This window comes from Helianthus annuus, chromosome 7 (genome assembly GCF_002127325.2).
Source record: "Helianthus annuus cultivar XRQ/B chromosome 7, HanXRQr2.0-SUNRISE, whole genome shotgun sequence".
In the NCBI taxonomy this organism is placed as follows: Eukaryota; Viridiplantae; Streptophyta; class Magnoliopsida; order Asterales; family Asteraceae; genus Helianthus; species Helianthus annuus.
This window is the reverse complement of record NC_035439.2, coordinates 79578870-79650958: the sequence shown is the minus strand read 5'-3', so window position 1 is coordinate 79650958 and position 72089 is coordinate 79578870. Positions and strand designations below refer to the sequence as shown.

General features: G+C 38.1%; 2 protein-coding genes and 1 long non-coding RNA gene across 16 annotated transcripts; 2 read left to right on the top strand and 1 right to left on the bottom strand.

The window, feature by feature from the left end:
* Positions 1-23527: 23527 nt before the first annotated feature.
* Positions 23528-26678, top strand: LOC110866479. The gene is made up of 3 exons (XM_022115628.2): positions 23528-23796; positions 23871-24111; positions 26596-26678. Exons 1-3 carry the CDS (start codon positions 23614-23616, stop codon positions 26676-26678), a joined length of 507 nt encoding a protein of 168 aa, XP_021971320.2. The 5' UTR covers positions 23528-23613.
* Positions 26679-29851: 3173 nt separating this feature from the next.
* Positions 29852-36594, bottom strand: LOC110866218. Of its 14 annotated transcripts, none has more exons than XR_004863290.1 (10): positions 36248-36594; positions 35992-36061; positions 34820-34984; positions 34639-34714; positions 34319-34555; positions 34165-34222; positions 32492-34062; positions 30480-32082; positions 30307-30389; positions 29852-30141 (listed from the first exon to the last, which is right to left on the bottom strand). It is a non-coding gene; the product is annotated as an uncharacterized LOC110866218 (long non-coding RNA). The 14 variants fall into 14 exon arrangements; XR_004863297.1 differs by having other exon boundaries at positions 30307-31597; positions 31684-32082; XR_004863288.1 differs by having other exon boundaries at positions 30307-32082; positions 32492-32653; positions 33109-34062.
* A 30278-nt stretch (positions 36595-66872) lies between these two features.
* On the top strand, positions 66873-69682 carry LOC110866481 (glutamic acid-rich protein-like). Its single transcript, XM_022115629.1, has 4 exons — positions 66873-67175; positions 67440-67526; positions 67575-67715; positions 69590-69682. The coding sequence occupies exons 1-4, from the start codon at positions 66873-66875 to the stop codon at positions 69680-69682; spliced, it is 624 nt and encodes a 207-aa protein (XP_021971321.1).
* Positions 69683-72089: the final 2407 nt, after the last annotated feature.

Below are 72089 nucleotides of genomic sequence, written 5' to 3'. Positions count from 1 at the left end.
TAATCAAACAATCGCATCGCGCTGAGATTGCATCTCAGCATTGGTGCGTTCACAAGCAGTTTCCCAATCTTTCTGCTTTTGAAGGTTAATTTGTTTCTGTTCCTCAAGCTTCTGCTCGGCATCGGCGACCCTTCATTGCAAACCCTTCTTCTCAGCATTAAATTTCTCTCTTTCCTCAGCCAACGCTCTCTTCGCATCCTCAAACTCAGCTGTCTCTTCCCCCATAGATTTCCAATCCCGGACAATTTCTTGAGCAGAAGCAAAGAAGTTAACTCTGGCGCGAACATGATCATCTAATAACTCAAAGCGATTGCGCCGCTTCTGGAACATCCTTTCAGCGGGCGGAAGTGACATAGAAAAGAAGTCATGACAGTTACCCAAATCATTCATTCGAGAACCTTGAGTAAGATTCCAGCGAGGCGCGTGCGGCAAGTCATCACAAGCAGGATTGTGAGTATCCCACGAATCAGCACGCACGTTCGTAAACTGCGGACTGCGAACCGCACCAGAAGTAGCACCACCACCACTTGAAGGGCGCTTAGTATAAATGGTCTGACGTGGAGTGGCCTCACTGGACTCCACCTCAGTCTCAAAGCCCTTACCTCTACCATCAACACCTACACCACCTGCAGTATCACCACCACCTTCACCCGCGTTCTCGGCAACAGTTTCATCTTCTTTCTTCTCCTTCTCAGAATCATCCTGAGGAGGGGTCAAGCCAATCGTCCTCGACGAAGGAGAAGCGGGGGGAGTGATCTGTGAAATATCCAACTTACGGGGTTTCTTGCCAGACTTGACTTCTGTCATAAAACAACCACAACGGTTAAAAATAACTCGATGAAACATGAAAGAAATATACAACTATAAAAACCATTACCAGGAGGGGCAGAAGCAGCAAATATCTCCTCCAAGAGGTTCCCGCGACCTCCACTAAAAACACCCATATCTATCTCAGACTCGGAAGGCGCGGGAGGGGCTTCCTTATGGAGCTTAGCTTTTTTCGCAGCAAGAAGAGCAGCAGACTGCTCATCAAGTTTCCGTTTATGATCCTCGAGAGCTTTTTTCCTCATATGCTCGGTCAATGTAGCACTGTCGTCTGGGTCAGACGCTCGAGTCTTCTCACCAACTCCTAGACCAGACAATGTATCAGAGACAACCACATAATCTAGACAAAGAAGAGTAGAAGGTCGCTTACGAGAAGTATCAGCCGTTTTGCCCTTCACTTTTTTCTCCCCTCTCACAGACTTATCAGTCTTTGCTTTCTTCCTTGTCTCCAATTGTGCAGAAGGATCAACGGGCATCTCTGCATCATCACCAACAATCTCATGAATAGGTTCATCAACACCACCCTGCGCAGTACCTGCACGCGCGCAACGAGAAGTTAGACCTTCAGGGGATTCGTCAGAACTCCCACTCGAGAGAACAACAACTTCCTCTCGAATAGGATCAACAGGGTCATCTTGATCATCTTCACCTAGGGCAACATTGGCATATTTACTGAAACTTTCATCAGATGGGTGCAAGAAACGCCACGAATTTGGCTTAGCCACGTCGGTGTCCCATCTTCTTGGATGGCCTCAACCATGGCACCAGCAGCTTTTGGGTCCAAAGCGTTTATCAAACTATAACCAACTGCAAAAGACAAAGAGATAAGAAAAAACATACATAAAACAAGATATTTCAGAAGTACCTTAAGGAAATCACATACATTTGCCTTGATAACTGTAAACAGGAACACCCAAAGGATTCTTCGGCACCCACAACAAACTCATTCCGGCACCGACTAAAGCCATCTCCTCCAATTGAGAAATAGTAGTTGCCTTGTTTGTTATTTTCTTGTACCAATCTTGGGCAGCATAATCCACTAACACATCTACCTTCGGAATCCCTTCACTCACCGACCGATAATGCATATCCGTTGGAATCACACCGCGACGAATGTAGAAGAATTTCTGCTTCCAATCGTGCAAGCTCTTCAAGGGAACAGAACAAACCGGAGAAACACCCGACCGGGCGTTGAAAAAATAAAACCCACTGGCATAAGTAACGCTGTAAAAGACGTTGAACATCTCAAACGTCGGCTCAATACGGTAGGCTCTACAAACGAACTCAAAATGAGTAATAGGCGGAAGCCCAATGGCGTTGATCTGAGAAATATGCAGCCTATAGTTCCTCAAGACAGAGGCAGTAAACTTGGTAATCGGAAGCCTAAAGTTACCCTCCCGGAAGAATGCAGCGTATAGAGTCAAGTAACCAGGAGGAGCATGCAAGGCGGTGGAACCAGCAGTCGGATATTGGGCTCCCCACTCAGGGCGAAAACCCATCCCTTGAACAAGGTTGTGGAACTCTTCCTCTTTCCACCCAATAACTGCCTGGTCAGGGCCAGGAGGAGCTTTCCCTTTATGTTTCCTCTTCCTCTAAGAAGGATTTGCACCAGACATAATGAGGACAAAGAAAGGTTAAACGAAAGAATTCAGACAAAGAAAGAAGGAAAGATGAAAGAAACGGAGAGAACCAAACTTCAAAATTTCGAAAAGTAAGGAAGAAGGAGGAAACCGCCTATTATTTATACCCATTGCATTTAATGCGAGCCCAGGAAAAGCAAGCAATAGGGGAAGGACACGTCAGAAGAGCGAGAAGACGTCACCTCTTTTTTCGTGAGCATGGGTAACAGGGCCTGACGAGATGACAGAAAGTAACTGACGGGAACTGAAAAGGCGCCTGTTCACCTCCGATAAGATAGGGACATCAGACAGTCACATCAATATCTTCCCCAAGTCAACAAAACTTATGTTAGAAGGAAACAATAACTGCCTGCGCCATGCGTCCATTTGGCTCACTTTCTACAAAAGTGCCAAAACCCATACGCCATGCGTCCATTTGGCTCACTTTCTACAAAAGTGCCAAAACCCATGCGCCATGCGTCCATTTGGCTCACTTTTTACAAAGTGCCAAAACCCATGCGCCATGCGTCCATTTGGCTCACTTTTTACAAAATTGCCAAAACCCATGCACCATGCGTCCATTTGGCTCACCTTTTACAAAGTGCCAAAACCCATGCGCCATGCGTCCATTTGGCTCACTTTTTACAAAAGTGCCAAAACTCATGCGCCATGCGTCCATTTGGCTCACTTTTTACAAAAGTGTCAAACCCATGCGCCATGCGTCCATTTGGCTCACTTTCTACAAAAGTACCAAAACCCATGCGCCATGTGTCCATTTGGCTCACTTTTTACAAAGTGCCAAAACCCATGCGCCATGCGTCCAGAATCCACTACCCTTAAATCGCCAAACTTAACGCGCCATACAAACCGCCAATAAAACCACTTCCCTTATAAGTCCAGAATCCCTCCTAGACGATCAACTCAACTAGAAGGCACACTAGAGTGGGGGGGACTTGAAGAGGTATGGTCCCAATTCCCTGCCTACATGGCAGGGACCACACCACTTTTTGAGCATACATGGCGCCTACATCAGCAAAGCAATCCAGAAGCTTCTAGAAACTTCTGGAAGATCTGCAGGTGGCACCAAAGATGCTCCATCCGACAAAAAGGATAACACATGTCACCAGTCGCAGAACGCCACATAGGCCTGCGACAAATCAGGGGGCAGAGCTGACAACGCCAGTACAAGGTTTCCAGCATGGACAAATGTAAGCTCGCCACGTGTACCACTACACCGGCCATGGCAGAGCAGACCAAGAGGATATTCCCCTTGGTCGGACAGCTGGCGCGCATCTATAGCTGGCACAGCTGCTCCTCCCTCCTTCACTCTCCGGCTATAAATAGGACCCTTCATCATTCAGGTTCGGCATCTTTGGCTCTCTATTCTCACACACAAAACACACACTGATTATTCTCCCTCAGAACAGTACTTATTCTCACGTCGGAGCCTGGTTAAGAGGGAAACCCCCATATTCCCCTCTTAACGAGACTAACGGTGTTGCTGTTTTGCAGGATCCAGGTCATTTCAGCGAGTAAGATAGGAGATTGAACCCACAGAAGAAATAACCCCACAGATTAACCTCAGCGTTAACCTGTGTTTCATCAAATCTTGACTTGAACAAAGACACTCCATTTAAACATTTAGACTATGTCCACAGGTGATCCAACCCAACCCAACCCAACCTTTTATTAAAATATTAATATCTCTTTCTTTCACCCACACAACCTAATCCAACCCTACTCAATTTTTAACACACATTCACAACCCATCCCAATCTAAAAATATATATTTTTGAACAAACTCGGTTTTTTAAAAAATTTATATCGGGATGTTCACAAAAAAAAATTAAGAAATACCATGTATTTAGTTTTTCTTTAAAGTTTAAATATTATAAGTTATTTGATTAATTATATTATTAGGGGTATTAGTTTGGGTTGCAACCAAGATTGTTGTCAACTTTGGTTGGTGTGAATTTCTTTTCTAACTTTTTTAATTACTCAAACTTTTGTCTTATTGGTGACCAACCTAACATCAGGTCACCAATGAACATGGTCTTATCACTATATTAACACCCCATTGGTTAATATAGTACCTAGTAATCACCTATATATATATATATATATATATATATAGGGGACCGTTAAAATGAAAACCACCTCCAGTTGTAAGAACCATGAGAACTACACCGTACGGGGCGAGTTGGACCAAAAAAAATTTTCATAAACGTAGATGCGCGTATTATAAACACATTTGTAAAAAATTTCAAAAACAAATGTCGTGTGTGTAGTTTTTAAAATTTACGGTACTGGTAAACACAAACTGTTGGTGCAGTTGTCTGTCGACTTCATCTTCGTTCGAGTCTTAGTTTAGAACTGATTGTACAGTGCACGTAAAAGGAAAAAATGAGAATTAGAAGTGATTCCGCTTGAAATGACACTAGGTCATGTTCAAGCGAAATCACATAAGCTTCTGATTTCGCTCCAATTGTCAAGTCTGATTCCGCTCCAAATGAATGTTGAGGTTCCGCTTGAAACATGTTCAAGCGGAATCAGAAGGTGTATATATAGGGGTAGTATAAGCGGAATCAGCAGTAGTTGATCAGTTCATGTATTTTCAGTGTTGTCGAGGTGTCTCCAAGGCTGTAACCGCATTTTGATTAATATAAGAGACAGTAAATAGTATTTTCAGTGTTCTACAAGCTAAACGAAGACAGAATCAATGAATTCCGCCTCTGATTCTGTCTGAGAACTCTTCTGATTGACTCGTTAGGTCGTTTCACGATCCTACATGTGGTATCAGAGCTCAGGAGGAAGAGTTCTTACCGTTTAGCTCGTTTTCGCTGGAAAATTCTGATTTCTACACCTTTTTTTCAAAATTTTTTTTGAGTTTTCACGGTTAAAATGGTCTGAGTTTTTGATATATTGTGTAAAACAGTACTTTAACAAACCCTAGAGAGTTTGAGATCAAAATTCGGCCTAAAACAGACAGAAATTGACCTAAAACCTGATTCCGCTTGAACGAAGCTTTTTGATTCCGCATGAAAAGTCTTGGTAATTTCAAGCGCAATAAGGTTTTTTCACTTGAAAAATTTTGATTCCGCTCAAAAGTAAAGTAATTTCAAGCGAAATAGCTGATTCCGCTCGAGTGACACTTGATTCCGCTTGAGTTGATGTTTGATTTCGCTTAAATTGGGGTTCCGCTTGAAAAATCATTTTGATTCCGCTTGAGATTACAGATTCCGGTTGAAACATTTCAAGCGAAATCAGTTGGTTCCCTTTTAAGTGTGATTTCGCTTCAAAGGGTATTCAGCTTGAAAACCCTATTTCGCTTGAAAGTGTATTTTGTGTAAAAATTTGTCGGGACTGTTTGAAAAATGACAATGATGTTTGATGAACAAGAAAACTATTATTTTGAGAGATTTAATGATTGGAATCGAGGACTTATAGATGAGAGTTATAGAAATGTGAAAAAGGATGTTTGGGTAAAAAGCTTTAAATATTTTGTGTGCTTGAAAAATGAAACATTGGATGATCTAGAAAACCGATATAATGTTTTACTAGGTTACCTAAAAAATCATGAGATTTTCTTATCAGATGCTGAAAAAATAACAAAGCTTGCAGATGCATTACCTATTGAATGGAGTGAATGTTTGAAAATTTAAGAAAGGATTCAAATTTTTCAAAATTACATCTAAAAGGATTCATCAGTAAACTTAAAAGTCATGAGTTTGAAAATGGAAAGAAAAGGAAAGATTTGATGAGGGATTTGGAAAAACATCTAGTGGATATGAGTTTAGATATGATTGATGAAATGAACAAAAGGATTGTTGAATGTGTTAGGGCAAAATATGTTATGAGATACGATAACAAGAGGGGTTGTTATATTGATAAAATGCAAATCCTCTTGATTTCGTTAAAATTTTTTTGTGCAGGAACATTCCGGACAAAGGAAGAAGAAGCTCCAAAACATGAAGAATCTTTGAAGATTGAATCTTCAAATTCTGAATCAGTTTGCTCTAAATGTGATAAACTTGAGACTGAAAATGGCAAACTCTTGAAGGATGCAGAAAGTTTGACATTGGAAGTTAAGAAGTTGAAAGATGAGAAGCAAACTGATGATAAACAGATTCTTATTTTGCAGGAAAATTGGGAGAAGCTGAAATCTGAAAATGTTAGACTGTTAAGTGACTTGAACAGTTTGACATTAGAAAACAAGGTGTTGAAAGAGAAAGAAAAGGAGTTTGAAAGCAAAAAGAAATCTTCAGAAAATGAAGATTTCTGGATAAAGCTGGAAAACAAAAATTTGAAAGCAAATGAAACAAAATTTCAGGAACAGATAAAAGTTTTGGAAAATGAAAAATCTGTTCTTGAAAACATTAAGGTTGAAAATGAAAAGACAATCAAGTCTCATTTTAAAAGAATATCTCAGCTTGAAAATGAAGCTGAGAATTCAAGAGCTAAAATTGATGAGCTTGAAAAGAAATTGAAAGGTTTTGTGATTTCATTCGAGTTTTTGAGTCATCCTTGTCCAAAACCGATCAATTCTGTTCCAATAAGTGACAATGTCACAAATTTTGACAAAGTCAAAATTGAAGATTGCGATGAGAAATCTGATGATGAAAATGAAAAAATTGAGAAAAAGAAATTGTTTTTGAAATTAAAAGAAAAGTTTCAGAAAACGAATTTGCATTCTACAGAAAAAGGTGAATGTTCAAAGCAGAAACCTTTGGAAAAGAATGCAGATTCAAAACAAAAAATGAAAAATAAGAAAATTGTTCAAAAAGAAAATAAAAGTTCATCAGATCAATCATCCAATCGCAATCAAAAATCACAAATATTGAAAAATGAAAACTCAAAAATAGTTGGTGAGAAGTGGTGCAGGTTTGACCACAGTGCTTCAAAGCCAAATTCAGTTTTCAGGAGGAGGAATGATTATCACCAAGCCAAACAGTGCTATGATCTGAATGTTTGGACTGAAAATGGTGATTAGTACGATAACAGGGTGTGTTACCAATGCGGTTATCAAGGACACATTGCTGTTAACTGCCAGAGTTGGAATTATGAGACAAGAAGATGCTATAACTGCCAAATCAAAGGACACATTGCCAGAGATTGCTCAATGAGATCAAAGGGAAGATCGAGGGCTGAATCTCAGAGAATGGCAAAGAAACCAGTCAGTGTCAAGCCCAAAGACCAGAAAGTTCAAGAACCAAAAGTTCAAGAAAAGAAAATTAAGTTTTCACAAGTGCAGAAAGACAGACTGAGAAAGAAGAGGAAGAAGGCGAGAGAGTATTGATGTGCGTTAGGTGTAATATGTTTTAGGTATATATTTTAAGCCCTTTTTACACTTTAGCCAAGTTTTAAATTTATAAAACACGATATTTACTAACACTAAACACACATATGGGCAAGTGCACCCATCGTGGACGTAGTATAGTGTTGGTAAGATACCGAGGTCGTCCAAGGACACAAGAGCTTTTAGTACCGATTTATCCTCAACGTCTAATCAAATCAAAATGTTAGAAAAAGATTTTTAAACTAAGAAAATAAAACTAACTAAATGCTGAAAAATAAAATAAAAATAAAAACAGATAGACAAGATGAATCACTTGGATCCGACTCGTGTGTTAGTATAACCTTTGATTATTTTCGCACTTTTGCACTTGTTTAAGAGATTATCTTAGTTATTGTAGTAGGCCCCTCTTTTGAAGGCGACGTTACCCTCAACCCAGTAGTTTGAGTCAGCAAGGATACAATCCTAAAGGGTCGGATTATTGAAAGATAATTAATTAAGTTATTAATGCAAATTATGGTAGGCCCCTCTTTTGGAGGTGACGTTACCCTCGACTAAGTAATCTGAGTCAGCAGGGATACAGTCCTAAATAGCCGGGTTATAGTATTAATAGTAGTTAACTTATGAGGGGATCAAAGAGTTTGGACCCCCGCCATCCAATACCTTTGGGTATTGAAGGAGGTCCTACTAAATTTGACCCAGGTCCCTTGCAGGACCTCTAAACGCTGAACAAGGGCAAGACCCTTACCAAACCGTTCCCTTAACACCCGACCAGGTAGCCAACATACCTCCATATAGACCGTGGAGATATGAATGATGAAAATCTTTTATTTTATATAGACAATAAAATAATGCCAAGACACCACGGACAAACGATAAGGAAGAATCACCTTCAACATAAGAAACTAGTTATTAAAGTCATTAATACAAAACCAATTAAGAAGTGCAAAAGATTAAAAATAAAAAGTATTATACTAAACACTTGTCTTCACCAAGTGATGTAAGAGACTTAGGCAAACATGGCCTTGATTGTCAAGAACTCTTACGATCAATCTTGGATCCCGAGATGACTCACACACTCTATGATGGACAATGGATGATGGTGGTGGATGATGGTGTTGTGATGGTGGTGGATGGTGGATGAAGTGTGAGAGAGGTGGTGTGCCAAGGGATGAGTTGCAATGTCTCAAAGCACTCCTATTTATAGGCTGAACAGAAGCCTGGGCACGGCCACGTGCCCGTCTGACGCTATCTATCTTCATTAATTGTAATTCGCAATTACAATTAATGCGCCTGCAGTACTTTGGCCACGCCCCCGTGTTCACTGGGCACGGCCCCGTGGTGAGCAATAGAAGCTTCTACAGGTTTGTTTTTTCTGCTGCTTCTTGGGCACGGCCCCGTGCTCGCTGAGCACGGGGCGTGTTCAGTCTTCTGCCTTCTCTGTTTTGCTTGGGAGGATGCTGTCGAGGGGTCGGGCAGTCCACTTTTGTTCCCTTTCTTGTATTTATGTTAGATTTAGCTATCTTTTTACTTCTTTTGTTAATTTGAGCTCATTTAATCCTGAAAATACAAAAGGAAGACAAAAATACACTTTTTCCAACATTAGTACTTAAAAAGGGTTAGTTTTATGCCTTATTTGATGTAATTTATATGTTGCATTTTACACACATCAAGTATCTCGAAAGGATTTTGTCCTCGGGTACATCAGGAAAACCAAACTGCAGTTCTGATAAATCGTCTTGTTTTTCAAAAAATGACAAATCTTGCAAAACGAATTCATCATATACAAATCTGAGGACAGAAGAGAAAGGAATTTTGAAGAAAGAGAAAGTTGTTAATCAGAAAATTAACAAAACAAAGAAAGTGAAATTTTCACTTCCTGGTGATGAATTTGTTTCTTCGGAAACAAAGGAGCCACATGTCGGCGATGAATCTGGCCCATCAAAGTCAGACAAGCCACATTCAGGCGATGAATCTGGTATGGTAAAGCCAGAAGAGCCATGTGTTGGACTAAAAGTTGAGAATTCTGGTTTAACAATGGATGATGCAAATTTTCCACCATTGTTGAACAAGAATTCAAAAACACCCAAGGACCGTCAGGCTTGGGTGAATCTTTTCAAATAAAAAAAACTGACTTGCCAGAGTTCCAAGGTTGGTAAGCGTGGAACATGAATCGACATCTTTCTTGAGAAATTCACAGATTGGTAACTGTGATATTTCGATTTACAAGTGGTTAATCAAGGACATTAATTTGTACTTGATTTTCTACAAATGGTGTTGAGGTTTAAAAGATAAATCTTTCATATGAATGAAGAGAAAACAAAGTGATGAAGTGACCCCGAACCTACTAATGGTTGGTAAACAAACTAAGTTTTCCGGAAAAAAACCATTTTGATTAAAACAAAGTTAAGTGTTTTGAAATCATAATGGGAAAATAGTTTGTTGTGAGGGGGAGTCCTGATTGTTTAAGCCAAGTGGATGGAGAATTGATGCGATTCTCATCAAGTTGTCAAGTCTGTACAGTTTGTTTCAAATTTTCCCAGAAAATCAAAATTGAAATATATTTTGATTTTAGGGGGAGTAAAAATTTAAAAAAAAATTTGAAAATTTGAAAAAGTCTAAAAACATTAAAAAATTCAAAATTGAGTTTTGTTGAGACAAGAGGAAATGATAGAAAATCAGTAGACTATCACAGCATGCTAAAGAATTGCAAAGTCAAAAGTAATAAACGATCTCACTAAAGATGTGACGATAGGCTCAGCTAGACTAGTAGATTTGCGATAACGATACAAACATAAATGAAAAAGCCTAGTTCTAGTGGGAAACATGATCAAAAGCATAGTACTTAGTTTTGTCCTTCTTGATTGTCTACCTGTTCAGTAATTGCTGAATGCTAAAAAAGCATAAAAACTGGTTAAGTTTGTGAGCTTTCATAACTTTGCTAAAAATGACACTATGATTGTGTATTTCTTTTGCAAAGATTTAAACTTGTTTTATTTCTTTATTTTGTTTAACCTTTGGACATCCTCTGCGTATACGTGAGTATCGACCTGGATGCTATTGCCTAAATGTTCTGCTTTATTTTCTTTGGTGTTTCGTTTAAGCTTTGGATCACCTCTGCGTATACGGAAGTATCGACCTGGTGGTTAAAGCCTAAACAATTTCAACTTATTTTCATTTTCTTTATTTTGTTTAAACATCGGACTTTCTCTGCGTCTACGGAAGTATCGACCTGATTGTTAATGTTTAAACATTCTGCTTTGTTTTTCACACAAATCACAGTTGATCAAAGTTTAAAGGCATTACTTGAGTTAGTGCATTGCATGATGAGGGGATATGCTGAGATCGTGGGGTCCATAAGAACTTAGTGCATAATTAATATACCTAAACGTATCAGCAAGCATTTCGAAAGTTTTTAGATTGAGCTTAAGTGGACAACAATATTGTCAATCTATGTGAATCGTTTAAAACTTAAAACGATTAAAAGCTTAACGGTGCATGTGATGTGTTTCAAAACTGATATGATCCTCTTGCACAAACTCACAAAAATGGTATTTGTACATATTTCATTTCTGCATTTAAATTTCTGTTTAGTTTACATATTTTGAAAATTCCAAAAAGATTTTCGACAACTGATGATGAAAAACTGATTTTCAAAATTTAAAGGCTAAACATGATGAACTGATGGTTTGGATAAGAGTGTTTGAGATGAAAATTTTGAAATGTTTAGATGATTCATTAATTTGAATCAGAATTTAGAATGTTTCAAATTTTTGATAAGTTCTTAAATGAGAAAAAGTTGTTTATGAGTGTTTGAGCTATGTGTAGGTAAAAGAAAGGTTTCTGATCCTGTTGCTACGGAAAGCCAGGAGATGCATCAGAACCTGAGAAGAGCTTAATCTGAGAAAAAGCCAGGATGTAATTTCAAAGGTGATAACAAATTCCTGACAGTGATCCCAGCTTGATGAAAGGGGGAGTCTGGTGAGAGTTAGAACCAGAGAAAGATCCGGGTACATGTTTCCAGGAAAAGTTTCTGAAGAAGACCGATCAAGATTGAAGAGTCGTTATGATTGAAGACTCTCACTGAAGATTCCGTCAACATTCAAGGGGGAGTCTGTTGGTGCAGTTGTCTGTCGACTTCATCTTCTTTCGAGTCTTAGTTTAGAACTAATTATACAGTGCACGTAAAACGAAAAAGTGAGAATTAGAAGTGATTCCGCTTGAAATGACACTAGGTCATGTTCAAGCGAAATCACATAAGCTTCTGATTTCGCTCCAATTGTCAAGTCTGATTCCGCTCCAAAATGAATGTTGAGGTTCCGCTTGAAACATGTTCAAGCGGAATCAGAAGGTGTATATATAGGGGTAGTATAAGCGAAATCAACAGTAGTTGATCAGTTCATGTTTCCGACGCCGAGGTGCTGTCGAGGTGTCTCCAAGGCTGTAACCGCATTTTGATTAATACAAGAAACAGTAAATAGTATTTTCAGTGTTCTACAAGCTAAACGAAGACAGAATCAATGAATTCCGCCTCTGATTCTGTCTGAGACCTCTCCTGATCGACTCGTTAGGTCGTTTCACGATCCTACACAAACTTGTGGTGCTCAAAACTACACACACGACATTTTTTGAATTTTTTTTTTAAATGTGTTTATAATACACGCATCTACGTTTATGAAAAAAATGTTTGGTCCAACTCGCCCCGGATCAAAAAGTTCTCATGGTTCTTACAACTGGAGGTGGTTTTCATTTTAACGGTCCCCTATATGTATATGTATATATATATATATATATATAGAGAGAGAGAGAGAGGATCCTGTACATTAATCCAGAAGTGTGAGAAGTGTATTATAACACTATATATAACACTATATAACACCATTTAAACACCGGGTAACACTATGTAACACCATATAACACCATATATAACACTATATTTAAACACCGGGTAACACTATGTAACACCATATAACACCATATAACATTATGTAAGACTATATAACACTATATAACAAATATAACACTATATTTTGTCTGATAGCATGTCTATGATAGATGTATAGTGTTATATATTGTTATATAGTGTTATATAGTGTTACATAATGTTATATGGTGTTACATAATGTTATACGATGTTTATATGGTGTTATATAGTGTTATATATAGTGTTATAATACACTTCTCACACTTCTGGATTAATGTACAGGATCCCTACCCTATATATATATATATATATATATATATATATATATATATATATATAGAGGCCGGTTATCATACAAATCTTCTAATCGTACATTATGTACGCTACAACAACAACCATACGATCATCTCATTAAAAGCGCGTGTTTAAACAATTAAATTAATCAAAATAAAATTACTAAAAGAAACCGCCAAGGTTAGAATCGTCATAGCGAGAACAAAACCCCTGATTATCAGCATACAATAACTCAAAATCATACCGTAAACCCAAAATCAAAAGCATTCTCCTTCTCCAAAACATTACCTGCTACTCTCCATTGCGATTACCTGCTACTCTGCATTGCGATTTCAACTACGATTCCATGAATATTGAGAAAAGAAGCAAAGCAAACAACGACAGACCACAAGCGAAGAAGATGAATCCAGGTATCTATTTAAATTTGCGATTTATAGAGTAACATACAGCTACTTTAAAATCAAATGCGATTTTGATTGTTTATTAACGTTTTAACTAAACATATAAGTTTTGTTGGTGCACTACATCTGCTGATTACGTCTTGTATCGAGTCATCGTCTTAGAACGTTAGATCTGGGAATGTAATATGAGAAATTGGAGAAAATGTATAGAATTAGAGGTTGGATCGCTCTTAGGACCATTAGGTTAGTGGACCGCTCGAGTGATCATGTTGGATCGCTCGAGTGGCAACTTATGTGAACCGCTCCAATGACACCTTATAGACCGCTCATGTGACATCATGTATGGGCCGCTTATTGGGCCTGTCCAATAAGCGGTCCCAAAGCCCTATATATACATGATGAGCGATCCCATTTGTAACATTGCGTAGAAATCGTGCCGAAGCTCTGCCGGTGCGAGAGTTGAGCTGTAAACGTTTGAAATCAATAAACAAGTAGTTAAAGTGATTTGCCTGCTGTTTCTACCTTAGTTTCTTGTTATTCCGCACCTGAAACCAAGGAGAAAGCCTCTGAACGACTCGTTTGGGTCAGAATACGATCCTACAATTGGTATCAGAGCACAGGAGGAGGTTCTCTGCAGAAATTAGCTGGATTTTGTCACTTTTTCTTACTTCTACATCTTCTTTTTCTGATTCGGGAAGATTTCACGGTCGGAATTCACTCAAATTCTCACAGATTGTGCGCAATAGTACCGTGACAAACCCTTGAAAGTTTCAGATCAAAATTCGAAGTTTAAGTGGGTCAAAATTGGATTTGAAATTGTGGACCGCTCGATCAAATAGCTCTTGGATCGCTCATCCGGACGAATCTTGAACCGCTCATTCGGTCGGATTGTTCTTGAACCGCTCATCCGGACGGATCGTGAACCGCTCATTCGGTCGGATTGATCTTGGACCGCTCCAAATTCACTGTTGTAAACCGCTTATTCAGACTACTTTGAACCGCTCATACGGACGAGTGGTGGATCGCTTATTTGGACCGCTTATTTGAACACTTCATCTGGACCGCTTATTTGATCATCATTTGGTTCGCTCATTTGAACGATCCACGTGTTTGGTCATTTTTAGTTCACTTTTCAGTCAAAGTCTAGTTCAAGTGTACATCTTACATTTTCATTGATTAGTCAAAGTGTTTGACCGAATAATGGAGTTCAATATCTTTAACATGACTCAAGAAGAATGTGATAGAAGAAAAGTACTAACGAAAGAGTTTGATTCATTTTCAGGTTTTCCTGGAGAAAGCACAAGATGTGTCATTGAGAGATACAAACATCTTGTTCATTCAATGTCCATATTTGGTTTAACCAAAGCATCAGAGGAATGGGTCGAAAAATTTGCCAGTGCTTTACCTCAAGAGGAATGGGAAAATTACATCTTAAAATTAAAAAGTTCTGGAGAATTTTCTAGTCTAACAATTAGTCAACTCATTGGAAAAATTGAAGAACAGATGAAAATTAACGATGAAAAGAAAGATGAAGCTTCAGAAATCAGAGAATCTGTAGAGTCTGGATCTTTAAGTTCTACGTTAGTATGCTCTAAATGTGACAACTTGAAGACAAACAATGACAAACTCATGAAAGACATAGAAAGTTTGGCATCTGAAGTCAAAAAGTTGAAAGACGAGAAGCATACTGCTGAAAAACAGATTCTTATGGTTCAGGGTATTTGTGAGAAACTGAAAGTTGAAAACAACAAACTGTTAAGTAATTTTAATAGTTTGATGTTGAAAAGTCAGAAGTTTGAAGAAAAGGTTAAAAATTGTGAAATTGAAAAATCAAAAATTGAGAAAGATTTTCAAAATCAAATGAAAATTCTTGAAGATGGGAGAAATGTGTTTAGTAAAAACAACATTGAAAAACAGAAAATGATAAATTCCCATCTTCAGAAAATTATCAAACTTGAAAAAGAAGGTGAGTACGCTCAAGTGAAAATCAAAAAGTTGGAAAAAGAGCTTGAAAGCAAACAGAAATCATCAGAAGATGAAGATTTCTGGATCAAGTTGGAAAACAAAAACCTGAAAGCGAATGAATCAAAATTTCAGGAACAGATAAAAGTTTTGATGAATGAAAAATCTGTTCTTGAAAAATTGAAAAATGAAAATGAGAAAACAATCAAGTCTCATTTTGGGAGAATATCTCAGCTTAAGCTGAGAATTCGAGGAACAAAATTGATGAACTTGAGAAGAAATTGATAGGTTTTGTGACTAAATCAGACAGTTTGAAGTTTCCTTGTCCAAAACCAATCAATTCAGTGCCAATAAGTGACAATGTCACAAACTTTGACTCTGTCAAAGTTGAAGATTGTGATGAGAAAACTGATGATGAAAATGAGGAATTTTATTCAGCTGATGAGTCTGAGACGGAATCTGATGCTGAAATTAAGAAAAAGAAAAAAATTTTTGAAATTAAAAGAAAAATTACAGAAAACTGTTCTGCAATCGACTGAAAAGGGAGAATGCTCTAAGCAAAAACCTTTGAAGAAGAAAGTGGAACAGAAACAAAAATTTAAAAATGAGAAAAGTGTTCAAAAAGAAAATAAAAGCTCATCAGTTCAATCATCCAATCGCAATGAAAAATTACAAAAAGTAAAAAATGAAAATTCAAAAATTGTGGGTAATAAGTGGTGCAGGTCGGACCACAGTGCTTCAAAGCCAAATCCAGCAAAGTTGAGGAAGGAGTATCACCAAGCCAAACAATGCTTTGATCTGAGCGTTTGGACTAAAAATGGTGATAGGTATGATAACAGAGTGTGTTACAGCTGTGGCTATCACGGACACATTGCTGTTAACTGCCACTATTGGAATTATGAGACCAGGAGATGCTTTAACTGCAACATTAAAGGTCACATTGCCAGAGATTGCCCAAGGAAATCAAGTGAAAGATTGAGGGTTAATTCTCAGAAAACGGCAAAGATTCCAGTCAAAGTCAAGCCCCGGGAGCAAAAGGTTCTGAAACCTAAAGTTCCAGTACAGTCAATTCAGGAAAAGAAAGTTAAACTTTCACAGGGGCAGAAAGACCGACTGAGGAAGAAGAGAAAGAAAGCGAGAGAATATCTCGAGAAGATTTTGTCCTCGGGTTCACGGGACAAACAGAATAATAGTTCTGATGAATCTACTCCTTCATCTACAAAGTTGAGCAAAAAGAATTCATCAGATACAAATCTGAGGACAAAAGAGGAGAAGAAGAAAGAAAAGGTCGGCGATGAATCTGACAGATCAAAGTCGGACAAGCCACCTGCAGGTAATGATTCTGGTATGGTAAAACCAGAGGAGCCATTTGTTGAGGTAAAAGTTGAGAATTCTAGCTTAACAATGGATGAGAAAAACTTTCCACCATTGTTGAGCAAGAATTCAAAATCACCCAAGGACAGTCAGGCTTGGGTGAAATTGTTTAAATAGAAAAACCTGACTTGCCGGAGATCCCAAGATGGTATCGTGGATCATGAATCGGCACATTTCTTGAGAAATTTCACTTTGGTGATTTTTCGCCTCATAAGTGGTAAATCAGGGACATTAAGTTGTACTTGATTTTCTACTGATGGTTTATGATAAAACTGGAATTGATAAATCTTTCATATGTTTGAAGAAAACAAGTTGATGAAATAACCCCGAACCTACAAATGGTTTGAACACAAACTATTTTTTTTTTCCGGAAAAACCATTTTGATTGAAACAAACTTAAGTGTTTTGAAATCACAATGGGAAAATAGTTTGTTGTGAGGGGGAGTTCTGATTGTTTTGCACGAGAATGGTGAATTGAGGTAATTCACATTATGTTGTCAAGTTTCTTGTATAGTTTGTTTTCAATTTTTTTTCCTCAGAAAATCAAAATTGAAACATATTTTGATTTTAGGGGGAGTAATAAAATTTTGAAAAATTTAAAAAAATTGAAAAATGAAAATGAGTTTTGTTGCAAAAAGAGGAGATGATAGTACATCGGTGGACTATCACAGCATGCTAGAGATTTGTAAAGTCAAAATTGTTTTTAAACAAGTCTTACTAATGATGTGTCAGTAGGCTTCACACAGTTAGTAAATTGTATTCGAGATATAAACATAAAAATCAAACTTACTTATTTTGTGGGGAACACTACTTGGATATATAGGTAACCCCTGAAATCTCGTTTGAAAGGTTTCTTATTCTGAAATACTAGGTTCTTGTACTCAAATGATGTCTGGGGTATTATTCCGGGACTTCTGCTGAACGGTAGTTCTGACCTAGTCCCTGGCTAATACTTTCTTCATATGCTTGAAACATAGCATAAAGCCCTCAGCTGATTAGACAATAAAATTGATGATCAGTTGTTGTAGCTGAAAAGATCCTCTAAAGGGGACCCACTGCTATGTCAAAGCTGATATCTCTCTGCTGAACGGAAGTTCTGACCTGAGATCCCTCAGTTCTCGCATTTTTCCCCTAATTTATATACAGATAACATTTGTAGTATACTTACCTGTAAATCAGAATATTGGGATCTGGATACGGGAGTATATTCAAGAGGTGGGACACTCAAATAAGTTTAAGTGCTAATACATTAAATACGTATCTTGAATCAATTGAAAATTTGTGTAGAGGTTTAAGTGGACAACAATACTGACAATCAGAAGTAAATTTGTTTTTAACATTTGCTGATTAATCAAGATCAACGGTGTTGGTGATATGTCTCAAAAACCGATATGATCCTCTTGCACAATCTCTCAAAAATAGTGTTCATTTCTGTATTTCTCTAAATTCAAAAATCCAAAAATATTGTATTTTTGTTTGACATTTGAAAACTACAAAAAGATTTTCGACAACAGAGTGTGAAGAACTGATATTTGACATTTCAAGTACTAAACATGTTGAACTTGTGGTTTGGGAGAGAGTGTAAAATTGTGAAGATTTGAAATGCAAATTTGGTTCATTAACTTGATGAATAAGTTGAATGGTAACCTACAGTTTGATCTTCATAATTTTTCTTATATGATTTGCTGATTCATTAAGTTGAATTGCAAATTGTATTAGTTTGTAATAGTATGGTTGAGTTTTGCAAGTTTCTGATCCTGTTGCTACGAATAGCCAGGAGAAACATCAGAACCAGAGGAGAGCTTAAACAGAGAAAGCCAGGAGTTGATTTCAATGGTGATAACGATTTCCAGACAGAGATCCCAGCATTATGATAGGGGGAGTCTGATGAAAGTTAGAGCCAGAGAATGATCCAGGCATGTGATTCCAGGAAGGAATTCCTGAAGAAAATATTATTCCAGCTGAGTTCCTGGAGAAGGCCGAACAAGATTGAAGAATTGTGAATGTTTGAAGACTCTCACTAAAGATTCCGTCAACATTCAAGGGGGAGTCTGTTGGTGCAGTTGTCTGTCGACTACATCTTCGTTCGTGTCTTAGAATGATAGAATGATAAAGAGAGAGAAGCCCGAAGACTGATCAAGACTGAAGAACTGAAGACAGCATTGTTGTGACTCGATAGTCGACTCCATCAACATCTGAGGGGGAGTCTGTTGGTGCACTACATCTGCTGATTACGTCTTGTATCGAGTCATCGTCTTAGAACGTTAGATCTGGGAATGTAATATGAGAAATTGGAGAAAATGTATAGAACTAGAGGTTGGATCACTCTTAGGACCATTAGGTTAGTGGACCGCTCGAGTGATCATGTTGGATCGCTCGAGTGGCAACTTATGTGAACCGCTCCAATGACACCTTATGGACCGCTCATGTGACATCATGTATGGGCCGCTTATTGGGCCTGTCCAATAAGCGGTCCCAAAGCCCTATATATACATGATGAGCGATTCCATTTGTAACATTGCGTAGAAATCGTGCCGAAGCTCTGCCGGTGCGAGAGTTGAGCTGTAAACGTTTGAAATCAATAAACAAGTAGTTAAAGTGATTTGCCTGCTGTTTCTACCTTAGTTTCTTGTTATTCCGCACCTGAAACCAAGGAGAAAGCCTCTGAACGACTCGTTTGGGTCAGAATACGATCCTAGGATCGCTCTTAGGACCATTAGGTTAGTGGACCGCTCGAGTGATCATGTTGGATCGCTCGAGTGGCAACTTATGTGAACCGCTCCAATGACACCTTATGGACCGCTCATGTGACATCATGTATGGGCCGCTTATTGGGCCTGTCCAATAAGCGGTCCCAAAGCCCTATATATACATGATGAGCGATCGCGTTTGTAACATTGCGTAGAAATCGTGCCGAAGCTCTGCCGGTGCGAGAGTTGAGCTGTAAACGTTTGAAATCAATAAACAAGTAGTTAAAGTGATTTGCCTACTGTTTCTACCTTAGTTTCTTGTTATTCCGCACCTGAAACCAAGGAGAAAGCCTCTGAACGACTCGTTTGGGTCAGAATACGATCCTACAAGTTTTATAACATTACATATTGATAACAACTTCAATTTTGCTAGGGTTTGTTACTGGTATATTTATTTGTTAGGTTTTGCATTTTTTATGCAGTTGTCTTAATGATACTGATGGATGTGCGACATCATATAGGGTTTTGTTGTGCTTTTTTTGATATTTGCGATTTCATATGATAAAAGATAGTATGTAGAAGGTTTTTTGTTTTAGGTTAAATTAGATTTGCGAATTGATATAAATGCAAATGTGATTTTATATCAGAAGTTAGTTGTATTGTTTAGGTAATGCTTATGTAACAAATGCGAAATCATAACTCTTAAATGCAAATGGATAAAAATAGCACATGCGAATTGATATCTAACACATGCGAACTGATGACTTGTTGTGCATGATTAACTGACAAATGCGATTTTGTAAGTGTTTTTTAACTATAGCTTGCGATTTTGTAGAAATAGAATCTGATGAAGACTTTGAAGGACCAATATCAAGTCTGATAAAAATTAAAAAGCATAGAAAGAGATTGCTGATTCAAGAAAGTTCAGAAGATGATGAATTTGTTAAACCACCCCAAAAAAAGAAAAAAACATGAGAAGAAACAAGATAAAAGAAAATCAAAGATAGTCACAAAAAAACATTCAAAAAAGGGGCAACAACCTAAAACAGAACACAGAGAGTTTTTCAAATACAGCAATGAAGCAATACTACTGCGATGCCAACCTAACTCATATATGGATACTGTTAGAAGATTTTCAAAAAAACAGATAGATGATGTTAGGGATATGGGGTTTGGAGCTATTCTTGATATCAACATCAACCATATTTCGACAAGATTGGCGTATTGGCTAGTGAGAAACTTTGATGAAAAGTTCGATAAGCTAAACGTAGGAAACCACCAAATCAAAATAACATCGAACACAGTATATGAGGTATTTGGATTACCAAAAGGTCCAAAGAAGGTTGAAATAATAGCCGATAAGAGAAAAGTCAAAAAGCAAGACAAAATTGAAAAAAGTCAAGAACCGGGAAATGCGGTCCGGGATACATTCATCCGCCAGTGGGGACAAAACGCGAGACTTACCCATGGCTTAATAGCAAATACAATGGAAAATCAAAGAGACGGGGGGCATCTGTTTAAATTAAATTTCCTTGTATACTGGATGACTTTCTTTGCAGAAATTACAAAGGCAACACTTGCAAATGATAGATGTTTGCTCGGTGTAGAAGATGTTGAGGAAATAAAAAATCTAGATTGGTGCTCAGATCTACTCGAAACCTTGCGCCAGACACGAGCGGGCTGGAAGAACTATAAGATACAGTTCGTAGGACCTGTTGCCTTTCTTACGGTATACATTACTACATTTAATAACATATTTAAAAATACTAGTTTGTTCTTTTATATAATTAAATGATCTTGCGATTTATACAGCTTTTGTACACGCATGAATACAACAAAAAGCTTAACCTGTTTGAGAAAGCCGTGGAGATGCCGGTTATTCGTTATTTAACATCTTCAGAGATTGATAAAGTCGAAGAACATATTTCGGATAACGGACCTCTATGGATATCAAGTGAGAGTGAAGAAGATGAAGAAAGTGAAGAAGAAAATGAAGAAGAAAATGAAGAAAAGAAGGAAGAAGAAGAGGGTCCTCCGGAGGATGATTATACACTACGACCACCGGTTGACACGACGATAAGCTACAAAAGAAGAACTGCGCGCGCAGTACAAAATGAACAAACCGGGGCAGAGCAAAAAGATGACGAGATCATTGATGATTTCATGGATTTCAGTTTTGAAATGCATGAAATGTCTCAGATGAACATTGACTTTGAAGTTGGAACGCAGACGCAAAAAATGATGGATTATTGCAACACTCCTGCTCAACTTTCACCGTCGGTAATCTATGACACAGCCCACGAACAACAACTAGAGGCTTCAAGAGCAGCCAAAAAGGTAAGTGTAAAAAAATATTAATTTAACTTATTTAACTTAATCAATTATATTTAACTTCTATGTTGATATTACAGAATCTGTTGAAAAAGATGAAAGCAAATGTCAAAAAATACCTTAAAATGGTTCGAGATGTTCAAGAGATGAACAACTTAGTGTCGGAGGCAAAAACTAAGTGTTTTTGGGATGTTGAGGTTATGAATGCTTGTAAGGAGTGGGATCAGACACTTAAGAATAATCCCATTTGTCTGCCACCTGAACCGGTTCAAGAGCATGAACCTGCAGCCTCTCCTGTTCATCAAGAACCTGAAAACCCAGCTTCTGAGGTTCATCATGAAGTTGCTACAAACAAAGAAGGTAGAGAGGATGAAGAAGCACAAAAAGTAATATCCAGTGTTTTGGTACAATTGGCATCAGAAGGTAACACATGCGAACTCAGATATTAACACATGCGATATAATTTAAAAATTCACTAAAAAATATGCATTTGCGAAACCTATAAAAAACACATGCGATATTGTGAAAAACATTTCAGATTTGGTTTCGCACACAATGTCATGTATACTCTTGCGATTTTGATTCTGCTGTATTAAATAAAATAATTTGGATCTATAGGTACACTGCAACCAGATGATGGAGGAGTCACGGACACCCTTATTGCAAATATTCAAACAGTGGAACCGGGTGTATATGCTTACCAAACATCTGCCAATGGTAATAAAAACCCTTTACTTTATGAGAAAAATTAAACATCATGAATTATTGTATATCTTAAATTACTCTGGCATGCAGAAACTGGTGAAAATGAAACTGTTGTAGAAGAGACAGTGAACTTGGCAGAATCTACACAAAAGGTCCAGGAAGAAGTGCCGGAAAAAGACCCCCCACAACTCGATACGGACGTTGAAGTTGAAAAGGAAATGGAACCTGAATGCCCTCAGGTAACTGCTGAAGAACTGCATTCAGTTGAGTTGGTTTTGAGCGTAGGGCCAACATTGGAAGAAGATAAAGGAAAAAAACAAACTAGGGGGAGAAAAAACACAAAGCCAAAGCAAGTTCCAAAACAAGTCATACCAAAAGGTTTAAATGAACTGCTTTACAAGACAATAGAACAAGCAAGAATAAGAGGTGAAAAAAGATGTGCAGATCTTGGAGACAAATTTTGTTCACCTTACTGCAATAGAGTGGTGAACATGCATGAAGCACTCTTGACCCAAGAATTGAGTGTGATCCGCTTCACATTTGCTACCTATGCAGGCTTGCAGTAAGTAGAAAAACATATATCAACAAACAAGAATCTAATAAAAATATACACAAAACAAGAACTAATTATTTATTTTTATGACTGGCAGAGAAGAGTTTTACCGATCAAAAACTGAGGTTGCAACATTCAAAGCTGTGTTTGAAAGCTTCTTTAGGGAACAATACGTAGCATCAAACGGGATAGATGCATTTGTAGATATTCTAAACCTTGAAGAGAAGAAATGGGATATAAAATCATCACCACACAGATTCTTCTTGTTTTCCACAATGATGGTATGTTTTCATGTACATTTTGTCATTTGAAATTCTAAAAGGTAAATGCATACTAAATGATTTCGCAAACTATTTATATCTAAATCGCATGTATTATGGCAGAATTTTTGCTTTTGAAACATTTTCATACTGTTGTAATTTCGCATGTGTTGTATATACTATTCGCATGTGAAAAAAATCAAATGTTTGCTTTTCTCCTACTGTTGTAATTTCGCATTTGGTACAAACACTATTCGCATTTGGTGCATTGTTTTCATTGATTTGACTCTGGTTACATAACATACAGCCGAGTATCTGTTACGACGAGGAGAAATACACAGATGACCAACGACTCAAAATATTTGCCTCGAATTTTGAAGACATGTTAAATAGATATGAGGTAAAAAAACTTGAATCGGTTGACCTGGTGTTTATTCCGGTACTTCAAGGTGACCACTTTTATGTCTTGTGCTTCAACTTAAAAACCGGCAAAATTGAGCTGATTGACAATTCAGCTACAAAACAAGAGTTTAAGGAAAGATACAAGGGGCTCCCAGACACACTGGTAATACAAAACCCTATACTTATACATGTTATATTTTATGTAAAAGCTACTAACACAATGTTACAATGTTACAGAGAAGGGTATTGGTTTTATACCTACAAAATGCTTTAAAACCAACACCGGCTATACAACAACTTGCAACCTCAGTGATAGAAAGAAAAGAAATGGATTGGAGGACGAAAAATAACGGCGTAGACTGTGGAGTGTTTACAATGCGTCACATGGAAACGTACAAAGGAGACCAAAAACCATGGGTGACAGGATTTGTGAATGAAGATGAAGTAAACAACAGATTGGAACAAAACATACACCAAAGTCGATTACATAACAAAACATGCAAATTTATTGGAACAAAACATACACCAAAAAAAAAAACAAAAGTTCATTCAAAAGATGAAAGAAACTCTATTTTCATCTTCATAGAGCATCTTAATACAGTTATTGCACCAGCCAACTCTTTCAACTGTTTCTCATCCCTCTCACCCAAATCCACCATAAACATAACTGCAATTTCTTTAAGACTACTCACTTGCATCTGGGATAACATGTTCAGAATTTCTTGTCTTCTCTTCATGTTTTCCGTTACACGAGAAATGTTGGCCTCCAACATCTCTTGACAAGATTGATCCTCTTGAATGTGTTGCTGAATCCTTTTCCTCAAACCCTGCTTGATACTTGGTTCAGAAGAAGAAGAAGAAGAGGATGTTGGTAGATCTGCCATTTTTTAATTGCATGTCTGCAATAGTGATGAAAACATAGAATATATAATAAAAAAATTATTGATATGAATTATTGAAATCAATTATTGAACTGAATTATTTGATTTCAATAATTGAAACACACTGTGCAAAAATAAAAATAATTACTCATAAAAGAATGCGAAATCAAAAGCTGCAATTGATAAACATCTTTAAAGTTTGCGAAATCTAGAATTACACTTGCGAATTATATACCAAACTTCATTGTGTGCGAAATGACTATATTTAAACATGCGAATTTATGCAACAGATCCATTCCTTTACTATTTGGTTTATTTTAACAGATCACATGCGATATATAAAAAAGACACATGCGATATAGCAACACAACTATTAGTTCCAATAAACACTTAACTTCTCCCCCTGATTATAAATCTAATAATAAAAAACTTCAAATAAAAAAACACCAAAACTTAACTAAATGACGATTCAAGAAGTCTCTGAAAATGGCCGTTCTGTGTGGAATCAAGAAAAACCCCAAAACCCTGCAATCGAATTGAAAACGAAGAATACTTAAATGGAACGGTTATGAAACGAACTCCATAATTGACGGGATTCAATGATTAGCTGTCGTAAATGATAGAATAGAATGTCTGATATACCCTTATTTGTTAAAATTGAATCAGGACACGTGTATGGCTGCAGTTGAAGCGTACATAATGTACGATAGTGGGATTTGTACCATACTCTTTACCTATATATATATATATATATATATATATATATATATATATATATATATATATATATATATATATATATATATATATATATATATATATATATATATATATATATTTATATATATATATAGGTAGAGGATCCTGTAAAAAAAGGCCTAAAGTGTGAGAAGGGTAAGAAAGAATCTCAGCCATTTGATCTTTTGATCTAATGGTTGAGATCAATAGGGACCAAATTGTAAAATATTTTCATTAATTTGGACTGATTTGAAATATCTAGGGGCAATATAGTCTTTTAAACCCACTAGAAATTAGGTAATGCACATGTAACTTCCCCCGTCTTTTTTAAACGTCAATAACTTTTTATACGTAACTTTTAAAAAAAAAATTACCCCATAATAACGAGCGTTTTTTATCTTTAATACGAGTACCATATTGCTATACTTATATAGAGAAAAAAATATGTTTCGATCAGATGTTTAGTTAATGAATGGTGTTATATACTTTCTGAATTGTGTTATATACTTGCTGAATGGTTTATGTACTTACTGAATGGTGTTATATACTTGCTGAATGGTGTTATGTACTTGCTGAATGGTGTTATATACTTACTGAATGGTGTTATATACTTGCTGAATGCTGAATGGTGTTATATACTTGTTGAATGGTGTTATATACTTACTGAATGGTGTTATATACTTGTTGAATGGTGTTATATACTTACTGAATGGTGTTATATACTTGCTGAATGTTGAATGGTGTTATATACTTGCTGAATGATGTTATATACTTGCTGAATGGTGTTATATACTTACTGAATGGTGTTATATAATTGCTGAATGGTGTTATATACTTCCTATAATTAAGGTGGCGGTTATGGGAAGTTTTTAATTAATTGAATTAATGATAAAATTACTTGTTTACCCTTTTCAATTAATTTAGATCTAATGGCTGAGATTCTTTCTTACCTTTCTCACACTTTAGGTCTTTTTTTACAATAACCTTACCCTATATATATATATATATATATATATATATATATATATATATATATTTAGAGGATCCGGTTCAAGCGAGAACTAAGCCGAGTTGCGAGAACCGTAGGAACCAATATTAACCGATCAAAAGTGGACATTAAACATGTGAGTATATTTGTAATTTAACCAAAACTGACAATATGCAGTTATGAGGGTTATATCAGATCTCTTTTTTTTTTCTCTCTCTCAAACAAAAACCAGATCTCTTAAATCAGATCTATTTCTCTCTCTCTCTCATATCACAAAATTTCTCTCTCTCTCTCTCTCTCTCATAGCACAAGAATTAGATCTATTTTCTCTCTTGCTCACTTACCGAAAACCTAGGTGGTGGTGTGGGGCAAAGGTGGGTGACGGTGTTGGTGGTGGTGGCGTTAGGTTTGGTGGCGGAGTTAGGTGTTGGTGGGTAGAGGTGGGTGATGGTGTGGTGAAACTATGACGGGGGTGGTGGTTTTGTGACTAGTGGTGGTGGTGTGGGGCAGAGGTGGGTGACGGTGTTGGTGGTGGTGGTGGTGGTGGTGTTGGGGTTGGTGGCGGCGTTGGGGGTTGGTGGTGACTTTCACCGATGGTTCTCTCTCTCTCTCTCTCTGTCTCTGTCTCTCTCTCTCTCTCTCTCTCTCTCCATATCCATCTTCTTATACCATAAACAACCACCAAACCATCTGACCTGCAACTCTCTTGAGTGAGAATGAATGACATAAAGGTTCCTGCCCGGAGAAGAAGACTAAAAGAGGCGGCTAGGGGCGCTGGTGCAAGGGTTTTCGAGAACAGATCAGGGACAGCGGCTAGGGGTACCGATGATAAGGGTACCTGATCAATGATAGCAAAACAAGAGGGGTTAGTCCGGGTTTTTTCACCCCGTCTCATCTGATTCTTTAAACTCGTTCACCCAGATCAGGGACAACGGCTAGTGGATCTTATTTGGAAAAAGTAGGGTTTTATGGTTGTAGAGAGAGAAACAATTTGATTTCTTGATTTGGAAGATGGATGTCATGGGTCGTGCCTTTATTAACTTATTTGATGTTATGTTATGTTTTGCGAACAAGTTGCTTTCAAATGCTTAGAAACAATTTCAAATGCTTCCATTGAACGTATTTTGTTTTAAACAGATGTTTTGAATTACACCTTTCACGTTGAATAAGATTTCGAGTTTATTATATTAGTATTAGTTCAATGTGATTATTGGCTAGATTCTAGTATGTCACACGCCTCGCGGTGGTTTCCGTATGTGAATTTTGGGGGTGTGACATACAATGTGTGGAGCACGAGGTACAACAGGTTAAAGCGTAAAAGATACTTTATTTAAATGTGAATAGGTCGATGATACAGCAAGACTAAAGGAGGGCATGAGCAATCGGTGTAGGTTGATGGCAGAGTTGAGATGTGGACATCCATATTAAATCTGAAATTAATAGAAATTAAGATCCGTACAGTTGTTCGTATGATTGATTTTGAGAATCTACTACACTCGAGGGTTTCTTCATCGTTCCACATTTGACCTCCATTGTTCCGGAATCGTTTCGGTGATTACTCGATTGAAAGATGCTTGAAATAGTTGGACCGTGCGTTTAATTTTGGAGATAGTCAAATTTTGCAGATGTATTTACTCACAAATAAGTTGCTAGTTGGAGGGTGAAACAAACAAGAAATGATAGAAGTATTCTTTATAATAGGCAGATGAGCTTGGTTTTTTATTAGTGTGGCATTTCATTTTGGTTGGTTTTTCACTCAGTAATTCCAGATTGATCCTTATAGTGTGTCTGGTTTATGATCGTAGAGAAATGCCGAATCTGGGTGGGGTGGGGGTGGTCGTCCATGGTGGTAGGATGATGTGTTATAGAGTTGGGGAATTAGGGAAGATGATGTTATATGTATGTACTAGCTTAAGACCCCGTGTGTTACACGGGTGGCCTCAAAAGATATATTATTTAACGGTGTTTTCATAAATCTTTTAATGAAAGATTTGTTTCGGTATCTATACTATAATTTGAGACCGAAACTTACTTAAAAAACTTCTACAAAAACAATGCATAATCGTTTTCTTCATAAAGATAGCAACACACTTTCATTTTACTTACCAGTAAGAGGTCTGAACCATTAAGAGGGAAATGTCTGACCAATTCAGATTAGAGGTCTTAACCATTCAGACTCTTTATAAATCTTAACCGTTTAGAGGCAAATGTCTGAACCATTCAGAGATTTGCTCATGAAACAAACAGTCTGAACCAGTAAGTGCTGAACCAGTAATAGGTCTAAACCATTAAGAGCCTCATTAAGAGGTAAACAGACTACCACTTACTCTTTCTCAGAGCCATCTAAATTTTTTTGCTACAACCATCACTATAGATTTGCAAATTAAAAGACAAATGTTATATAACATCATAAGGTAACGAAGCTCCCAGTGAAAGATATGTTCACATCACAAATAAAATGTGCATATTTTTCTAATATTCACATGTATATTCTATTAATTGATAGGCCAGCTTTTAATAGACCCATCTCTTATTCTTTTTAAAATATATTAATTATATTACTTATAATGCCTTAATGAAATTACATAGTAATTGACGTTACAATTAAGCAAAAAATGTATGCTAAACTTTAAAAATGTAAACTTGGAAATTAAAAAAACTTAAAAAATAAAAAAAGTGTAAAGAAATGATATCCTCATTATATATTGTTATTGCTTTTGCTACTAAATAAACATAAATATATTAGCGGAAAATATTGACAATTAATCTATAAGTACTTCTTTTGAAACGGGTAAAACTTCATAAGATATCATAACTCATGTATTTTAATCTAGAAAAGTTAAAGTGTGTCGTATTTGAACTCATTTGTGTGAAATTTGATTCCGACTCTGAAGTCAAAATAATAGAGTTTGGCTATAAGGTTGACAAACGTTGATGCACAATGAGTTGTGGACCGGTTAAGAAGTGATAAATGTAACTTCTCAAAGTCTTCGTACTCGAACTTCATTTTAAAGATGACAAAACTTGTAATAAAAAACGTTGAGAAATGATATGTTTTTTATTTAAAAAAAATACATTTAAACTGATTAACCCAAAACCTTGCTTTAGTTTCATCCCCTAGACTACACACCAAATGGTCGGACAGGGACAGGTGCAACTTCTCGAAGTCTTCGTACTCGAACTTCATTTTAAAGATGACAAAACTTGTAATAGAAATGTTTTTAGCAAATGAAAACAAGGTAATATAATTTTTTTATAACAATAGCATCATGAATACTTGTTGTTTGAGGAACATAAAAATGCAAAGACAAATCTAATTTTAAAGGGTTGGGGGTTCATTTCTTAATCAGTTGGCGGAACATTCGCAGTACCACTAATTTTAATAGAAATCTTATGCTTGTTTCCCACCAGTGATCTCAAACTATAAAATGTAGATGCCTAGTGAGTTCGAGGTCTAACATTTCAAAAAGCTTAAATTATTTCAAGATAGATTAAACTGTCTTGTTTGATTCCTCCCAACATAAACTCCCACATTAACAAACACACAAATTGTCCAAAGTTTATTCGTAGGTAAACTTATAGACTGCTTATAAGAAAAATAGCAAGATGTATCAAGAAATAAAGTAGTTGATCTCATTAAGATTTATCAAATATTATCCCATATGCATTTTCTTTTTCAAGCAAAATTACCAAATGCTGATTTCATGCTTCACAAACTCATAAAAAATTATTGTCTAAATGAGTCCTTTGGTCATTAAATATACCTGATGCACTACTCTACTCTCATTGTGTCTCAAGTTTGTGCTATCGTCACTTTGTGTGTACCTTGAAGCTTGACCCAGGCCATCATCTTGGGCGACAGGACAAATTTTCTAGTATCATCACATGAGACTCACGTACCCTGACAACCATTAAAAATGAGTAAAGTAAACTTAATATTTAAAATGATACAATAAAAGTTTAATAATTCATAGGTGATGCAAAACCATTAGTCAACCTAAAGCTAAAATTTAATTTAATTCAACCTAAATTAGTCTTGCAAGTTGTTAAGAGACACGCTGCGTACCTGTCTTTGTTTGGTTCCAGAATCATAAATCATAAACTGAGCTCTTAGATCAACCATTCGTTATTTGTACAACTACATCAAACCTTTTAATTTTCAACCATTCAAAAGTTAAATGATGTAATTATAAAAAAAGGAATTATATTTCAAACAAAACGTAATGGTAAAACGCTTACCGGCTGAAGATTGTAGAGGGCGCTACACTCCAGTTCCAAGAGAAGGATAAAACATTTCCTTCCCTCCGTAATATATCACTAACCACACATAGTTTGTTCCTTTCCAACCGAAATAAGGAAGGAAAAAGACATTTGAAATTAACTTTGCCTATTTAAGTTTCGATCCAAAAGCGTATAAAAGACCCAGAGCATATCGATCCTCGAATAAGATTACAAACCGGACATTTTGAGCATTAAGACATCCCAATACCTTATTTATGTTAGCCTATACACCTGAATAATTTTAGGAGTATATTTCATGCTAGAATCAGTTGTATTTTGTTTAAAGAAAGAAGAGTAAATTACAAAAGTAATCCTTTATGTATGTCACTTATTGCAAACTGAGCCCTTTGTCTTCAATAATTACCAAAAACGTACTCGATGTTTGCAAACCTTTGCAACTTATGTCCTTTAGCCCTAACTCAGTTAATTTTTGTGGTTAAATCTGACCAAATAGACCCCATATGAGGGTATTTTTGTGGTTAAGTCTGACCAAATCGACCTCACATGAAAGTAAAATGACCAAAATACCCTCATGTGATGTCCATTTGGTCAGATTTAACCACAAAAAATTAATTGAGTTAGGGCTAAAGGACATAACTTGCAAGGGTTTACAAACATCGAGTACGTTTTCTTTAGTTATTGAAGATAAAGGACACAGTTTACAATAAGTGACATACATAAAGGAGGATTCTTGTAATTTACTCAAGAAAGAATGATAAATAGCTAAGTAATGAAGTCGGATATTTTAATAAGTATTGTAAAAAATTATAGGATATTATTATGAGTAATTTTAGGAGTAAAGTTGACGCCTTAATCCAGTAGTATTTTAACTCAATTTTAATTTTGAACCCAAACTCATGTTGACCCGTTACCCTGACTACATGTCTGTCCCACCTTTTAAGTATATATAAAAACTGGAGACATACTTAGACGGCCTATAATTTACTTCAATATATATGTGGCCTACCAGAAACATTATCCAAAAATTGAAATATTACCTTTTGTTTTAAAGTCACTATCTCACCAATAAGCATCCCTATATCCCCCTTTAAGCTGATCAAGCTCTTGTTTAAGAACTGATATTTGTCACTGGTACTTCTTAATTACAGATTTTTCAGCAATACTATGAAAAAAGAACGTTTCAAGATTCATTTATACTTACGGAAACATGTCCATGTCCCCTAATTATGGCTTTCTCTTTTTCCATTTGCTGGTCGGATCCTCTTTTTCCAACGACAACTTCTCTCAGCCTTTTTTTATGACCACCATTGTTCCTTCGCCTGAAACAACTTTATAAGTTGTACCATAACCGCCCTTTCCCAGAGCTTCAGAAGAGGCAGAAGTAAGTCTTCAAGATCAAACTTATAAGATTAACCGTCCATGAAAACTAATTTGTTATTCCCAGGTTATCCCAATCCACTACAAAAGTCGTCTTTAGGCGTTTCGGTTATCCCAATCCCTAAGACCAACTGTCAAGTCCATGCAAATGATCAGCGGTCTGAGAGTTTGTAGCGGCGATGGTGCTCGGCTGAATTATGGATTTGTGGCGCCAAGTAGTAACCTGAAATCATTGAGTCAACTGACGTAAGACGAAAATATTTGTTTTCTTATTTGAATATATTTTGGGTTACTTTTGACTCAATTGACACGTTCTAGTTTTAATCAATTCTATTAATAAGTAAGCATATTAGTCATACAATAGCAATACGGGTCTAGTCGTAGGTGTTCTAGAAAAACTATTGATTACAAAGCTTCCAAATAACTCATGTTTAAAAGATAACTTCCCATCAATATTCATTCTCCACTCGTAACCAATATCAGCAGCATAGAATTCATAAGCTAAAAGCCAGAGTATTAAAAACAACCATAAATTTACCTTGATGAGATATTCTATTTCAATCTCATTGCGTTGCAAATCAACCCAGTTAAAATTGAACCCAACTTAAAAAAAAAAAAGCACTGAGATATACCAGGTGATTGGTGATTGCTAAATCCAAGGATGATAAAAGTTGTGACAACTAACACTCTGCATAATCAAAGGTATGAATGTTAGTTAAGTTGCTTTGACTAAAACCCAAACTATTCCCAGCTGAATCGGTTCGTCAGTCCAAAAAACCTGCAGCTGCAGATCGCTGAAAAAAAACAACGTTTCGTCAGTTCAAAAAACCTGCAACGACGCATTTTCGTCTGTCGAAAAAACCGGCAGCGACGCTGCTGCTGGTTGCCTTTTTCGCCGAAAGAAATTGCGTTTTTTGTGTTTTTTCGCAGAAAAAACCTGCATTTTGTGATGTTTTTTTGCTGGTAAAATTGTGGTTTTTTTGGCGGAACCGGGTGCTGCAAAAACCTGCACTTGTTTAACGTTTTTTTGCTGAAAAGTATGCTATTTTTTGGGATTTTTTTCTGAAAAAATCTGCAAGTTTTTGGATTTAATTTTCAGAAAATTTGGTAGCGGTACCGGCATCGAAGTACAGTATTCAAAGGTAAAAAAATTGGGTAAAATACCGTTTCATGCCGAATCGGAAGTACCAATCCCGAAAAATACAAAAAATAGGTGGCAAAATTCAATAGGTACGGTTCAGTTTAGTACCGGTATTTTTCATGGACACTCGACATCAATTTGGTAAAGTCCATTCGTTTTCATTTGGAGTATATTCTTTAATACATTTGAATTCACTCAGTCGAATTGGTACAAAACAACTACCGATCATTAATACTGTCTTGTACCCATGAGCCTGAAAAGTACACTTGGTGTTACTAATGAAGTTTTTAGACTACTAAATCATAGTGTGATAAGAAAGACCAAAAATTTCTTATTAATTCAGTTGGTACCCCAAAGATTGATGCAACCCATTCCAGAGTAAAATATAACTAACCAAAAAACTATATTAATGAAGGATAACTAAACTTCAGCAAATATGACCCGATTAACCCACCAGCACCATTACGATCCATTTAACCCATTTATTACAGCCCAAGTATGACCCGATTAACCGATTGAGACCGACTTACAACCACCAACCCATGTAAAACAGGTTAGCCCGTTTGACCCATATATATAAATGAGTAGACAGGTCATGTTCGGTTTGCATGATTCTTAGTGTAATAGTGTACTGTCTGGGTTAGTGTTGATATATTTGAGACGCATAAATATATGGGTCATATTCAATTTAACCCGCCAATCCGACACTATTGCCACCCTTCATACACATTGCTTAAGATGGAATGACTAACTAATTATTCACCTCCTTGCAGATTCAACCCGCCAATCCGACACTATTGCCACCCTTCATACACATTGCTTAAGATGGAATGACTAACTAATTATTCACCTCCTTGCAGGTAGACTTTAAGTCACCAGCCAATGATCTACCATGCTCGTACCATAGAAGAAATCGACGGGCTCCTTTTTCTTTTTTCTCCGTTTTATCTTTTATAGCACATGGCAACATTGTATCAGCAACATCAACTGGGATGCATATTTCCGCAATGTAATACTGATTAAAAGTCAATATCAGTGAGATGAACCCCAGAATCATCAACTCTACAAATGACAAACAACCAATGGTTAGATATAAGAACTGTTTTTGAAGAAAAAAATGGGGATTAATTAAAGTTTAAAAGAGATGTTGTGTAGTTTAATTACCAGCTTTGACCTTCTCTAGAGCTTCAAACAAATCTTTCTTGTGCTTATCTGTGAAAAACTGTTTGTAAAATTCATTAAATCAGTAACCTCTAAAAAGCTAAAGATTGAAGTATAATATTGAAGAGTTCTAAAAAATTTCAAAATAAATGCTTACTATTTAAAAATAAAGTCCTTGACAACTGACAATGTAAAAGAATATCGGGTTTTGAGTCCAAAATCGGGTGTGTGCTCTGACAATCGGGTATTAGCCACATAAACTAAAGAAATATATAAAAGCCATACCAGTCAATATTAATAAGACACTCACCCCCACCATAACCTTATCAACTATCGCCTAAAACCAAATCATCTCTCCACTTTCTTCTTGAACCTTGTAGACTCTTATTTGCATCTTAGTATTACACATTAAAAGCAAAATGAGAGATCATTGTTTGATGAATTCTAATTAAAATCAAATAGCAAAGATCATCTTACCAGTTGACTATTGCCTCCATTAGCGTCTACCTTATTCCTCCACACAACAAATGGGAATTTTTCAGGATCCGAAGGGCTAGCCAAGATTATGACCAAAAATAATTGGTCAATAAGATAATATATTATATAGAGTAGTAGAGTGTCATACTGTCCTAGTAGACCAATAAATCAGGACTTTTACCTGAACAAAAAACTTTTCCCTTCCAAGGTTATCAAATGGCTTCTTGACATTAACATCATACATCTTTCAAAAATCCTCTTTTTTTTGCTTAATGTAAAAGAATTTATGAAACAAATCTTGTGTTCCAGCCAATAAAACTCAACTGATCATCTTGTGAATGTATACCTAATACACCATTACATAATGCTATTTTAGTTTCAAGATTTTAAGGTTTTTATCTTATGTTTCTAGTACATGAGACCAATATCCTACCCTGAAATTTTAATCTTATTAGCGTAATAGAACCGATTTGAACTTTCTATGCACATGCAAAATCATCCATCTCATAGTCTAGTCATAAACAGTGAAAAAATTTTAATATTCAAGAACATAAAAAACAATAGGGCATGCGTAAAAACAACACAAAAAGCAAGCAATGATCTAATTATGTCAAAAAGATTAAAAAAATTGAAACTACAAAAAGCTAAAAGTAACACAAACCACTGGAATTACTGTTCTTAACAACTGTATCTTTCTCTATCTCTAGTGGTGGGAAGCTTGTTATAGGCATATTATATTCCCCGATAACTACATCTTCTTCATTAATATCATCTAAAACTAACAACAAATCAGAAACCAACCTCCATATATAACAGAAAAAAAAACAATCATGTTTTGAATCTGTATTTCAGCTTTAACCCGTGATACAAACTTTGACCACTTGCATAGATGAACTGCTGACACATAAAAATAACAAAAATCACTTGTGCAAAGAAAGTTGCTTGTTATAGGCATATTATATTCCCAGATAACTACATCTTTTTCATTAATATCATCTAAAACTAACAACAAATCAGAAACCAACCTCCATATATAACAGAAAAAAAAAACAATCATGTTTTGAATCTGTATTTCAGCTTTAACCCGTGATACAAACTTTGACCACTTGCATAGATGAACTGCTGACACATAAAAATAACAAAAATCACTTGTGCAAAAAAAGTTGCTTCGTTGGCAAAAAAAGTTGTACCTCAAAGAATAAGAACAACTAATTTGATTTCAACATCAATATTCATCTTACAATTCAAGCCAAATTTGAGATTCCAATTAAAAACATGAAAACCCAAATCATCATCAACACGATATAATGTGGCCTAAAATTCAAGCAATCTAGTTACAATTATCGACTTTACCTGATCATCAACTACAACAGGGGTTACGTATCTCGAGTAATCATCCCACCATTGGCATCCCCATCATAACCTAACATAAAATTTTCATCAGAAACTTCAGTAACAACTTTTATCTTAGATACAATAGAAAGTTGTTAATTAAAAGATCCCTAATAAATATTTGTTAAAACAAACCTTCAGTGATCAAGTAAATAAACCATTAGGGTTTCGACTCTAATAACTTGAAACAGAGCACAAATCGGAAATACATACCCACCTTGGTTGAGGGACCATGATTCATAGAAGATTAGAAAAAGAGTAATCAACAGAAGATCCAATCGATTGGCTTAGATTTTTCTTCGAATCGCCTTTAGGATTTGAGTTTCAGAAATCGCCATTAGGGTTTGAGTTTGAGAAATCAATAGAAGATCCATTGGCTTATTTTTTTCTTCGCATTTAAGTTTGGACATTGAGATAGATGAATTTGAGAAAGATGAAACGTATACAGGCGAACAATTTGGGTTTGGATTGATTGGAGAGAGAGGAACAATTAGGGTTTGGATTGACTAAAATCAAAGGAGCGTGTGAAAGAAGAATCAAGGAATTGAGGAGAAAAGAGGAAAAGAGTTTGGCGCCCATTGGTGAATTCTCTTGATTAAGAGGATGTCCACATCATCAAAATGATTGACTAAGAATAGCTCTTGTGGCCTAAGAGAATTCATTTAATATAATAGATAGATTTTTTTTTGTTTTATTTATTTATTAAGAAATATTTTTAAAAAAGCATGAAATGACCAAAGTACCCGTAAATGAATAGACTTAACTGAAAATGTTAACCTGGTTAGTGTTAGAGGACCTATAGTGTAACAGGTTTTACAAATAAAAGACTGTGACTTTAATTATTGAAGTTAAAGGCCATCAACTACAATCCGATACAAACATAAATGACGAAAAATATAATTTACCCTATAATCAAACCACATTGGGCGTTTGTTGGATGAAAGGGTATGCCAACTATGAACGTATTACCCTAAAACAGTTTATGAAAAAAAAAATATTCTATCCAATGTAATATTTAGAGTTAATTGCCTGGATGGTTTCTGTGGTTTTACGTTTTTTCACATTTAGTACCCACCTTTTGTAAATTGCAGGCATGCTCCCTATGTTTTGTCATTTGGTTACTCGGATAGTCCCCAGACATTTACTCAGGGGACTATCCGAGTAACAAAATGATAAACCATAGGGAGCATACCTGCTATTTCCAAACTAACTGATATCTACTCAGGGGACTATTCGAGTAACAAAATAACAAACTATAGGGAGCATACCTGCTATTTTCAAAATGTGGGGACTGAACGTGAAAAAACGTGATACCACGGGGACCATCCGGGCAATTAACTCTAATATTTATTTAGTCCTAATTAATTATTTAATAATACATAAATGTAAGAAAACTCAATTTGTTTTTAACGTCACCGTTATGACGACTTTTAGTTCTTATGACAACCTTTAGTTTTTAACGCGGTCCCCACCGCGTGTGGTTTTCAAAAAAGTTACCGAGGCGTGTTATTTAAAACGCTAAATCCAGATTTTTTTTGGCCAATGACCATTGGCAACGGTCTATTTATATATGTATACAAACTCTTACATTCCATTTTCTATAAACCATAAACCAAAACCTACAATAACAAACACAAACTACACACCATTTTCTATAAAAAATGGATTCCCCCATGTCCTCATCGTTTGTTGCCATTTTTTTATTACAAAGGGTTTTTAGCTGTTGAGGGTGAGTCGACCGACGAGGAGGTCGAGCAAGAGGCGGTTACGAGTGCGTGTGAACTCGCGACGCGGTATATGAAACATTCTAGTCGGTCTCAACGTGAAATTTTGCCAAGAGAATATATTGAACGAGACCGACATTCGGCAAACGATCGATTGATGAAAGATTACTTACCCAAACCCAAACGTTTTAGGCGTTGTTTCCGGATAAGTAAACGTTTATTTCCATGCATTGCCAGAGACTTGGAAAACAAGTTTGATTATTTTAAACATAAAGCGGATGCGAGATGGACGCTTGGATTTATCGCTATTCAAAAGTGTACTTCTGCGCTACGAGTCCTTGCGTACGGAAACATGACCGACATCAACGATGAGTATTTAAAGATGGCTGAAAAACAACGCGCGATACCATGGAGCATTTTTGTCACGGTACACTACAATACTATAAATATTACATGCATTCGTATTTTTTTAGTTAGCTTAAAATTATATATGTTTATTTTTTAAAGGTATACAAAATTGTACGGTGTCTGTTATCTGAGAAAGCCTACATGGTGCGATCTTCAACAAATTTAGGAGTTTCATTCTAATCAACATGGTTTATCGGGCATGATCCGGAGCTTAGATTGTCGCCATTGGCGGTAGTATAATTGTCCGATTGCACGGCGATGTCAACACACACGAGGTGACCAAGACGGACCATCTGTTATTCTTCAGGTGGTTGCTTCACACAACCTTTGGGTTTGGTCGGCTTACTTTGGTGTCGCGAGGTCATGCAATGATATAAACGTTTTCGAACAATCTCCAATGGTAGAGGATTTCATTTCTGGTAGAGCTGCAAAAACATCTTTTTATGCAAACAAAAACTACTACCCGCACGGATACTATTTGTGTGATGGAATTTATTCTAGGTATTCGATTGTCGTGAAGATGTTTAGGGATTCGTACGATGAAAAAATAGATCATTTTAAAAAATTTTAAGAGTCTTTGCGGAAGGACATTGAGAGATGCTTTGAGGTTCTTCAACAACGGTGGCATTATTTGAGAAATATCTTATCGTGCATGGACTAAAAATAAAAAATGAGAGATGCTATGTACGATTGTATAATCATGCATAATATGATATTAGAAGACGAAGGAAAAATAATATGTCAAAACTATGTACAGGAAGTTGTTCAGGAATATCCGCAAGCAACAATGGAAGAAAAAGTGAACAATGCACATGAAATGCGATCTGAAGCCGCACATTCCGCGTTAGCGGTTGATTTGGTCCAACATGCATGGCCGGTTCTGTATATTTCAAACGAGGACAAAGAAGAAGATGATGACGAGGAACACGAAGATGACAAGAACGACGAAAGTGAAAATGACGATTAAGACGAGTAGTATTATTTGTGTGTGCTTTATTATTTATGTAATTTCTATTTATTTAATTAAATATTATTAGCTTTAATTTTAAAGAAAAAACAAAAAAAAAATAATTGGGTAATCATTGGATATGACATTATTGGGCATTATACCACTACACCCATTTTAAACTAATGTCCAATGCTGATTGGATTACCACATATCATTTCAATCCTAAGGAAATGACATTATTTCAAGACTCACTACACATGGTCTAACTAGATTCTCTTTGAAAAATATTCTAAATATTATTTTAATAAAAAAAACTATGATACACATATATGGAAAGATTTTTAAATACATAAAACGGATAAAATTTCAATCCTCTAATGGAGTAATGGTACGGGGCTTGACGCGTTTCGTTAATTCGTCCGACATTTTGTATGCTTCTACCGTTGTTTCATTTGCCATGTTAAGTGATCCTAACGATTAAAAGTTGATAATCATAAGTTTCTCCCGCGGGGTCAGGATATACAAGGAAATTTATTTGGTTATGAAGGTTAGGAAATAATCTTGACTATCTATTGAGTAATTAAGGACTTAGATTAAATAGGTTGAATTGATTAAAATGAGAGGCGCGTGAGTTTCAGTAAGGGTATTGCAGTCCATCCAAGTCACTGGTTTCTCTTTCCTCCAATACCCCCCGTTTACTAAACGTTAATAACTCTTTCATACGACATTATTTTTTTTTAAATTGCACCATAAAAACGAGCATTTTTTTATCTTTAAAACGAGTATATTATTGCTATACTTTGGGAAAAAAAATTGAAAACTCAGATGCGTAAAACGCAATGGAAAAAAACACAAAAAAATGTGTTTTTCATAAAACAGAATGGACAAAAAACAGAAAAAACAATTGTGTTTTTCTTAAAATGCAATGGAAAAAAAAACAAAAAAAATGTATTTTTCCTAAAACGAAATGGACAAAAAACACAAAAAAATGTGTTTTTCCTAAAACGCAATGGACAAAAAATACAACAAAAAAGTGTTTTTTTCTAAAACGCAATGGACAAAAATGTTTTTTTCTAAAACGCAATGAGCAAAAAACACAATGAGCAAAAAACACAAAAGAAAGTGATCTTTCTAAAACGCAATAGGCTAAAAACATAAAAAAAATGTTTTTTTTTTTCTAAAATGCAATTGACTAAAACACAAAAAAATATGTTTTTTTTTTTTTTTTGTAAAACGCAATAGACTAAAAACACAAAAAAATATGTTTTTTTTTTCTAAAACGCAATGGACAAAAACACACAAAAAAATTGTGTTTTTTTCATTGTTTTGTAAAATACAATGGAATAAAAACACATACAAAATGTATTTATTAATTATGTTGTAAAACACAATAGACTTGAATAACAATTCAAAAAACGTAATAGAATAAAATACCTTATTTTCACTGTGTTATAAACAAAATTTGTGTAACAAATATTTCAATATCTCAAATGATCGTTCCCAGCATATGATAAGGACACTTTTCTTAATATACTAAATGACAAATTAAATAAATTTTTAATAATAAAAAAACCTAATCTTTGCCTTTAGTAAACAATAACATGCCAACTCTGAATAATTCCCCACCATTAATAAATGCCCCACTAATGAATCATCTCTATGAATTCCATGAAACGCAATAAAGATTAGAAAGAGTTGCTAATAAATCCACATGGTATCATCTTATTCTAATATGGTTTATACGGGTCGTATAAGGTTATACGGTCCGTATAGAATAAAGTGAACCGACAAAGGCTGTGCCACATGGTATCATCTTATTCTAATATGGTTTATACGGGTCGTATAAGGTTATACGGTCCGTATAGAATAAAGTGAACCGACAAAGGCTGTGCCATACATAAGAACCCGAACACGACCCGAACTTTCATGGGTTGACCCGAACACGACCCATTAAACCCTAATTTTTTTTATTTTTTTTCTGAAATTAATATATTAAAGTTAAAATTTATTTAAAAACACAAATATATATATATATATATATATATATAATATCATATTTAAATTATGAAATCTATGTTAATATATAGTATAAATGTGTAACGGGTCAACCCTCCAACCCGACCATGTTGACCCGAACCCGACCCGTTAACACAAACGGGTTCGCAGGTTCAACCTGAAACTGACCCGAACCCGTTTATACTAAAGCTAAACCGATTGGTTAATCATTAATTGACACATATAAGTGTTTTCGTTAGGAATTCGCTAGCATGGATGAATTGGTAGAGTGGTGTAAAGACGTTGGAGGCGTAAATGGCTACGCCCTCGTCACCAAACGCACCATCTACGATAAACAGGGTAGCGGTCAGCCGTTAAAAATCTGGCTTACGTGCGATTGTGCCGGCGAGTACAAATCAACAGCCACGGTCAGACGCAGCGGGACCAGGAAAACCGGTTGCAAGTTCCAACTGGTCGGGGCATACAAAAAGAGGTTAGGTTATTGGGATCTAAGGGTTGAGGAAGCTAAACATAACCATGAACCATTTCTGTATCTAGAGGGTTATCCGTCCCTAATGAGGTTGCCTCCATCAGAAGAGAGGACGGTGGAGCAAATGACGCATCAGAACATAAAACCACGAGACATTCTTGCTGCCATTAAAGAACAGAACCCCCATAATGTCTCAACAAGAAACACCATATTCAACGCTCGGGCCAAATTGGGTCAAATGGAACAAGTCGGCGAGACTCCAATGCAGATACTTTTCAACCGGTTGGAGAAGGTTGGGTTTGTTTTTTACCATAGAACATCTCAAAACGGCGAACGGGTCGAGGATGTTTTCTTCATCCACCCGGAGTCGAACATGCTGTGGCGCGCCTTCCGGCATGTGTTGCTTATAGACGCCACCTACAAGACGAATTGGTACAAAATGCCGCTAGTCCAGATTATCGGTGTTACATCCACGTTGATGTCGTTTTGCATTGCTCATGCGTTCGTAAGCAACGAGAAACAGGAAAACTTCACATGGGTTCTACAGAGGTTGAAACACTCATTAGACAGTGTTATGGAACCCCGTGTAATAGTAACCGATAGAGATCGCGCCCTAATGAACGCATGTGCAACCGTGTTTCCCAGGGCTAGACATTCATTGTGCAGGTGGCACATACAGCAAAACATCTTCAAGCATTGCAGGCAAAGCTTTAAAACAGAGGATAAATGGGGGAGGTTTCTTTGCAAGTGGGCGAGCTAATTAACTCAACGGCCGATCTTGACTACAACTACTGGTACGAGCGAATACGATCAAACTTGCCACGCAAAAAAACCGACGGTAAGTTTTATATAATTTTTGTTTAATAATCGTATTTATTTGACTTGTCTTAACTGCACTTGACTTTGATTACAGAGATTATGAACTACTTGGATTCAATCTGGTTACAACCATATAGAGACCAGTTTGTTTCGTTCTGGAGCGACCAACATCTGAACTTCGGTCAAAATACAACGAACAGGGCAGAGGGTCAACATGCCCTTTTGAAGCAGTACCTAGGCGACTCTAATTATACCCTGGAGAAAGTGGTACCACTTATCGATAAGCTCATAAGAAACCAGGTGACAGAAATCAAAGGCAGCATTGAAACAAGCAGGAGCCAAACATTGGGTCATCATAACAAACCAATATTTAATCTCCTACTAAAGAAGGTTTCACATGCCTGCCTAGAGTTGATATCAGACGAAATAAATGAAATAGAAAAATTAAAGTTATATAACCGTACATGCGCGTACCGTTTGTATACAAGTTGTGGGTTGCCGTGCGCGTGTCAGTTGGAACCGTATACAACGAATGGTAATACATTATTCGACCAACCACATTTTATAATCATAGCCTTTCATCACGCAAAATCTTATTGACGTTTTATGTTGTTTGTTGATATGTTTCTTAGGTCAAATGATCCCGTTGGAGTTGATACACCCTTTTTGGAGAAAGTTAAATTTGGACTCCATAGTCAAACCGAGCAAGGTGGACTCTTTCGACTTAGACGGTGAATTTGCGCTTCTCAAACAACATTTAAGTGCTCAGCCGAGAGAACTCAAGAAAAACTTGATTCAAAAGATGAAGGAGTTGGTACAACTCAATAAGACGAAGCTTAAACAACAAGTTGTGCAAAAAACACACGGGGTCGTGCAAACTTTAAAAGCTCAGCAACAAAGGAAGGATGATTCGTTTACGGAGCCTTCAAGACACAGCTTTTTTACAACGCAGGACCAGTATAGTGATTCACAAGATGGGTTTGGCACACAAGAGTCAACGATCGAACCTACCAGGCACAGATCGTTTGTTGAGTCACAAAGTTATTGTACTGAAACACCTATGTTCTTCAGCGAGATTGCGAACGGCGCTAAGAATTCGAAAACGAAAAACAAGGTCGCAAAATCAAAGGAAGAGCCACCAGACTTACCTTTGCTACCTGTCGGACAAGTTAATATGTTCATGCACTTCAAAAAGTACGTTCCACCGTGCTTCTATCCACACCTCAGTCACATACAAAATGTGCAGGGTGATGGTAATTATGGGTTTCGATCTATAGCGGCCGGCTTATCGCTTAAAGAGTGGCAGTGGCCGTTCATACGGCAGCATCTTCATGATGAGTGCAACCGGTTCCACGAATTTTGGAAAAAGATAAATGAAGTTCAGTATCAACAAGTTCTGGAATCATTAGTTTGGGGCGACCATATAGACGGAGCACCTCGACATAAGTGGCTACAAATGCCATTCACGGGGCTTCTGATAGCAAACCGGTGGAATGTCATTTGTCTCTTATTAAGTAACCTTGGTTATGCTTCATTTTTTCCCATGTTCACAACAGCCGAAGAAAAGATTCCGGATCGAACAGTCGCGCTTGTACATGTACACAGGAACCATTTTATTCACATCAGATTAGAAGGGGAATATCCAATGCCAACCCCATCAGGATACTGGCGACAACCGAGACGGAATACGCCAGCAGAAAGTTGGTATCACTATTACAAGGAACGTATTGACCAATATAATACGATCGTTGATGAATATAGGACCAGGGATTACATAGATTTAGGTGCCCTATGAATATAAAATGTTATTTGCATGTTTTGACAATTTGTAATGATCAACATACACGTTATATAAATGTTTTGACAATTTGTAATTATAAACGAATCAACGTTAACGCATACCGACCGTATTTTCGTCACTTCCGCATATAGTAATTGAAAATAAATGAAAAATACTGAATTGTATACGGGCCGTATAAAAATATATGCCTCGTATACCGTGATCGTATATTAAGTATACGACAGAATTAAAATAAATTAAATTACTGTATACGAGTTGTATACTTTTATACGGCCCGTATACAAAGGAAAAAAGATCGTATAAGTTTTATACGACCTCATTTCCACCATACGGCCTCAACATTCCACCAAAAATTTTCTCGGTTTTCTCTCGGATCATTCTTGGACAGCGTTCTTCGGTGTTTTTGGCGTTTTCTTCTCGTTCTTCCTATACGGTACGTTTTCATATAGTAAACTTTAAAATTCCGTAACATGTTAGATTATGGTCTTGTATAGTAAAGCGTAGATAGGCGTAACGATTACGATTGTATAATTCAATTTGAAAAAAAATTGAAACAGAAAATTGTAACTGATTATTCAAGTATATACGGTCGTATAAAGTGTACACGATCGTATGATGTTTGAATATTCAAACATTATACGATCGTATACACTTTATACGACCGTATACACTTGAATAATCAAATGTTTTACGATCGTATACATTATATACACTCGTATAACATTTGAATATTCAAACATTATACAATCGTATATTTATATCCGGTCGTATACCTGTTTGAATATTTAAACATTATACGAACGTATATTTTATATACGGTAGTATACTTGTTGAATATTCAAACATTGTACGACCGTATATGATATGTACAATACGTTCGTATACAAGAACAGTATTCGTATAATACGTTAACGATAATCGTATAGTGATTGCTAAGTTGTAATTGTTATTTGTTACAGACGATATGGCTGAGTCATCAGCAGCTGGTGCGGCCCGTAGAGGTCGAGGTCAGGGTCAGGGTCGGGGCCGTGGACGCGGACGGGGACGTGGACGTGGACAGGAGGAGGAGGTTGTGTCTGATTTTACTGAGACGGGGCGGTTTCTTAGAGATATCCCCCGAGGTACGGTTGCCTATAGGGTTTTGGGCAAATTACGGGATATGGAGCTGGATGCACCTCGGACCATAGATTTTCAGTTTTTGACCGATATTGGAGCGACCGGTCGGGTCCGGGAGCTCATGCCAGCTAACTCCCCGTTGGACCGCTTATTTGATGCCGCCGCAGAGCGGGCCCACAGGGAGATTACTTTAGAGTTTTTATCTACCTTTTCATTTACGGACACCCGGGGTGGGGGTTTTCAGCATTTTTTGACAACAGAGGCCGTAGCTTTTACTATTTGCGGCAAGACTCAGAGGATGACACCTACTCAGTTCGCTGTTGCCTTGGGTCTGTACTCACAGGAGGACTCAAGGTCCCGCGTATTTTTTGATGCGCCAGTCAGCACGTCCACTGACGTGTTGTGGCCATATTTGTGACAACTCGAGTTTCCGAGATTCCACTTTTGCATTTATTGCACGTTCACTGTTTGTTTAGTTGCTTACTTACATAATTGGTTTGCTTTGTAACTGTACACGTTGTGATTTGATAAAGTGTATTGCGATTATTGCATGGTTATGTGTTATTTTACGAATGATTTGACAAATACATGAACTTGGTGATGAAACTGTAAATTATATTGTGAAGGGTGTGTTTTATGTAAAAGATGATACTTAGGGGTGAGTAGAGTAGTTAGTGAAATCTTATTAACTCTTAACCCTAACCTCCCTCACAATCATCTCACAATCATCATACGTACCTTCAAGATTCCTCTACAATCCTCTCCTACAATCATCTTCTTCATCATTGGCACAAGCTCTCAATCATCACTCTTGATCCCTCTCTTCATCTAGAATCAATCTAAGGTAAACGTTTAATGATTATTTGTTGTTAATCCTTGATTATGTGATTCATGCAAAACCCTAGTTCTACATATAATGGCTCTGTGTTTATTGATTCTCCTGTTTATGGTGAAATGATTTGTGAATAGTTGCTTAATCGAATGCTTGACAATGAGATGCATGATATGTAAAATCGTTTGATTGTTGATTAGATTACAACACTGGCAATGTCTTGGATTAGGGTTTTGATCGTGAATGTAACTGTTCCATTGGAAGCTGTGATTAGGTTTTGAATATTACGTATGATTGATTGTTAGTCCGGAGTTTGTGTCAGGGTTTTGTGAAGTCACAAAGTCCGAGTTTTGATTGAATGAATGATCTGAGTTTATGGAATGAATATGATCTGAGTTTATGGAATGAATATGATCTGAGTTTTATGTTGAAATGTAGAGTCCGAATTTTTGTAAGGACTAGAAGTCCGAATTTTATAAGGACACTTGAGTCCGAGTTTTCGGGAATGCTCACATGTCCGAATTTTATAAGCTGTTTGGCCTGAGTTTTGAGAATGATATGAGGTCCGAATTTTAAGAGGGGGGGGGGTATGGTCCGAATTTTATGTAGTGGGGTTTAGTCCGAATTTTAAGAGGAGTGTTGTCCGAATTTTAAGAGGTGGAGGTTAGTTTGAGTTTTATGATGTATATGGTCCGAATTTCTTAGATGAGATGCAAGGTCCGAATTTGATAAGAGATGCATGGTCTGAACTTTACAAGTAATATATAGTCTGAGTTTTGTTAATGTTATAAGGTCCGAGTTTGTTAACAGAATCAGGTTACATGTTGAATGAAAAACACTTATCCTCCTGCCACCACTGTATGTATGTTACTGTATGTTAATGTATGTTACTGCATGATACTGTATGTTACTGGATGATACTGTATGTATGAACAATCTATGTCATGTCATTTTATACACGATTATCACGCGAAACACAGTTGTTTGGACATCAAGGAATTGTAAAAACCCTAATTGAACGTAAACACCTACATTGAGTTTATGTGCAATGTACCTTAGGTCGTGTGTAACGGACCTAACCATTAATTAACACTAGAGGCAATAACATACCGAGCAAACCAAGGTGAGTTCACAACTCTTACCAAGGCATGGGATTCCCGGGGTTTGGGAATGGGATTGAAGGAATGGGATTGTACTTACACTGTTACTAGACTATCTACCATCGTCCTCGGATGCGAAGGATGCATGCGTAAAACCTACGTATACTTGTACTCATCACTGTCCTCAGGTTGCGAAGGACACTTACGTAAAACCTACGTAAACTTATACTCACTACTGCCTCGGATTGTGACAGGCACTTACATAAAACCTACGTAAACCCCCGCGTACCACTGTCCTCGGTTTGTGAAGGACACTTACGTAAAACCTGCGTAAACCCTGTACGTACTACTGTTCTCGGGATTAAGAAGAACACTTATGGTTACAAATAGTCTAGTGTATATGCAACTATGGGAAGCCCCCACTAATAGAACATACTATCGGCCTAGTAGAGCCACACGTTACGAAACATACTTACTATTACGAACTTACTTACTGTGAACTCGCTCAACTAGTTGTTGACTCTCTGTTACATGCCTTGCAGGTCGTTAGGTATACATGGAGCTTGCACTGGGAGGCGCGGTCGTTGTGGACAAGGATCCCGAATGCTTTAGTTAAACATTATGACATTACATACTTTATTTATGTTGGGCTTTTACTCATATGCTTCCGCTAAACATTGATATTGCACTTATGTTTTTAAACACCTTTCATATTGGTTTGGTTGAATTACAAACACTTTTATTTATTACTTGTATGTTCAATATGATTGGTGGCTTGATCCTGGTCAGTCACGCTCCCAAGCGGTGATACTCCGCGTGTGGATTTTGGGGGTGTGACAGATTGGTATCAGAGCCATTGGTTATAGAGAACTTGGTTTTAATAAGGGGAAAACGTTTTTATTAAAACCAGACTATAACCAGTACAGTGCTCAACGATCCACAATGACGCCTCGCTCCACGTGCAAGACTCAACATCCTAGGTAATAAGGTTTATGTTTATTGCCTACATGCTAGAATTACATAGAATTTTGCTCGTGGTATGCTTAGATTACATTGCTTACAATTCGTTATTGCATGAGAACACTTGTTGCTTACTCTCTTCTGTCATCGCACCATTCGCGAACCTCTCTCACTTATGTTACATTTGCTATGAAGATCATGGCCGGACGTATTAACTTGACACAAGCCCAGTTGACGGCTCTTATCAACGAACAAGTTGATGCGGCACTTGCAGCTGCACAAGCAGGTAGTATACCCTGCAGTCGTAACTCACACTAGGATCTTTAGATCCTACATTTCCTAAACCAACTCTTGTGTTTAACCTTGTCCTATTCTTATACACACTAGGTCAACACGCTCAGCAACCTGTTTGCACTTTCAAGAACTTCATGGACTGTCATCCTAGCACGTTTAGTGGCACTGAAGGAGCGGTTGGACTCCTCCATTGGTTCGAAAAGCTCGAGTCGGTATTTGAGATGTGTGAATGCCCTGAGGCTCGCAGGGTGAAATACGCCACTGGTACTTTAGAAGGGATTGCGCTAACTTGGTGGAACGCGCAAGTTCAGATTTTAGGGTTGGCAGCTGCTAACACCACCCCTTGGAACGATTTCAAGGAACTTATCAAACGAGAATACTGCACACGTGATGACATCCACAAGTTGGAAGTGGAGCTCTACCATCTGAAAATGACAGGGTCAGAAATCGAAGCTTATACGAAACGGTCAAATGAGCTGGCCATCTTGTGTCCAACTATGGTGGACCCTCCGGTCAAGCGCATTGAGTTGTACCTCAAGGGGTTAGCACCTGAAATTCAGAGCCATGTAACATCGCTAACCTTAATAACATCCAGGATGTTCAGCGTCTAGCTCATCGCCTCACGGATCAGGCAGTGGAACAGAAAAGGCTGCCTAAACGTATCAGCGCTGCTACTACCGTTACCACTTCTGCTACTCCTGCTACCCCCAGTGACACCAAGAGAAAATGGGAGGGATTCCAGCAAAGGTTCAGCTTCAGTTCAGTCTCAGGTGCAGCAGCATAAGACTGACAACTATCAGAGCCCTAGTCAGCAATCTTCGGGCAGTCACAGGTAGGGTGGTTATCAATCCAAGGTGCAACAACTGTAACAGACACCACAATGGCCAGTGTAACAAGGGTCGCTGTCAGAGGTGCCTCAAGATGGGTCATGAGGCCAAGGATTGTAGGAGCCCGCAGCCTGCGAATCAGAATCAGCAGCAGCAGCAAACACCGCAGAATCAGCAACAGGGCAACAAGGGATGTTTTCATTGTGGCGCTGAAGGTCACTTCAAAAGACACTGCCCTCAGTTAAACCGAAACCAGAACAACAACAACAATAACAATAACCAAGGCACCGGAAACAATAACGGTGGGAACAACAACGGCAACGAAGCTAGGGGGTGTGCATTTGTGCTGGGGCAGGGTGATGCCAGGAATGATCCCAACGTAGTTATGGGTAAGTTTCTTCTTGACGACTTTTATGTTACTGTATTGTTTGATTCCGGTGCGGATACAAGTTATATGTCTCTAAAAGTTAGCCAAATGTTAAAACGTGCACCAACTCCCCTAAAGACCAAACATGTCGTAGAGTTAGCTAACGGTAAAAGTCTAGAGGCCACACACATAGTTCAGGGTTGTAATCTTATCCTTGCTGGCCAGACTTTCTCCATCGACCTCATTCCTATAGTTCTGGGTAGTTTCGACATCATCATTGGTATGGATTGGTTATCCCAGCAGCAAGCAGAGATCCTATGTAAGGAGAAGATCATTCGTATTCCCCGTTCTGGTAGAGAACCTCTCGAAGTTCAAGGCGACAAGAGTGGTGCTGTGGTTGGCATCATCTCCTTCCTGAAGGCTCAGAAATGTTTACGAAAGGGTCACACTGCCATTTTGGCACTTGTTACTGATGCCACAACGAAAGAGAAAAGAATAGAGGATATCCCAGTTGTACGCGACTTTCCTCAAGTGTTTCCTGAAGATTTACATGGGCTACCGCCTCATCGCCAGGTCGAGTTTCAAATCGAGCTAGCTCCTGGAGCAGCACCTATAGCTCGCGCACCGTATCGATTAGCTCCAACTGAACTGGAAGAACTGTCTAAGCAACTGCAAGAGCTTTTGGATAAGGGCTTCATTCGTCCTAGCTCATCGCCTTGGGGAGCTCCAGTGTTATTCGTGAAAAAGAAGGACGGTACCTTCAGGATGTGCATAGATTACCGTGAACTGAACAAAGTGACAGTGAAGAACCGCTACCCTCTGCCACGTATTGATGACTTATTCGACCAGCTGCAAGGGTCGAGCTACTACTCCAAGATTGACCTGAGGTCAGGTTACCATCAGCTGAGAGTCCGGGATGAGGACGTCTCTAAGACAGCATTCAGAACTCGCTACGGCCACTACGAGTTTCTAGTCATGCCATTCGGGCTAACGAACGCGCCTGCAGTCTTCATGGATCTTATGAACAGAGTGTGCAAGCCTTACCTAGACAAGTTTGTGATTGTTTTCATCGACGACATCCCGATCTACTCCAAGAGTCAGGAGGAGCACGAGCAGCATCTACGTCTTCTCTTGGAACTTCTTCGAAAGGAACAACTGTACGCTAAGTTTTCAAAATGCGACTTCTGGCTTCGTGAAGTTCACTTTTTGGGCCATGTGGTAAACAAGGATGGGATTCATGTTGATCCATCCAAGGTAGATTCGATCAGGAACTGGCCTGCACCGCGTACACCAACGGAAATACGCCAATTCTTGGGTTTGGCGGGTTATTATAGACGGTTCATTAAAGACTTCTCCAAGATCGCACAGCCGCTTACATTGCTGACACAGAAAGGTGTTACCTATCGTTGGGGTAATACACAAGAATCGGCTTTTCAATACCTAAAGGATAGGCTCTGCAGCGCACCTATTCTCTCATTGCCAGAGGGCACAGACGATTTTGTGGTCTATTGCGACGCGTCAATTCAGGGTCTTGGTTGTGTATTGATGCAAAGGGATAAAGTCATTGCCTATGCTTCGCGGCAACTTAAAGTTCATGAATGGAACTACACGACACACGATTTAGAGCTGGGAGCTGTTGTTTTCGCGCTTAAGATATGGCGACACTACCTGTACGGTACCAAGTGCACTATTTACACCGATCATAGGAGTCTCGAGCATATCTTCAAGAAGAAGGAATTGAACATGCGTCAACGACGATGGGTCGAGCTGCTGAATGATTACGAATGTGCCATCAAGTACCATCCAGGCAAAGCCAATGTTGTGGCTGACGCTCTCAGTCGAAAAGATACTTTACCTAGGCGCGTGCGAGCACTACAACTTACTATTCAGTCTATCTTCCTGCACAGATACGAGATGCTCAGGTAGAAGCATTGAAACCAGAAAACGTAAGGGCTGAAGCCTTACGTGGCTCAAGGCAACGATTAGAACAGAAGGAAGACGGCGCCTACTACGTAACGGGGCGTATTTGGGTCCCACTATATGGCGGTTTACGAGAACTTGTAATGGACGAAGCACATAAGTCTCGCTACTCGGTACATCCAGGTTCGGATAAAATGTACCACGATCTCAGAACTACATATTGGTGGCCTAGCATGAAGGCCCACATAGCAACTTACGTCGGCAAGTGTTTGACCTGTGCGAGGGTCAAGACGGAGTACCAGAAACCCTCAGGCCTACTTCAGCAACCCAAGATACCACAGTGGAAATGGGAAGAAATTTCCATGGATTTTGTTACTGGCCTGCCTGGATCCCAGCGTGGGAATGATACTATCTGGGTGATCGTGGATCGACTCACTAAGTCTGCTCATTTCTTGGCTATCAAAGAAACGGATAAATTCTCTACCTTAGCAGACGTCTACTTGAAAGAAGTTGTTTCGAGGCACGGAGTGCCAACCTCTATTATTTCGGATCGGGATGCACGATTCACTTCAGAACTATGGCAAGCAATGCACAAATCTTTTGGCTCTCGATTAGACATGAGCACAGCTTACCACCCTCAGACAGATGGGCAGTCTGAGCGCACTATTCAGACTCTAGAAGACATGCTTCGGGCGTGTGTTATCGATTTCGGCAACAGCTGGGAAAAACATCTTCCGTTAGTAGAGTTCTCGTACAATAACAGTTACCACACCAGCATACAAGCCGCTCCATTCGAGGCATTGTATGGACGTAAATGCCTGCACCTCTCTGTTGGGCAGAGGTGGGGGATAGTCAGATCACAGGTCCAGAAATGGTAGTTAATGCTACTGAACGGATTGCACAGATACGACAACGCATGGCGGCAGCTCGCGACCGTCAGAAAAGTTACGCTGATAAGCGCAGGAAACCGCTCGAGTTCCAAGTTGGGGATTGAGTGCTACTCAAAGTCTCACCCTGGAAGGGTGTAGTTCGTTTTGGTAAACGGGGCAAGCTCAATCCGCGGTATGTTGGACCGTTCGAGATCATTGAAAGAATAGGCAAAGTGGCCTACAAACTGAACCTACCAGCAGAACTCGGTGCAGTTCATAATGTTTTCCACGTGTCGAATCTGAAGAAGTGTCTGTCAAATGAGACCCTCATAGTTCCTTTGAAGGAACTCACTATCGACGAACAGTTGCATTTCATCGAGGAACCTGTTGAAATCAAGGACCGGGATGTCAAGGTCCTCAAGAACACCAGAATACCTCTTGTACGAGTTCGTTGGAACTCCCGTCGTGGCCCAGAGTATACCTGGGAACGAGAAGACCAAATGGAACTCAAATATCCCCAGTTATTTCAGAACAATGCAACTACTACTGAGGCCGAAGCTACTACAGAATTTCGAGACGAAATTCCAAATCAACGGGGGGATGATGTGACACCCCAGGAAAACCAGTAAACGATACAACTTAACTAGCTTCCTCAGTAACCGCATGCTAAATTTCGGGACGAAATTTCTTTCAAGTTGGGGATAATGTGACAACTCGAGTTTCCGAGATTCCACTTTTGCATTTATTGCACGTTCACTGTTTGTTTAGTTTCTTACTTACACAATTGGTTTGCTTTGTAACTGTACACGTTGTGATTTAATAAAGTGTATTGCGATTATTGCATGGTTATGTGTTATTTACGAATGATTTGACAAATACATGAACTTGGTGATGAAACTGTAATTTATATTGTGAAGGGTGTGTTTTATGTAAAAGATGATACTTAGGGGTGAGTAGAGTAGTTAGTGAAATCTTATTAACTCTTAACCCTAACCTCCCTCACAATCATCTCACAATCATCATACGTACCTTCAAGATTCCTCTACAATCCTTTCCTACAATCATCTTCTTCATCATTGGCACAAGCTCTCAATCATCACTCTTGATCCCACTCTTCATCTAGAATCAATCTAAGGTAAACGTTTAATGATTATTTATTGTTAATCCTTGATTATGTGATTCATGCAAAACCCTAGTTCTACATATAATGGCTCTATGTTTATTGATTCTCCTGTTTATGGTGAAATGATTTGTGAATAGTTGCTTAATCGAATGCTTGACAATGAGATGCATGATATGTAAAATCGTTTGATTGTTGATTAGATTACAACACTGGAAATGTCTTGGATTAGGGTTTTGATCGTGAATGTAACTGTTCCATTGGAAGCTGTGATTAGGTTTTGAATATTACGTATGATTGACTGTTAGTCCGGAGTTTGTGTCAGGGTTTTGTGAAGTCACAAAGTCCGAGTTTTGATTGAATGAATGATCTGAGTTTATGGAATGAATATGATCTGAGTTTATGGAATGAATATGATCTGAGTTTATGGAATGAATATGATCTGAGTTTTATGTTGAAATGTAGAGTCCGAATTTTTGTAAGGACTAGAAGTCCAAATTTTATAAGGACTCTTGAGTCCGAGTTGTAGGGAATGCTCACATGTCCGAATTTTATAAGTTGTTTGGCCTGAGTTTTGAGAATGATACGAGGTCCGAATTTTAAGAGGGGGGGAGGGGTATGGTCCGAATTTTATGTAGTGGGGTTTAGTCCGAATTTTAAGAGGAGTGTTGTCCGTATTTTAAGAGGTGGAGGTTAGTCTGAGTTTTATGATGTATATGGTCTGAATTTCTTAGATGAGATGCAAGGTCCGAATTTCATAAGAGATGCATGGTCTGAACTTTACAAGTAATATATAGTTTGAGTTTTGTTAATGTTATAAGGTCCGAGTTTGTTAACAGAATCAGGTTACATGTTGAATGAAAAACACTTATCCTCCTGCCACCATTGTATGTATGTTAATGTATGTTACTGCATGATACTGTATGTTACTGGATGATACTGTATGTATGAACAATCTATGTCATGTCATTCTGTACACGATTATCACACGAAACATAGTTGTTTGGACATCAAGGAATTGTAAAAACCCTAATTGAACGTAAACACTTACATTGAGTTTATATGCAATGTACCTTAGGTCGTGTGTAACGGACCTAACCATTAATTAACACTAGAGGCAATAACATACCGAGCAAACCAAGGTGAGTTCACAACTCTTACCAAGGCATGGGATTCCCGGGGTTTGGGAATGGGATTGAAGGAATGGGATTGTACTTACACTTTTACTAGACTATCTACCATCGTCCTCGGATGCGAAGGATACATACGTAAAACCTACGTATACTTGTACTCATCACTGTCCTCAGGTTGCGAAGGACACTTACGTAAAACCTACGTAAACTTATACTCACTACTGCCTCGGATTGTGACAGGCACTTACGTAAAACCTACGTAAATCCTCGCGTACCACTGTCCTTGGTTTGTGAAGGACACTTACGTAAAACCTACGTAAACCCTGTACGTACTACTGTTCTCGGGATTAAGAAGAACACTTATGGTTACAAATAGTCTAGTGTATATGCAACTATGGGAAGCCCCCACTAATAGAACATACTATCGGCCTAGTAGAGCCACACGTTACGAAACATACTTACTATTACGAACTTACTTACTATGAACTCGCTCAACTAGTTGTTGACTCTCTGTTACATGCCTTGCATGTCGTTAGGTATACATGGAGCTTGCATTGGGAAGCACGGTCATTGTGGACAAGGATCATGAATGCTTTAGTTAAACATTATGACATTATATACTTTATTTATGTTGGGCTTTTACTCATATGCTTCCGCTAAACATTGATATTGCACTTATGTTTTTAAACACCTTTCATATTGGTTTGGTTGAATTACAAACACTTTTATTTATTACTTGTATGTTCAATATGATTGGTGGCTTGATCCTGGTCAGTCACGCTCCCAAGCGGTGATACTCCGCGTGTGGATTTTGGGGGTGTGACAATAACGGTGCACTATTGGGTTCGGGGAGTTCGCGAAACCGAGTCAGCGATCCCCAAAGGCACGGGCGACTGATCTTTACGACCTGTTACACCGATACCTACATCGGTGTACCGCCGTGACGATCGCCGGTCGTCATGATAGCAGGGAAGGGGTCACCCAAAATGACCTATTCTTCTTGCACGACTTACTTACTGGCGGGAGGGCCAACTTGGCGTACAAGTTGGCCGCATATCTTGCCGAGTACGCTTTTAAGCGACCCTCTTCCCACATCAGCTGTGGGGCCTTCGTCACCCGTCTGGCGAAGGGTTTCTTTCGCCTCCTGTCCTCGCACGCCAGCTTGACAGGGTTGGGAGGGACACAGCCCTATTGATGGGTTTGGCTCGCGAGGTCAAGGGAGGGCAGCTGGTTTGGGCTTATGGTGTGGGTGAGGGACCCCGTGGAGAGGGTGGTGATGAGGAGGGAGACGAGGGAGAGGGAGGCGAGGGCGAGGGAGATGGAGGCGACAGAGAGGGAGGCGACGGAGAGGGGGTCGCTCATGCTGTCGATCGATCACAGGTAGCTGCGGAGGAGTTACATGGTGATCGCCCGTACGTTCGACGCAGCGTGAGACAGCGTGTGATGCCTCCACCGGGGGTGGAGGAGAGACTCGTTCAGGTCGAGTCGGATGTAGCTGCAGTCAGAGGGGATTTAGCTGCAGTGAGAGAGGATGTACGGTGGATGGTCGAGGCGATTGTGGCTATGCATTCTGCCGCGCCCCTACCTCCACGAGCTGGCGCTGCACCACCACCACCACCACCACCGCCGTAGCTGCTTATTGTATTATTATTATTTTTTTTGTTATTTTACGTTTGAAACTTTGTAAAAGTTTATCTTTTTTTTTTGTTTTAGATGTAAAACATTATAAATATTAATCTTATGTTTAGATGTTAACTTGTTTGTTTAATAATTGTTGTCGTAGTTTATCATAATCATATCACATATTTATCGTTTTACATAGTGAAAACTTACTAAACATTATAAATACGTTTAACTAGAAACTCGTAACATAATCCGATATATACAATACTATTTTAAAATTTACAAAACTTATTAAACGGTTTCCCGATTGCAACAAAAAATTAACTATTCTATACATATTTATCGTTTTACAAAGTGGAAACCTATGAAACATAATAAATACGTTTAACTACAAACTCGTAACATAATGCGATATATAGAACACTATTTTAAAATTTTCAAAGTTTATTAAACGGTTTTCCGATTGCAACAAAAAATTAACTTTTCTATACATATTTATTGTTTTACAAAGAGGAAACTTATTAAACATAATAAATACGTTTAACTACAAACTCGTAACATAATCCGATATATACAACACTATTTTAAAATTTACAAAACTTATTAAACGGTTTCCCGATTTCAACAAAAAATTAACCTTTCTATACGGGCTATACGGGCCGTATAACATTATACGGCCCGTATACAGATTTCAAAACTAAAAACCCTTGTCCAACCTTCGAAACAATATGCAAGTATGTATACGACCCGTATATAATATAGGTCCCGTATACATATTAAAACAAAAAAAACATTCCACTCATTAAATTCTGTGCATGAACATTCTATACGGCCCGTATAAGTATATACGGCCCGTATACAAATAGGGATGTGAAAATAAGATTATAGGGGTGTGGAAATAGAAGAACCCTTAGAAACTGAACAATATTAAACAATAAATAATGAATTATGAAAATCTTCAACCGACAACCCTTTAATTGTTATCGAAGAGTCGGTTGTCGAACATTGTAGTATTTTCATTTTATTTTACCTTGGAGTAGAAAGAATCTGAAATGTTAGGGTTTTCTTATAGGGGACGTGAAATTGGGATTTTTTATTATGTGAGAGAAGACTGAGAATGTGAAATTGTTTTTGACTAAAATATCCCTGCACGTCTAAATCAAAAAATTACACGCAGATGACTAAGATAACTTCTGCACTTTCTATCAAGTTCAAACTTTCTATTTGATCTTTTCCCTTCTCCCACGAACAAAAAACATGATACGAACTTAAAACAAATGGTGAGTTTACTTTACTCTACACAATTTTTTTTTTTTTTGTCGGCTTTGAGTTAAACTCACAAATATGTTTACAAAAACATGATTTCGGACGTAACCAAATAGTCACATATTACTATTTGATGCAATTTAAATGTTAAGAGAATCCATATAACTTAAACGTCAGGGGCGAAGGATTCAAGGGGCTGGGGGCGTCCGACCCCTCGAACTTTTCGCGCAGTAGTGTTACGTATGTACTTTTCGTATATCATTTTTTAGGTATAAACGTTTTCGCCCCCGGGTTTAAAAAAATTAGGTATATACGTTTTCGACCCCCCGGTTTTATAAAAAAATGTATTTTATGGCCCAAATAAAATATTTAATCAAAACAAAAAACCCAAAATCAGATCTATTCAGTTTCAGCCCAAATCAAATTGTTATTTTTATTATAGCCCAAAATTAAAAGCCCACCCTAATACCCTATCATTCTATCAACAAAAAAAAACCCCAAAATCTCTGATTCTCTAGATTGGGGATTACGACCAAACAAAAAAAACAAACCATCGAGAGCGCTGAGAACAGGAACAGAAGAACGACTGGCTACACTGGTGTTGTTCGACTTCGAGGAGACGAGGAAGAACCGGCTGGGCTGCGCAACTTGTGGTCTTGTTCGACTTCTTCAATCTTCAAGGTATGTGTTTTTTATCTTTATGATTAATTTAGGGCTTCAATTTATGTGATTTAGGTTGAAATTAGGGGTAAAATTGGTCCGATTTTGTGCCCTAAACTTGTTGAATCTTTCTGTAACTATTAGAGTTTGAATTTAGGGTTATTTGTTTTGTTAACTTGTGTTGTTAGATTATGCTATGGGGAAGTGTTGGTTTTAGAGCCTGATTTCCAACACACAAGAATCTTTGGAAAGCTCTTGTATATTGACATAGTTTAGGAGCATACAATAAACATGCAAACTTGCAACATACCATCCATCACCTAGTGTTAGTTAACTATACAAACAACAATCCACATAAATTAAAGGGTGATAAATTACAATGCAAAGAAACAAAGAACTAAATTAAAGTCTCAAAGTAAGATCTTGTGTTGCATAACCACCATATATAAACTTGTCCGATCCCTTCCACGATTTGCGGTGGCAACGTTTTTAGCGTTGAATCGACTTCAACACCGGTGCACTCACCTGACGGAAGCTTCCTGGCCAAATAAGCTGATCAGGTCCATAATCCTCCACATATGTAGGCTATCCCATAAATCCATTGGATTGTATACGAGGCATGAATGTTTGGTGCTCTGACGGATGAGCTCTAATTTGAAGAGATCTGAATGAACTTCCATTTAAAGGAAAAGCTGCAAGCTGGTTAAATTAATACCTCTCTGAGAAAATACCCATTCTCATAGCTCTCTTTGCAAGCATCCTCTCTCTTTTGTGCACATTCTGATGGCCCCCGAGAGCTTGCGAGCTGAAAAATTTTCTCTGGCAATAGTTGCAAGGAAAAACTCTATAGATGGTCGCTGGTGTTGCGTTTGATTCGGCCCCTGAAGGGGTCTGGTCCTAAAAAGCTGCACAGACTTTTGTCTAGGCCGCGCGCGGGACCATACTCCTCATTCAATAAGATGTTCAATCCAAACCTCGCGCAGGTCACCTCAGTAAGGACTGACCTCGCGCGAGGTCCAAACATGAAAGAACATTGATTTTGACATTTAGCCTTCTGAATAAGAGCCTCTAATCACCAGTACCATGCGCGGGCTAGTTCCGTGTTCAGCAAGGACCGCGCATAGATATGGCGCAAGGCAACTTCAGAAGGCTCTCAAGGTACAAGTGGCAGAGGAAAAGGGCCAATCCGCGTCTTTCAGGCTCTGCTCAATCGTGCTCCATGATCGTCTGATGTGTAGGAGACAGAAAGTACTAAAGGACGTTTACGTGGCACCAATCACAGGGCAGAGACACCTGCCCCACGATCTCCACTCACCTGCTGATGGCAGAGAGGCAACAAGGCCGACAACAGCGACACGTGGCTCCAATCACGGTGCGCCAGCACCGGAGAACTTCTAGAAGCCATTAACGTTCGACACCAACGAGACAAGGAGCATACCCGCTATGTTGTCGTCTTCTGGCCCAAGGCCCATCAGCCCACATCCTCTTACACCTCTCCGGCTATAAATAGGACCCTTCATTCACAGGTTAATTCATTCTATGCCCTCTACTCTCACTCTTAATACTTAATTATCTCCTCAAAGCAGTCGCTTATTCTCACACCGGAGTCTGGTTAAGAGGGAAATCCCCATATTCCCCTCTTAACGAGCTAATGGTGTTCTGTTTTGTAGGATTGGCCGATCACCAAGGAGCTTAGAAACCCAAAGAAGATTAACCCTTATGGTAGAAACATAAACCCAACTAATCCACACTAAAATTAGTTACGTGTTTCTTCATTGGCGCCCACCGGTTTTTTTGCTAATCACTCTCATCTTCTTTTTCTGAGTTGTCTTGACTTCTTTTTTCCTTCGATCATGGCTGGTCAAGGAATTGTTCCTGATTTTGGCTTTGGAACAAACTCTAATGCAGTGTTGGGGGAGGACAATCAAAACGTCCAAGTACAACATGTAGAAGAAATCGGTGAAATCGAAGTAACCAACACCGGGGGACCCCGCGCGAGCATCACTCGCATCACCCAGACGGTAACCCCAGGAAACAACGGTGCTGGACCCTCAAATCCAGCTCCACCTCAGAACATTTCGGCGCTATTAGGGCTACCTGAAGGCGAAACTCCAGCTTCTTGGTACGCCAAACAAATTACAACCATCAATGCCGCGTATCAATCTTTGATTGCACAGCAAGCAGTTTTAACGACAGAACCATCCTTGGTTACGCCTCAGGGCCAGAGTCAGGGGGCTTGCCAGATACCTCCACAACAAAACATCCAAGGAAGAGCTAACAGACCCCCCCATGAGAAGAACAAGCGTGCATGACACGCGCGACACACGGGGAGAGACAGAAAGCTATTATGACTATCCGACACATGTCCAAAGAGGCCCAGTTCAAAGCCGGCTTGGGCCGCGCAACTTGAACAACGAATGGGATGACACAGACCCAAACGACCCAACTTGGGAAGATGACGAAGGGTCTTCAGTCTTTAACCGCTTACAGAGGAACCATGAATATTACAAACCAAGACAACACGTCGGGTACAGCGAAGAGGCAGAGCGCGAGTTTCGCCTCGCCTATCGACCAGCTGAAGCTACAGAACATTCAAAGTTCATCCCAAAGATCGCTCTAGCGCCGCTATCAAGAGAGAAATTGCCTCCAACAGTTGGAAAGTTCAATGGGCTGACTGATCCTGATGATCACGTTAGAGTTTTTACAAGTGTTGGTTGCATGGGAGGATGGACCATGCCTATTTGGTGCAATTTGTTTATCCAAACTTTTATAGGGGCTGCTCGCGCCTGGTTTTACAGCCTCCCTCCGGAAAAGATCAAGTCGTGGGTCGATTTCCGAACACAGTTTGTGAACCACTTCAGTCAGCAAAGACGTTACCAGCGCGACACAGCTGAGGTAACAGACATTTGGCGACAAGAGAACGAAGGATTAGAAGATTTCATCACTCGCTTTAATAAGGAGTGTTTGAAAATCGGTGGTGTAAGCGAACCACTCATGCACGCTCATTTCAAGAAACACATTCGTTGTGATAGCCTTATCCGGACTATCACGGGAAAAGATGGAATGCCCAAAGAATGGGATAAACTCATGGAAGCGGCGAAGATAGTCGCTCAAACTGAAGAGTCGTTGGCCGGTCACAAGAATTCTTACACTGAAGATAAATTTTCAAAAGGAGCATCGCGCGATAACAACAGGCGCAACAAAGGCAAAAACCCTAGATGGAAAGCTAGCCATTTCCAGCGGTTATGACGAGTGACCTCGATACAGAGAAGACGCGCGAGATACTATAGATCGCATTGGCTTTCGGAAGGCAGTCAGGAACGACAATCGAGAGAAACACTGGACTCCGCTCATAAAGACGCCCAAAGAGGTGCTCATGATGGAGAACCATGATTTTAAGGCTCCCAGGCCTATGAAGAACAAGAAGGGGCAAGACCCCAACCTGTACTGTGACTTCCACAAAGATACGGGGCATCTGACAGATGACTGTATCAGCTTAAGGCAAGAAATCGAGAGAGCACTGAAAAGTGGGAAGTTAAGCCATTTAGTAAAGAACGTGCGCAAAGAGACATGTCAAATCCAGCGCAATGATGATGGACGAGAGAAAAAGGTCAGACGCTTGGAGACACATATGGTCAACGGACCAAAATACATCGCAAGAGAAAATGGCAAGCTCCCGTATGAGCCATCTTGGCAAGAACAACAAGTCATTTTCCCGGTAGTACGCGGGGGCCCTTGCGCAACACGCCCCGTTGTTATTACCGGAATTGTTGGTCATTATGAAACAGAGTACATCTTTATCGACCCAGGAAGTACAACAGACATCATCTATGAGTAATGCTTTAATCAGTTTGACGACGAAGATAAAGCGAGACTCGAACCAGTCGATTACCCTCTGTCAGGCTTTTGTAACGAAATGGTCTTCCCACTAGGCCAAATCAGCTTTCCCATCACGTTCTCTGAAGGAAAGCATTCAAGTACAACAAATGTGAATTTCATGGTAATGCCTGTCAAATCAAGGCATGATGTGTTGATTGGGAGAGAAACCCAAGGCGAATTAAACATGGTAACTTCCACACCCCACTCAGCCATCGGGTTTCCAACTAAGACGGGGGTGGAAATTATTTATGCAAAAAAGGAAGTAATGTTGACAGAGGAGTTGCGCCCAACCAAAGCGGCAAAAGTTTCAACAACTGAACCAGAAAAGTGGGTTTTAAACCGCAAGTACCCAGAGCAAATGGTGACGATTGGCCACGCAATCTCACCAAATATCAGAATGCATCTCAAACAACTCTTGTTCAGGAATATGGACATTTTCGCCTGGACTCCGGCAGACATGACCGGTGTCCCGCGCGACGTTACCGAACACTGTCTGAACACTTATCCCTCCGTTGTACCAAAAGTACAAAGAAGGCGCAGCTTAGGGGTGGATAAAACCAAAGCAATGAATGAACAAGTCAGTGAGTTGTTAAAGGCAGGAATCTTAAGAGAAGTGCGCTATCAGAGTTAGGCGGCAAACCCCGTAATGGTGGAGAAGTCTAACGGAGGATGGAGAATGTGCATCGATTATACCGATCTCAACAAGGCATGCCCTAAAGATTGCTATTCTTTGCCTGAGATCGACAAAAAGATAGACTCACTCGCACCATTCAGATGGAAATGCTTCTTGGATTGTTATAAAGGTTACCACCAAGTCCAGATGAAGCTGGAAGATGAAGACAAGACAGCTTTCAGAACTGATCTTGGAATTTTCTGTTACACAAAGATGCCGTTTAGCCTCAAGAACGCTGGCACAACATACCAATGCTTAATGGATAAAATCTTTGCCAACGACATCGGTAAAAATATTGAGGTGTACATCGATGATCTAGTGATTAAAAGTCCCGAGGAGGACCAAATGTTAAAAGATATCGAGAAAACATTCAACTCATTGAGTAGCGTGAATATGAAACTGAATCCTGCCAAATGTTCCTTTGGTATGGAGGAAGGAAAGTTCTTGGGCTTCGTAGTGACAAATGGCGGATTTAAAGTAAATCCAGAAAAGTCCAAGCCATAGAGCGAATGCCGTTGCCACGAACAATCAAAGAAATGCAGCGATTAGCCGGCCGTCTCGCAGCGCTCAATAGATTTCTGTCAAACCATGCCGCAAAGTCATATCCTTTTATCAGCACTTTGCGCAACTGCGTAAAGAAGCAAGAGTTTAAGTGGACACCGGAAGCAGAAGCTGTGTTAGTGCATTTACGTCTATAGCCTTCGTCAATCCGAGCCGTAACGAGAAACAGAAGAAAACGAGTCGTTATATTAGTGATAGCTAGGCAAAAGGCAAGGTGGCATTTCTGTAATTAATGAGAAGTCTCATTAATTCCCCTTGACCTATAAATAGGGAGGTTATGTTTAGATTAGAGACTTTTGCCTTATTTGTGTTTAGAAAGCTCTAGATCTAGAGAGAGAATCTAGAGAGAGAAAGTGATTCAAGGTGCTTGTTCTTGTTAGATTTCTAATAGAATCACGTTTATATTACATCACGTGTGTTAGATCGCGTTCGTGTACGGATTCCGCACGTCATACGTTCGTTTCGCAATCGTTTCGGAGTCAAAACCGGTCCTACAAGTGGTATCAGAGCAGGAGCTTGATTGCACTGATCCAACACACATTTCCGCTCGTGATTTCATCGATTTCAGATCCGGATTTCATCTATTTCTTCATCTTTTTCATATTTTTCACGTTTTTAACTGATTTTCGTCAAATTGAACGGGTTTTTACGGTCCAAATCGGCTAATTTTTTGATATGTTGTGCGTAAACACTTGATCTATAACCCTACCAAGTTTCAGATCCAAATTCCTTGCCGTTTAGGAGAAATCTAAGTTTTTAGGTCCGATTTCGTGTTAACAGCTTGATTTCGCTCGAGATCTATCTTTGATTTCACCCCAAAATTAGATTTCAATCCTAATACAACTGATTCCACTCCAAAATCATCTGATTTTGCCCGAAATCATGTTGTACACTTGATTCCGCTTGAAAATCTGAGAGATTCCGCTCGAAATCTCAGATTTCGCTCCAAGTTAATATTTTGATTTCGCTCCAACATGTCATTCAACTGATTTCGATCCAACATGTCATTCAACTGATTTCGCTCCAAAACATTAATTTTTGATTCCGCTTGAACTGTTCGTTGATCTGATACAGCCCATGTGACTTAAAGTATCTCGGCCCTATCACAATCGTTTGTCAGCCTTTAAATAATCTTGCATGTGATTAGCATTAATTGATGTCAGCCCACTTTAATATTGGTCCTATGAGATTAAAGATGATTTGTAAAATTGTCGGCTGCATGTGATACATATTAATGGCCCAAATTATCGAACGAAATGAACAATATGTCAAAAGTGATAAAGTAGATGTAATCTTTAAAATTTGCGGCCCAATGCATGTATAAAATTCAGTTTGAAGGTCCAATAAAAATTCAGTTTGATTGCATGTGAAAAGGTATTATCAGCTATTAATTGTCATCGAAAAGTTAACTGCCCACTTAATGTTGTTACCTTTGACTGTTGTCACATAATAAAGTAATCGATCTAATATCGGTCCAATCAGAAAAATTGTCGGTCCATTTACCTCTCGGCCCAATTAAAATTCATTGTGAATTAAGAGTTGTCGGCCATTAATATTCTCAATATCATAATATAATTGAGTAATTCAAGGAGTGTACATGTGAATATATTAGACTTCTCAGCCCAATGAGTTCTAATACATAAGTCATCAGCTCATGTGATCTAGTTTACTGTCCAAAGTTTGCGGCCCAATCAGAGTAATATCAAGGTTTGTCAGTTTGCACGTGATAGAGATTTGTATTGTGTGTCAAGGCCCAATAAATCGGTGTGTCAAAGGTTCAAGTCTCACGGTTTGATTATTCAAAGGTCTAGTTCGTTTGAACCTTGTCAGGTCATTGGAAAAGGTCGTTTGAATTTGATCCGGGTCATAGCACTTCGTACGGTTTGACAACTTAAATCTCAGTTCGCATCAAGTTCAGTCCGCACAGTGTGTCAACCTTCAGTCTGCACAAAATATTCACCAGTTCGAGTATTATTTTGATTTAGTTGTTTGATAAGTGTTTAAACTGATAAGTGTTTGTTTGTTTGTTGATTCAAGGTAATTCGAGATATTCAAGGTAATTCAAGGTTTGCATCATGGCTGAAGAATTCTACAACACGTTTTTCAACGCGTTCACATCCGATTCTTCTGAAACAACAACTGTTACACCAAAGACCATCACGAAAGCCATCAATGAGAACATCAAGCATGATAACTTCTACGGAACACACTCAAAGCCACCAACTCTAGAGAGCATTGAGGATTATACCTGGTGGAAAGAACGTTTTCTCAACTGGGCGAAAGCGTATGCTCATGAAAGCTGGTTTTGTTTAGAGTTTGGATACGAACGACCAAAAGATGATAAAGGCGAAGAACTACCATTCAAGAGATTTACCAGAGAAGATAAATCTGAGTTTGCTGCCGAACAAAGAATGATTGCGTTGATCTAGTCAGCAATCAGAAATGATATCTTTGCGTTGCTGAATCATGATGGGTCATCTAAATCAGTTTGGGAAGCTTTACATGTTAAAGCTGAGGGGGGTAAACAGATAAATAAGAACAAAATTGCTTTACTTAAAAAAGAATTTGATCTGTTTGATAGTTTAAAAGGAGAGTCGGTGAGGCAAATGATAGAAAGATTTTGTCATCTTAAAATTGAACTTGAGAGATTTGAGATAATGAAAACAAGAGAGGAACTTATTGATAAAGTGATTGAAGCGTTACCACGAGCTGATCAGTGGCAAACGTTTGTGTTTATTTTGAAAAATGATGCTTTATATGATACGATTTCTCTTGATGCATTGTTTGAAAAGATAGAGAGTCATGATCTGGAGCTACAAAAGCAAAGCAAGATGACTGGTTCTTCACATCAACAGAATGTAGGCTTGTACTACAAAGGCAGTGTACCTTCGGAGAAAGGCGTTGGTTCACCAAAGATAGCATTCAGTGGTGAGAAGATGAAAGAACCACCAACAACTTCAACAAGTCATCATTCTGGATACCATTCATCTTCAAAATCAAATTCTGATGAAACTGAAGAGATTTTGTGCAACATTGCTCTTAAACTGAAAAATTCTCCTGCAATGAGCATCAATGCAGCAAATGAGTTTCCTTGCATCTGTTCTGGAATCATATGAAGGTCTTGTAGCTGGCAAAATTGGAAACTCGGAGTTGACCAAAGAAGACTACGACCAAATTGATCCGGAAGAGATGGAACTCATAGATATTCGCTGGTGTTTAGCAAGCTGTATTCGTAGATCTCAACGATACATGGAGATTACCGGGAAACAATCTCTTGGTGGTCCGTCAACGAAGCTTGGATTCGATAAATCCAAAGTGACCTGCTTTAGATGTAAGCAAAAGGGTCATTTCAAAAGAGAATGCAGAAATTCTGAAGTTGCTGAAGTAAATGAACGTCCTTTCAACGATGATTACTACCGAAAGGAGATTTATCACCGTAGCAAAGAAGAGCCGAACATGATTGAAAATACTCCAAAAGAAAAGTCAAGAGCATATGCAGTAATTCATGACGATGAAGGTTTTGACTGGAGCACAATTCTTCCAGATGAAGATCGTCCTGTAACAGCTCATGGCAGAAAAGCATCAAAGGCCCAACATCATGTTCTTATTGCTGAAATTCATGAAGAAAACAAAAAAGAAAATGTTGGTGCTGAAATCAAAGAGAAAACTCGAGAAGAGATTTTTAGTGAGAAGACTTACAGAGAAAGAAACGTGGTCTACAAAAGAATGGATGACATGCAGGACGAGTATGAAAGTGCTGTCAGCAACAGAAGATGGGATAAGAAGAGAGAGTGCTACTACAACAGAGAAGGTGAACCGGCTGTTCCAAAGAAAGACATATTTTTTGATGATGTTCTTCTCATAGTCCCGTTGAGAGCCGAATACTATAGAAATGTGATGAAAGATGACACATACGCTAAGAGGTTTGAAAAGGAGATCAGATATGCCATGTTATCATGTCTGAGAAAAAGGGATGAAGAGAGAATGAAGAAGAATGTTGAAGAAATGGTGAACAATCTGAAGAAGGTTGCTGAAGAGATTAAAACAGAAGTTGTTGAAGTTGAAGCTGTGAAGGAAATCAAAAGCGAAGAAGTTGAGGTGAATGAAGAGGTTAAGAAAGCTGTTACTGAAGAACAACAGATTGAAGAAGAGGTGAAGAAAGAAGAAGAAGAAGTAAAGAATGAGAATTTGGAAGCTGGTGATGCTGGTGATGAAGTTAGTATTGAAAAGAAGCAAGATGATGCTGATCAGAAGCAAACTAAGGCAACTGCATCAAACACCGAAGTGCCAATCACTGAGGTAAATTCTGATTCTGAAAACTTGAAACTGATTGATCAGTGCAAGAAATGCATGGAACCGTGCAGAGCTTGTACTGAAAAAGATGAGCAATTCAGAACAAGAGATCTTGAATTCACAAAAATCGAAAACATTTTCAAAGAAAAATGCAAAGAAATGCTAGAAAAAGAAAAAAGTCTTTAAAGAAAATGATGAAAAACTTTCTGAAAAGTGTAAAAAGATAGAAAAAGAAAATGAAGTTTTGAAAGAAAATGTTTCTAAAATGACAGAAGAGTGTTCTCAAAAAGAAATTGCTTGTCAAGAAATGAAAAAGGAATATGACTCAATGATATTAGCATATCATATTACAAAAGAGTCATATGAGAAAGTGAAAGATGAAATGAAATATGCTCAATCAAGAATGAATTATCTTTCTGAAACAACTAAAGAGCTTAAACGAATGTATGCTATAAAACAAGATGTTGTTAATTCCTATATTGAGGATGTTGCTAAGTTAAAGCGACAGATTGCTGATTTAGAACAGGATAACAACAAGTTAAAAAGTTACCACGTGTCGTCATATGTGCTTGAATGAATTTTCAATATAAAACCGGGTGATGGTGAGTCTAAGCAGAACAAGAAAGGCATTGGCTTAGAGTTTCATCAAGTTCCACCACTGGAAAAGTTTGCATTTTATGATGAGGAAAAGGTCGAAAAAGCTTTCAACATGGTAGACCAATTGCCAGACAATATTGACATAACCTATTCCAAATCTGATGAAACTCATGATTCAGAAGTGGTAGGTAAAGTCGTTGAAAGTGTGTTGAAAGAAGAGTCAGTTGATACAGGTAAAGCTGAATCACAGGATGAAGATGAAGGAAATCTTCATGATGGATATCTGAAAAACACAAAATCCGAGAAAATTTTGAATGATGATTCAAAGGGATTGGTTTATACCATGATTGGATCAGACAAATTATTCTTAGATGTTGTATTCCCGATTCAGAATGTGATTTTAGAAAAGGTTGATAAAGTTTTCAAAATGGTTGAGATTGAGAAGTCTGAGATTTCAAAGTTTGTCGGTAAGAATCGTAAAGTTTCGTATAACAAACCTGGTTTCAAGAAGAAAAACATGAAGGCTGGGTTGGGTTATAAGAAGAAACAACATCGGAACAAAAATGAGACGCCAAATTATCAGGCAAAAATGAGTTTTGTTCAGGGAAACAGTTTAGCAGAAGAAAAAGAACTCAAAATGAGGCAGTCTAATGATGAGTTCTTTGCTAAAAAAAAGGCAACAACCACAGGTCAAAGATGTGTCCATGAGAACATGTTTCAAATATGATCAAAAAGGACATCTTGCACGCAAGTGTCCAAATCTAAAACATGTGGATGTTAACAAAAAGAAGATTGATGCTGAGAAACAAAAATCTGAGAATGTGAGACAAAGGTTAACCAGATTTGATTCAAAACAAACTTGGAGGTACAACACAAACAAGTTTGCTTCGAATCAAAATTGGAAATCAAACCCGAACAGGTTAGATTCAAGACAGACCTGGGATACTCACACACCCAGATTCAGAACAACACAAAGTTGGAAAACATCAGTCGATATGACAAAACCCCAAGAGTTTTGGAAACCAAAAAATGTTGTTCAAAAACAAAGTGTTCAAACAGATTCACACTTTTACAAACGTGGTACACCGAAAGGTCAGACATGTTCTGTTAAGAAACATGTTGATTTGGTAAAAGATGAGAAAGTGGAAGTTAAAATTGAGAAAGTTTTTGTGAAAAATGACAATGAATTTCCAGCATTGAATGAAAATTATTGTGTTGAAATGCCTAAGGTCCAACAGACCTGGGCCAAATTGTTCAAGTAATTGAGTTAGTTGAATGTGCAGGTGGTCAACAAATACAAAGACTGTGAGAATGGAAGTAGGAGCAACCTGGCACAACAAGAAGAGGAGGCTGCTGCTGAACCCTGGTTTGGTTGAACAGGGAGTTTATTTGTTTTTCTGTACATAAATAAACCATATTTTCAAAACCCTAAAAATTTGAAAAATTAAAAACCAAAAATATGTTTTTAGTTTGTTAAAATTTGAAAAACCAAAAATATGTTTGTTTTTAATTCTTGTCAAAAACAGAAAATTACAAAAATATATGTTGATTGAATACGCCGAAACCCTCACGGCTGAACAAACATGATTACTTTCACCAGATTGTAAAACGGTTTTCAAACTGTAAAAATTAATGTGTTGTAAATCATGGGGGTAATTACTGCTTTTAGTGTAATTCAGTGCACAAGATGCAGAAAATGGATGGCGAGACAAAGCTATCAGTATCGTGTTGTCAAATTTTCTTTTAATGGTTTTGCATTTTAGGTGGAGAAAAATTGTCAGAAAATACAAAAACATTAGAAAATTTAAAAAAGCCACAAACATGATAAAATTCAAAAATTGAGTTTTGTGTAAAAAGTGAAATGATAGTACATCAGTAGACATTTACAGTATGCTAAAGAAATGTAATGATTAAATAGCGTTAAACAGTCTCACTGATTATATGCCGATAGATTTTTATACATTTAGTAAACTTTTTCGGTATATAAACCTAAGCAAGTTTGAATTTTACTTATTTCGTGGGGAACACTACTTGGATATATAGGTAACCCCTGAAATCTCGTTTGAAGGGTCCCTCTTTCTGAAATACTAGGTCTTTATACTCAGTGATATCTGGGGTATTATTCCGGGACTCCTCCTGAATGGAAGTTCTGACCTAGTCCCCGAATAATACTTTCCGCATTGCTTGAAACATAGCGCAGCCCTCAGCACAAATGATTAAACAATAAAATTGATAATCATTGATGTTGTAAAAAAGATCCTCTAAAGGGGACACACCAAAAGTCGAAGCCGTCATCTCTCTGCGTGTACAGAAGTATCGACCTGAGCTCTCACGGCCCTCGCATCTAACCCCTTACAGATATCATCTGTGGTATATTCACCTGTAAGACTAAATATTGGGATCTGGATACGGGAGTATATTCAAGAGGTGGGACACATGAATGAGTTTAAGTTCTTAAAACACCTAATTCGTATCTTGAATCAGTTGAAATTTGTGTGAAAATTTAAGTGGATCAGTATATCGACAATCTAAGTGAATTGTTTAATTCTTAATGTGTAACTAAGCTCAACGGTACTTTTGATTTTTCAAAAACTGATATGACCCTCTGACACGAACTCAAACAAAAATATTGTCTGTAAATATGTTTGTACATATTTCTTTACTGCCTTATATTTTCAGAAAAATACAAAAAGATTTTTATTCTGCTTTATTTTCGACAACCGATGTCTGAAATGCTGAGTTTCAAAATCTAAGTAAGTTGATTGTGTTTCTGAAAATAAAACAAGTTTATTAATTTGATACTTGAATTAAAATCAAAAATTTCAAAAACAGTTTGTGATATCTCCAAGGTCATTAGTTTGGACTTGGAAGATTAACTGTGAGTGAGTTGGATTCTTAAATACTGCCAAATCAATAGAGATTGTTGATATGGGGAGTGTTTTAAAAAGTTGAATATAGCCAGGATCACAATTCCTGGATAATTGAATGGTCAAAATGTTTGTACTTATAAATGTTTGAGTGTTGCAGATGTTATACCAGACTGCGATCCCGAAAGCCGAGTCTAAGGGGGAGTCTGAAGACGAGCTCAACGCAAAAGGAAGCGTGGATTCAAGGTGTCAATCCCAAAAGCACGAAAGCTTGATGAAAGGGGGAGCCTGATGAAGAAAAGAGTCTATAGAAAGGAGAAGCTGAAGCTGAAGACAGATCTACGGGGATTCTGCTCAAACAAGAGAAAGTCTACGTTGATGAAGACGTGTTAAAGCTTCAAGAAGACTCAGAGAGAAAGAAAAAGACAAGGCGCTACGAGATTGACTGTGGCAATATCCAAGGGGGAGTCTGTTAGTGCATTTATGTCTATAGCCTTCTTCAATCCGAGCCGTAACGAGAAACAGAAGAAAACGAGTCGTTACATTAGTGATAGCTAGGCAAAAGGCAAGGTGGCATTTCTGTAATTAATGAGAAGTCTCATTAATTCCCCTTGACCTATAAATAGGGAGGTTATGTTTAGATTAGAGACTTTTGCCTCATTTGTGTTTAGAAAGCTCTAGATCTAGAGAGAGAATCTAGAGAGAGAAAGTGATTCAAGGTTCTTGTTCTTGTTAGATTTCTAATAGAATCACGTTTATATTACATCGTGTGTGTTAGATCGCGTTCGTGTATGGATTCCGCACGTCATACGTTCGTTTCGCAATCGTTTCGGAGTCAAAACTGGTCCTACAAGCTGCGTTCCAACAAATGAAAGAGTGCCTGATAAAGCTCCCTACACTGACTGCGCCGTTCGAA

Coding starts and splice junctions, on each gene's coding strand:
- LOC110866479 (XM_022115628.2), top strand. CDS start 23,614: ATGTTAAATAGATATGAGGTAAAAAAACTTGAATCGGTTGACCTGGTG. Junction 23,797..23,870: donor AGGGGCTCCCAGACACACTG/GTAATACAAAAC, acceptor ACAATGTTACAG/AGAAGGGTATTGGTTTTATA. Junction 24,112..26,595: donor GGAACAAAACATACACCAAA/GTCGATTACATA, acceptor CCGAAAACCTAG/GTGGTGGTGTGGGGCAAAGG.
- LOC110866481 (XM_022115629.1), top strand. CDS start 66,873: ATGATTGAAAATACTCCAAAAGAAAAGTCAAGAGCATATGCAGTAATT. Junction 67,527..67,574: donor AAGTTGAGGTGAATGAAGAG/GTTAAGAAAGCT, acceptor GAAGAGGTGAAG/AAAGAAGAAGAAGAAGTAAA. Junction 67,716..69,589: donor CCGAAGTGCCAATCACTGAG/GTAAATTCTGAT, acceptor TTGAATGTGCAG/GTGGTCAACAAATACAAAGA.